The sequence below is a fragment of the Schistocerca gregaria genome, chromosome 4 (genome assembly GCF_023897955.1).
Source record: "Schistocerca gregaria isolate iqSchGreg1 chromosome 4, iqSchGreg1.2, whole genome shotgun sequence".
Taxonomy (NCBI): domain Eukaryota; kingdom Metazoa; phylum Arthropoda; class Insecta; order Orthoptera; family Acrididae; genus Schistocerca; species Schistocerca gregaria.
The window spans coordinates 121148359-121220447 of NC_064923.1; the positions used below are offsets into that span (position 1 = coordinate 121148359).

The window sequence follows — 72089 nt, forward strand, 5'->3', positions numbered from 1 at the left end:
CAGCGCCTTTAACCGCTTGGCCACACCAGCCAGCTCTTGCAAACGTCCCCATCTGTTGAATCAGGGATCGAGAGGTGGCTGCACGATCCGTTACAGCCACGCGGATACGATGCCTGTCATCTAGACTGCTAGTGAAACGAGGCCGTTGGGATCCAGCACGGCTTTCCGTATTACTCTCCTGAACCCACCGATTCCATATCCTGCTAACAGTCATTGGATCTCGAACAACGCGAGCAGCAATGTCGCGATACGATAAACCGCAATCGCGATAGGCTACAACCCCACCTTTATCAAAGTCGGAAACGTGATGGTACGCATTTCTCCTTCTTATAAGAGGCATCGCCGGGCGGGGTGGCCGTGCGGTTCAAAAAATGGTTCAAATGGCTCTGAGCACTATGGGACTCAACTGCTGTGGTCATTAGTCCCCTAGAACTTAGAACTACTTAAACCTAACTAACCTAAGGACATCACACACATCCATGCCCGAGGCAGGATTCGACCGAGCGGTTCTAGGCGCTACAGTCTGGAACCTCGCGACCTCTAAGGTCGACTGTTCGAATCCTGCCTCGGGCATGGATGTGTGTGATGTCCTTAGGTTAGTTAGGTTTAAGTAGTTCTAAGTTCTAGGGGACTGATGACCTTAGAAGTTAAGTCCCATAGTGCTCAGAGCCATTTGAACCATTTTTTATACGCTGCATCACAACAACGTTTCACCAGGCAACGACGGTCAACTGCTGTTTGTGTATGAGAAATCGGTTGGGAACTTTCCTCATGTCAGCACGTTGTAGGTGTCGCCACCGGCGCCAACCATGTGTGAATGCTTTGAAAAGCTAATCATTTGCACATTACACCATCTTCTTCCTGTCGGTTAATTTTCACGTCTGTGGCACGTCATCTTCGTGGTGCAGCAAATTTAATGGCCAGTAACGTATAATCACCACATTGAAAATAAAATTGTTCAAATGAACCATGAGTCACATAATGAGTCGATGTATTTTGCACTTAGGGAGATATTAATACAGAAGAGTGGTGCGAGTGGACGCTGTATGTGAGTTGGTTAGGGGAGCCAGGCAGTCAGTAGTTGAACCTGGCGGCCGGGTGCCCCTGCAGGCCGGTGAACACCTGCGCGACGTACTCGAGCAGGTTGGTGTAGTGGCGCAGGATGAGCCAGTCGCGCATGCGCGCCGCGGGCCCGCGCATCTGCCGGCAGCCGAAGCTCATGGCCTCCCGGCCGACGGGCCGCGGCTGCTCCAGCCGTCGGAATCGCACGCCCACGTCCAGCGCCGCCAGCACCTGTCCCAGGGTTGCAGCTCAGTGGCTGACACGTCAAGCACTTCCTTTCTGAAACTGTTCAATACTCGCAAGTGCCGTACTACACCCTTAACGTCGAGTCACACTAGTCGTCGAGAGAATGGGACGGAACGCGCCGTCACCGTCGAATACAGATGTATTCACCAGTGCTATGCTGGATCACGACTCGAACGGCTTGAGCAGTTTACATCACACCCATGGGCACCCATACTCGGAGGCAAGGATGCGGTGTCCACCCCCTACCCCTCCCTCTACCTCTTAAAGAAAAGAAAAAGTACAGTGAAGTCAGGTGGTTTTCTTTCAAGATGGTATTGCTCAGGTTTTTAAGAGGGTCGCAACTGGAACTTTTTTATGGCTACTTATGAGTCACCATTCCCCTTCCAAAATACGGAAAATGCACCATACCCGCAGGTGTTTCCCCTCCCTCTCTCACCTACAAACTATCCAATTGCCTTCTTCATCACACCTCGAGAAATCTCGTATGCTGCTCCAGTTTTCCGACTACTCGCGATCTGGCGGCTTCTGTTGGTGCTATCGCTAAGCAGGTCTTTAGGGTTATTACGTGCTATGGCTTTTAACAACAGAAATAATCGTAAAACACGGACTGCCATGTCTTCTAGGCTGCAAGTGACACGTAACAACAGTAACAAACAAAAGATTGTAAGCACGATTCAGTTCAGTTCTCGAGTTTTCGTTAGTTCTACAATCTAGTGACATGTGTTAGTACCATCTCCACGACAGGTCTTCCTACTGAAATTTAATCACGCGATAGCAGTTACAGTCAATTTAATTTGATTTATCTCGTTCATTAGGCTTTTAATTCTTCCAATCCATATATGGCATACAGCAAACCAGTGCTTAACAGTATTGGTTAAAAACTGTCTTGGTTGCAATTTTAGTTATTTATTTTTCAATGACGCGTTTCACCTTATGTAGGCATCTTCAGGCTATCTACACAGAAAACAGAGAACGAATACATCTATTTAAGAACCGCGATCGCGTTGTGCAGACTTGGATAACCTATAAGCATGTATAAACAGATCAACTACTGAAAGAGCAAATACCTTAATTTGGTATTTATTAGAATAATCCTTTAGTCAGTGTGGGGGCATCGTCGAATATATCAGGCCAACATCGCCTTCGTTAAACTCACTAAAAACAAGAAATATAAAATAGTAAAATCATTACCTTTTCTAGATGGACACGGGAGGCACCAAGATCTGCGTAACGCGTTCCCGTTCACAGGAGTGAGTAACAGAGTAAGATGGGGGCCCAGGTAGTAAGAATAATGCGCCACAGCGTCGAATGCCAGTACTGAAGCCTAATACAGAATCACCTAAATAGGTGGCGCTGCCACGCAGTAGTGATAAGAATGAGAGATCGCAAACTGGATATACACACCCACTAAAACTTTATAAATGTAATGCACATAAAACATTGATAAGATGGAATTACTAGGGGCTACACCTGTGCAATAACTTTCTGCTAAAATTTTGACGAAGTAAAATATAAATGAATGCGGTAAATTTAAAATGAGAAAACTAGGTGTATAATACTACACACAGATACAGTACATAAACAGATTTTTCGTATCATATATCACTAGAACGAGAACATTAAAAACACAGGACCGTAATTTCAGATAAAGAGGCTGCCCATATAACACTCAGTACTGCCTCATTCGGAGATAGAACTTCTAGCAAGAAAACTTTTTTTTATAAAATACAAGTAAAATTATTAGGCTTAAAAAATACACACCAACGTGGAAGACCGACGTTATGCGGGTAAACTCCGCTATGGCCCCTATGGCCGACTTGTCAAGCTCCCTTTGTTTTATATGGCGCTTGTGCTCGGTACAACGCTCCGCAACCGTGTGAATTGTTTGTCCGATATACAGGGTATTACAAAAAGGTACAGCCAAACTTTCAGGAAACATTCCTCACACACAAAGGAAGAAAATATGTTATGTGGACATGTGTCCGGAAACACTTACTTTCCATGTTAGAGCTCACTTTATTACTTCTCTTCAAATCACATTCATCATGGAATGGAAACACACAGCAAGAGAACGTACCAGCGTCACTTCAAACACTTTGTTACAGGAAATGTTCAAAATGTCCTCCGTTAGCGAGGATACATGCTTCCACCCTCCGTCGCATGGAATTCCTGATGCGCTGATGCAGCCCTGGACAATGGCGTATTGCATCACAGCCGTCCACAATACGAGCACGAAGAGTCTATACTTTTGGTACCGGGGTTCCGCAGACAAGAGCTTTCAATGCCCCATAAGTGAAAGTGAAGAGGGTTGAGGTCAGGAGAGCGTGGAGGCCATGGAATTGGTCCGCCTCTACCAATCCTTCGGTCACCGAATCTGTTGTTGAGAAGCGCACGAACACTTCGACTGAAATGTGCAGGAGCTCCATCGTGCATGAACCACATGTTGTGTCGTACTTGTAAAGGCACATGTTCCAGCAGCACAGGTAGAGTATCCCGTATGAAATCATGATAACGTGCTCCTTTGAGCGTAGGTGGACGAAACTAAGATGAGCTCTAACATGGAAATTAAGCGTTTCCGGACACATGTCCACATAACATCTTTTCTTTATGTGTGTGTAAGGAATGTTTCCTGAAAGTTAGGCCGTACCTTTTTGTAGCACCCTGTATATGCTGCCACATTCACAGGGTACACAATACACGCCGGATACTCGAAGAGCAATGTCGTCTTTAACAGAGCGCAACATATCGCGTTATCTTGGAGGCGGGCCGGAACACTGGTCTTAGCCCATGTTTCTGCAGCAGACGTCCTAACTTGCTGCTAGTTGCTACACAGTATGGCAGGAATGCAGTCCGTTTTTCCTATTCTACTGATCCACCACGTGCCTTTCATCGGCGGCCCTTGAAAGCGTTTGCAATTTCTCTTTTACTGTATCCATTTTCCCCGGAAACACGTTTTAAGTTCTGCAATTCGCACTGTAGGTGGTCGTCGTCAGAGATAATCTTGGCTCTATGAACCAACGTGTTCAACACCGCTTTCTTGAGTACAGGATGGTGGAAACTAGTGGCGTTCAAGTACCGATCAGTGTGTGTTGGTTTTCGGTACACTGAATGACCAAGCTGGCCTCCTGCCTTCCGCTCAACCAACTCAGCCAAGAATGCTAACTTACCGTGCTCCTCCATCTCGACAGTAAATTTAATGTTGGGATGGACACCATTCATGTGATCGACGAACAGCTGTAGTGTATCTTCACCATGAGACCATATCAGGAAGGTGTCATCAACGTATCGTGGAAAGTAAGACGGCCTGCTCCTCAAAGTGCTCCATGAAGAAATTTGCGACTGCTGGAGACAGTGGTGATCCCATAGCTGTGCGGTCCGTCATCTCATAATATTCATCGCAGTACAAAAAGTACGTTGTCGTTAGGACGTGACGGAACAACTTAATGATTCCATATGGAAAATGTTGGGCCAAAAGATCCAGCATATCTCGTATTGGCACTCTCGTAAAAAGTGTCTCAACGTCCAAGCTAACCATTAGATCGTTTAGGTCTATCTTCATTCTCTTGAGTGTCTCAACAAATTTCTGCGAGTTGACAACATGGTGTTCACCATGTCACACTTTTGGTGCTAATAATCCTGCCAGATGTTAGCAAGGCTGTGGGTGGGCGAACTGATTGCACTAACAATGGGTTCAAAAAATGGTTCGAATGGCTCTGAGCACTATGGGACTCAACATCTTAGGTCATAAGTCCCCTAGAACTTAGAACTACTTAAACCTAACAAACCTAAGGACATCACACACACCCATGCCCGAGGCAGGATTCGAACCTGCGACCGTAGCAGTCCCGCGGTTCCGGACTGGAGCGCCAGAACCGCACGGCCACTAACAATGGGCCTCAGAGGAACACTTTCCTTCTGTATCTTTGGCAATCCATAAAGCCTGGGAGGTCTGGCGGCACGAGGCGTTAATTTCTTCACCACTTCATCTGGTAAGCCAGAATCCTTCAATAACTTCGCTGTCTTTCTGACAATGGCCTGTGTGGGATCACGACTAAGCTTGCGGTACCCGGCGTCTTCTAATAAATGTAGCGTCTTCAGGTGGTAGTCTGCAGAGTTCAGAACCACATTTATATTATTTTTTAAATATAGGATGGTCGCTCAAATACAATCTCACTTCTACCGTTCAACTGAACAGCAGAGAGTCCTCACAGCTCAAGCAGTTTGGCACCTTTGGCACTGATATGTAAATGAAAACGACCACTCGCGACATGTGAGACTCATGGCAGGAATAAAACGCCAGGGGCGCTGCTCTAGACTCACTTGCATGAGCTGTCGATTCAGACAAGAAAGTTTCTCGTGTAACAGCGGTTCAACTTCCGGTGTTAGCAGACTATGCCACGCCCCTCAACCAAGTCAACGTCAAACTTTCTTCCCGAGAAAGTTGACGTTATCGTCCTGTTCTGTTGACAGCTTTATTATACGCAGCCATTTGAAATGCATTGTTGAATGTTTTGAAGCTACGTTCTGTCAAGTGTGACTCAACCTTTAGGGTGTCATGATCATATAATCAACATCTGGAATTTAGAACTGACAGGCCATTCACGTTATTTCAGTCGGAGCCTCCGTGTTGATCTGCTTGAAGATGGAGTGAGGGAAGTTCAAACAGCTGGTACATATAGTCCCCCATTAGCGTTGCTTCTCGAATCCCACATATAGGGTCAGACATGTAATTCAACTTAGAATTTTTGATATCCTAAAAAATTGTTAGTTTATTTTCAGTTTGACGAATAGTAACTATAACTTCACAAAATAAAGAGTAGCATTGTATCTTAATCTTACAAACCACTGAGAATGAAATTCGTTTTTTCAAATGAAACTGTGCAACATTTTGGTTCCAGGATATTATTTCTAGATGTATTCTGCAGCTATTTGTTCGGTCTCCACGAATCAGTACATTTTCAAATAATTCAACATTGTTGTTGTTGTTGCTGTCTTCAGTCTGAAGAATGGTTTGATGCATCTCTTCATGCTACTCTACGTCGTGCAAGCATCTACATCTCCGAATAACTATTGCAGCCTACATTCTCCTGAATCTGGTTACTATATTCATCTCTTGGTCTGCCTCTACGATTTTTGCTCCCACGCCCCCCCTCCCTCCCTCCAATACTAAATTGGTGATATCTCAAAATGCGTCGTATCCACCAAGCCCTTATTTTAATCAAGTTGTACCACAAATTGTTCTCCTCGGTTATATTCAGTACGTCCTCATTAGTTATGTGATCTATCCATCTAATCTTCGGCATTCTTCTGTAGCATAACATTTCAAAAGCGTCTATTCTCTTAAACTATTTATCATTCATGTTACCCTTCCACACATGACTATACTTCAGACAAATACCTTCAGAAAAGACTTCCTAACACTTAAGTCTATATTTGATGTCCACAAATTTCTCTTCTCCAGAAACGCTTCTCTTGTCATTGTCAGTCTACATTTTATACCCTTTGTCTTTCGGCCATCAATTATTTTGCAAAACTCATCTGCTACTTTAAGTGTCTCGTTTCCTAACCTGTTCCGTCAGCATCACCTGATTTACTGTGACTACATTCCATTATCGTTGTCTTAATTTTGTTGATGTTCCTCTTATACACTCCTTTCAAGACACTGTCCGTTTCGTTCAATGGCTCGTCCAAATCCTTTGCTGACTGACAGAATTACAATATCACCCGAAAACCTCAAAGTATTTATTTCTTCTCATCGGGTTTTAACTCCTACTCCAAATCTTTCTTTGGTTTCCTTTACTGCTTGCTCAATGCACAGACTGAATAACATCTGGGATAGGCAACAACTCCCGTCTCAAGCACTGCTTCTCTTTGATGCCCCTCGACTCTTATAACTGCCGTCTGGTTCCAGTACAATTTGCAAATAGCTTTTCGCTCCCTGTATTTTACCCCCGATATGTTCAGAATTTTAAAGAGATTAATCTATTCAACATTGTCGAAAGCTTTCTCTAAATCTAAAAATACCATAAACGTAGGTTTACCTTTCCTTAACCTATGCTCTAAGATAAGTCGTAGGGTCAGTAATGCCTCGTGTGTTCCTAGATTTCTCCGAAATCCAAATTGGTCTTCACCGAGGTCGGCTTCTACCAGTTTTTCCGTTCTTCTGATTTTTCTGTAAAGAATTCGCGATAGTCTTTTGGTATCATGACTTATGATACTGATAGTTCGGTAATTTTCACACCTGTTAGCAACTCCCTTCTTTGAACTGGAATTATTACATTCTTCATTACTAAAAATTATATTGGCCTCAAAACTGCTGATTTACACAGACTTCTGTTCTGGTGTACTTCATTTTCACACCTGTTAGCAACTCCCTTCTTTGAACTGGAATTATTACATTCTTCGTTACTAAAAATTATATTGGCCTCAAAACTGCTGATTTACGCTGACTTCTGTTATGGTGTACTTCATTTTAATCATCAGGAGGACAATAGATAATTAATCTGGATCTCCCATATCGGCGAAGCATTTTATTGTTGAGATAAGCACAAACTTCGGGGTGGTCTAAGGCGCTACGGTCATGGACTGTGCGGTTGATCCCGGCGGAGGTTCGAGTCCTCCCTCGGGTATGGGTGTGTGTGTTTGTCCTTAGGATAATTTAGGTTAAGTAGTGTGTAAGCTTAGGAACTGATGACCTTAGCAGTTAAGTCCCATAAGATTTCACACACGTTTTTTTAAGCTTCAGGGTGGTGTGTACTAACCTCGCCGCAAGAAAATCAGGGAAATCTAATTTTAAATACATTTTACTGGGCAATTTCTGCCTACACCTACTAAATTTTTATATCGCTCAATTACGATGTGTACACTAATTATGAAAATGCGAGATAACTGCAAAAGGTATCCCTACAAAAAGAAGATACATGTACACATCTGTAAAAGTTTCAACAGGTTTGAACAATGTAACCAAAGTTGTATGACAGGATAGGCAACCTTCAAAGAAGTCATATCACCTGGACTCAAACCAACAAGCACAGATGACACATCGTTCTTCCTTATATAGGCTTGGTGAAACAGTCCGGTTTTGGACTGGACTGCGGTATGCTTTCGATGATTCGACTGCAGGATGATGTCAAAGCGTCGATTCTCACGCATACAACGTTCCAGCTAACATAGAAGCAAAAATTATCTAGTGGCAGCATGCTACAAGTTCTTAGCCCGTCTCATGGTTGCACTTCTATATGGTATATGTACGTATTAATCTTTAACCTACGAATTCCTCAACCAACTATTCACTGGACTTCTGGCTCATTAGCTTGATAATATTTTAGGTTAATGTTATATGATATGGATACTGCGTACATATTCATGAATGTCTTTGGTCAGCACTATTACTCACCGTATGGTTCACAATCTTTAACGCTGTAGATGAAACAACCTATATCCATAGCATATACCAGAATTACTCAGCTGGATTTTTGCAAATCCACGCTGGAAGAAGTATATGTACAACATTTGAGAGGTCATATACAAACATATACAAACAATTCATGTACTCCAGTATAATCATAGCCATCTGTAAAACAGCAAATTCACAGTGAGGAATAGTATCTAATTCAGTTTTGGGATTGATATTTAAGTTTATCGCTCTATCATGATAGTTTGTAAGCCCTCGTTATATATTTTAGAATAATAATGTTCACTAGACTTTGTGAGACCCAGACAAGTGAAATGTGTTTGTTACATCAGATTGGCAGGCGGCTATAGAATTGATTTGTGTGTCTAAACCGACCTCTGCACAGCATCCTAACTTGTAGGAATTATGTTTAATGAATGTTCTGAACTGATTAAAGTTTCGTAATTCAAATACAGCTTTATTTCACATAGTTTATGGGTCCTGATCAGTCCCTCTCCGTCCAATATCACTCAGCCTGCTTAGCCACATAGTAAGTTCTTTTGATCTAGTAGGTATTTCATCTGTTTGGTTGCTCCTCCTTCCGATTTCCAGCTTTTATGTAGCGTGAGATATAGAGAAATTAGTTTGTCATATGCTACTAATGGCTGCCATACACGTATCACTTGGCAATCTTGAAATTGTTCACGGTTCTTCATAATTAGCTTAACAAATTACTACCCACGAATATTCAGTGACCGTCACGACCCAAATAATCTTCTTGTCACTTTCAAACTCTTTGTTCTTCAAAATGTACCTTTTTTCCGCGCTTTTATACCGTAGTCAGACGGCCACCGTTGGCCACTGGCCACCGACTGACCAACTTCAACACCGGGAAAGCGCTTTCAGTCTACCTAGGACTCCCCGACCGTCGATATGAAACTCTTAACTCCCAAGTCCTTCCTAGCATGACAGTATATCGCACCCACAGAAAATAAGCTGCTACACACACCAAAAAAAGTTTTGCATCGCCTCGGTTCCGAGAGTTCCGGAACCTGTCAGAAATTTGGAATAGAGATCAATATAAATATCATTTCCACCCTTTCTATTGCTCATGAAAACCGCAAATTGAGTGTTGTACCACCATACAGTGAGACTTTCAGAGGTGGTTGTCCAGATTGCTGTACACACTGGTACCGCTAATAACGAGTAGAACGTCCTCTTGCATTGATGCATGCCTGTATTAGTCGTGGCATACTATCCACAAGTTCATCAAGGCACTGTCGTCCAGGTTGTCCCACTCATCGGCGCCGATTCGACGTAGGTCCGTCAGACTGGTTGGTGGGTCACGTCGTTCATAAGCAGCCCTTTTCAATCCATCCCAAATGTTTTCGATAGCGTCTATGTCTGGAGAAGACACTGGTCATTCTAGTCGAGCGATGACGCTATCCTGAAGGAAGTCATTCACAAGATGTCCACGATCGGGGCGCGAATTGTTGATCATGATGACGAATGCCTCGCCAATATGCTACCGATATGGTTGCACTATCGGTCGGAGGATGGCATTCACGTATTGTACAGCCGTTACGGTGCCTTCCATTACTACCAGCGGCGTACCTCGGCCCCACATAATGCCACCCCAAAACAGCAGGGGACTTCCACCTTGCTGCACTCACTGGACAATGTGTCAAAGGCGTTCAGCGTGACTGGGCTGCCTCCAAACACGTCTACGACGATTGTCGGGTCGAAGGCATATGCGACACTCATCGGTGAAGAGAACGTGATGCTAATCCTGGGCGGCCCATTCGGCATGGGCCCATCTGTACCACACTGCATAGTGTCGTGGTTGCAAAGATGGACCTCGCCATGGACGTCGGGAGTGAAGTTGCACATCATGCAGCCTATTGCGCACAGTTTGAGTCGTAACACGACGTCCTGTGGCTACACGAAATGCATGTTGTTGGGCCCATCTGTACCACGCTGCATAGTGTCGTGGTTGCAAAGATGGACCTCGCCATGGACGTCGGGAGTGAAGTTGCACATCATGCAGCCTATTGCGCACAGTTTGAGTCGTAACACGACGTCCTGTGGCTACACGAAATGCATGTTGTTGGGCCCATCTGTACCACGCTGCATAGTGTCGTGGTTGCAAAGATGGACCTCGCCATGGACGTCGGGAGTGAAGTTGCACATCATGCAGCCTATTGCGCACAGTTTGAGTCGTAACACGACGTCCTGTGGCTACACGAAATGCATGTTGTTGGGCCCATCTGTACCACGCTGCATAGTGTCGTGGTTGCAAAGATGGACCTCGCCATGGACGTCGGGAGTGAAGTTGCACATCATGCAGCCTATTGCGCACAGTTTGAGTCGTAACACGACGTCCTGTGGCTACACGAAATGCATGTTGTTGGGCCCATCTGTACCACGCTGCATAGTGTCGTGGTTGCAAAGATGGACCTCGCCATGGACGTCGGGAGAGAAGTTGCACATCATGCAGCCTATTGCGCACAGTTTGAGTCGTAACACGACGTCCTGTGGCTACACGAAATGTATGTTGTTGGGCCCATCTGTACCACACTGCATAGTGTCGTGGTTGCAAAGATGGACCTCGCCATGGACGTCGGGAGTGAAGTTGCACATCATGCAGCCTATTGCGCACAGTTTGAGTCGTAACACGACGTCCTGTGGCTACACGAAATAATGTTGTTGGGCCCATCTGTACCACGCAGCATGGTGTCGTGGTTGCAAAGATGGACCTCGCCATGGACGTCGGGAGAGAAGTTGCACATCATGCAGCCTATTGCGCACAGTTTGAGTCGTAACACGACGTCCTGTGGCTACACGAAATGTATGTTGTTGGGCCCATCTGTACCACACTGCATAGTGTCGTGGTTGCAAAGATGGACCTCGCCATGGACGTCGGGAGTGAAGTTGCACATCATGCAGCCTATTGCGCACAGTTTGAGTCGTAACACGACGTCCTGTGGCTACACGAAATGCATGTTGTTGGGCCCATCTGTACCACGCTGCATAGTGTCGTGGTTGCAAAGATAGACCTCGCCATGGACGTCGGGAGTGAAGTTGCACATCATGCAGCCTATTGCGCACAGTTTGAGTCGTAACACGACGTCCTGTGGCTACACGAAATGCATGTTGTTGGGCCCATCTGTACCACGCTGCATAGTGTCGTGGTTGCAAAGATGGACCTCGCCATGGACGTCGGGAGAGAAGTTGCACATCATGCAGCCTATTGCGCACAGTTTGAGTCGTAACACGACGTCCTGTGGCTACACGAAATGTATGTTGTTGGGCCCATCTGTACCACACTGCATAGTGTCGTGGTTGCAAAGATGGACCTCGCCATGGACGTCGGGAGTGAAGTTGCACATCATGCAGCCTATTGCGCACAGTTTGAGTCGTAACACGACGTCCTGTGGCTACACGAAATAATGTTGTTGGGCCCATCTCTACCACGCAGCATGGTGTCGTGGTTGCAAAGATGGACCTCGCCATGGACGTCGGGAGAGAAGTTGCACATCATGCAGCCTATTGCGCACAGTTTGAGTCGTAACACGACGTCCTGTGGCTACACGAAATAATGTTGTTGGGCCCATCTGTACCACGCAGCATGGTGTCGTGGTTGCAAAGATGGACCTCGCCATGGACGTCGGGAGTGAAGTTGCACATCATGCAGCCTATTGCGCACAGTTTGAGTCGTAACACGACGTCCTGTGGCTACACGAAATGCATGTTGTTGGGCCCATCTGTACCACGCTGCATAGTGTCGTGGTTGCAAAGATGGACCTCGCCATGGACGTCGGGAGAGAAGTTGCACATCATGCAGCCTATTGCGCACAGTTTGAGTCGTAACACGACGTCCTGTGGCTACACGAAATGTATGTTGTTGGGCCCATCTGTACCACACTGCATAGTGTCGTGGTTGCAAAGATGGACCTCGCCATGGACGTCGGGAGTGAAGTTGCACATCATGCAGCCTATTGCGCACAGTTTGAGTCGTAACACGACGTCCTGTGGCTACACGAAATAATGTTGTTGGGCCCATCTGTACCACGCAGCATGGTGTCGTGGTTGCAAAGATGGACCTCGCCATGGACGTCGGGAGAGAAGTTGCACATCATGCAGCCTATTGCGCACAGTTTGAGTCGTAACACGACGTCCTGTGGCTACACGAAATAATGTTGTTGGGCCCATCTGTACCACGCAGCATAGTGTCGTGGTTGCAAAGATGGACCTCGCCATGGACGTCGGGAGAGAAGTTGCACATCATGCAGCCTATTGCGCACAGTTTGAGTCGTAACACGACGTCCTGTGGCTACACGAAATGTATGTTGTTGGGCCCATCTGTACCACACTGCATAGTGTCGTGGTTGCAAAGATGGACCTCGCCATGGACGTCGGGAGTGAAGTTGCACATCATGCAGCCTATTGCGCACAGTTTGAGTCGTAACACGACGTCCTGTGGCTACACGAAATGCATGTTGTTGGGCCCATCTGTACCACACTGCATAGTGTCGTGGTTGCAAAGATGGACCTCGCCATGGACGTCGGGAGTGAAGTTGCACATCATGCAGCCTATTGCGCACAGTTTGAGTCGTAACACGACGTCCTGTGGCTACACGAAATGTATGTTGTTGGGCCCATCTGTACCACACTGCATAGTGTCGTGGTTGCAAAGATGGACCTCGCCATGGACGTCGGGAGTGAAGTTGCACATCATGCAGCCTATTGCGCACAGTTTGAGTCGTAACACGACGTCCTGTGGCTACACGAAATAATGTTGTTGGGCCCATCTGTACCACGCAGCATGGTGTCGTGGTTGCAAAGATGGACCTCGCCATGGACGTCGGGAGAGAAGTTGCACATCATGCAGCCTATTGCGCACAGTTTGAGTCGTAACACGACGTCCTGTGGCTACACGAAATAATGTTGTTGGGCCCATCTGTACCACGCAGCATGGTGTCGTGGTTGCAAAGATGGACCTCGCCATGGACGTCGGGAGAGAAGTTGCACATCATGCAGCCTATTGCGCACAGTTTGAGTCGTAACACGACGTCCTGTGGCTACACGAAATAATGTTGTTGGGCCCATCTGTACCACGCAGCATAGTGTCGTGGTTGCAAAGATGGACCTCGCCATGGACGTCGGGAGAGAAGTTGCACATCATGCAGCCTATTGCGCACAGTTTGAGTCGTAACACGACGTCCTGTGGCTACACGAAATGTATGTTGTTGGGCCCATCTGTACCACACTGCATAGTGTCGTGGTTGCAAAGATGGACCTCGCCATGGACGTCGGGAGTGAAGTTGCACATCATGCAGCCTATTGCGCACAGTTTGAGTCGTAACACGACGTCCTGTGGCTACACGAAATGCATGTTGTTGGGCCCATCTGTACCACACTGCATAGTGTCGTGGTTGCAAAGATGGACCTCGCCATGGACGTCGGGAGTGAAGTTGCACATCATGCAGCCTATTGCGCACAGTTTGAGTCGTAACACGACGTCCTGTGGCTACACGAAATGTATGTTGTTGGGCCCATCTGTACCACACTGCATAGTGTCGTGGTTGCAAAGATGGACCTCGCCATGGACGTCGGGAGTGAAGTTGCACATCATGCAGCCTATTGCGCACAGTTTGAGTCGTAACACGACGTCCTGTGGCTACACGAAATAATGTTGTTGGGCCCATCTGTACCACGCAGCATGGTGTCGTGGTTGCAAAGATGGACCTCGCCATGGACGTCGGGAGAGAAGTTGCACATCATGCAGCCTATTGCGCACAGTTTGAGTCGTAACACGACGTCCTGTGGCTACACGAAATAATGTTGTTGGGCCCATCTGTACCACGCAGCATAGTGTCGTGGTTGCAAAGATGGACCTCGCCATGGACGTCGGGAGAGAAGTTGCACATCATGCAGCCTATTGCGCACAGTTTGAGTCGTAACACGACGTCCTGTGGCTACACGAAATGTATGTTGTTGGGCCCATCTGTACCACACTGCATAGTGTCGTGGTTGCAAAGATGGACCTCGCCATGGACGTCGGGAGTGAAGTTGCACATCATGCAGCCTATTGCGCACAGTTTGAGTCGTAACACGACGTCCTGTGGCTACACGAAATGCATGTTGTTGGGCCCATCTGTACCACACTGCATAGTGTCGTGGTTGCAAAGATGGACCTCGCCATGGACGTCGGGAGTGAAGTTGCACATCATGCAGCCTATTGCGCACAGTTTGAGTCGTAACACGACGTCCTGTGGCTACACGAAATGCATGTTGTTGGGCCCATCTGTACCACACTGCATAGTGTCGTGGTTGCAAAGATGGACCTCGCCATGGACGTCGGGAGTGAAGTTGCACATCATGCAGCCTATTGCGCACAGTTTGAGTCGTAACACGACGTCCTGTGGCTACACGAAATGCATGTTGTTGGGCCCATCTGTACCACGCTGCATAGTGTCGTGGTTGCAAAGATGGACCTCGCCATGGACGTCGGGAGAGAAGTTGCACATCATGCAGCCTATTGCGCACAGTTTGAGTCGTAACACGACGTCCTGTGGCTACACGAAATGTATGTTGTTGGGCCCATCTGTACCACACTGCATAGTGTCGTGGTTGCAAAGATGGACCTCGCCATGGACGTCGGGAGTGAAGTTGCACATCATGCAGCCTATTGCGCACAGTTTGAGTCGTAACACGACGTCCTGTGGCTACACGAAATAATGTTGTTGGGCCCATCTGTACCACGCAGCATGGTGTCGTGGTTGCAAAGATGGACCTCGCCATGGACGTCGGGAGTGAAGTTGCACATCATGCAGCCTATTGCGCACAGTTTGAGTCGTAACACGACGTCCTGTGGCTACACGAAATAATGTTGTTGGGCCCATCTGTACCACGCAGCATGGTGTCGTGGTTGCAAAGATGGACCTCGCCATGGACGTCGGGAGTGAAGTTGCACATCATGCAGCCTATTGCGCACAGTTTGAGTCGTAACACGACGTCCTGTGGCTACACGAAATGCATGTTGTTGGGCCCATCTGTACCACGCTGCATGGTGTCGTGGTCGCAAAGATGGACCTCGCCATGGACGTCGGGAGTGAAGTTGCGCATCATGCAGCCTATTGCGCACAGTTTGAGTCGTAACACGACGTCCTGTGGCTACACGAAATGTATGTTGTTGGGCCCATCTGTACCACACTGCATAGTGTCGTGGTTGCAAAGATGGACCTCGCCGTGGACGTCGGGAGTGAAGTTGCGCATCATGCAGCCTATTGCGCACAGTTTGAGTCGTAACACGACGTCCTGTGGCTGCACGAAAAGCGTTATTCAACATGGTGGCGTTGCTGTCAGGGTTTCTCGGAGCCATTATCCGTAGGTAGCGGTCATCCACTGCAGTAGTAGCCCTTGGGTGGCCTGAGCGATGCATATCATCGACAGTTCCTGTCTCTCTGTATCTCCTCCATATCCGAACAACATCGCTTTGGTTCACTCCTTCGTGGTGGAATGACTGGAACTGATCGGCTGTCAGACACGCTCCATCTAATAGGCGTGCTCATGCATGGTTGTTTACATCTTTGGGCGGGTTTAGTGACATTTCTGAACAGTCAAAGGGACTGTGTCTGTGATACAATATCCACAGTCAACGTCTATCTTCAGGAGTTCTGGGAACCGAGGTGATGCAAAACTTTTTTTGATGTGTCTGTTATCGATAATGATACCCCTACAATTTGCAATGGCTGACCAATGTAATACCATAGCGTATCAAAATATTATTACTGGCTTTTCAAAATTCGATTTGTTCGTTACCTTAAAAATACATTATTCAGAAGATCACTTCGCGAATTAACGTTTGGTGGTATTTAAATCAATAAAATTCCCAACCAGAAATTATGGTTGAATTTCACCACGCCGTGGATTTAAATTAGTTCCATTTAGAAAGCGAGGTACTGCTGGAAATTCTTATAACGAGGTACAAACTGTTCCCTTCAGAACTACACTCCTGGAAATGGAAAAAAGAACACATTGACACCGGTGTGTCAGACCCACCATACTTGCTCCGGACACTGCGAGAGGGCTGTACAAGCAATGATCACACGCACGGCACAGCGGACACACCAGGAACCGCGGTGCTGGCCGTCGAATGGCGTTAGCTGCGCAGCATTTGTGCACCGCCGCCGTCAGTGTCAGCCAGTTTGCCGTGGCATACGATGCTCCATCGCAGTCTTTAACACTGGTAGCATGCCGCGACAGCGTGGACGTGAACCGTATGTGCAGTTGACGGACTTTGAGCGAGGGCGTATAGTGGGCATGTGGGAGGCCGGGTGGACGTACCGCCGAATTGCTCAACACGTGGGGCGTGAGGTCTCCACAGTACATCGATGTTGTCGCCAGTGGTCGGCGGAAGGTGCACGTGCCCGTCGACCTGGGACCGGACCGCAGCGACGCACGGATGCACGCCAAGACCGTAGGATCCTACGCAGTGCCGTAGGGGACCGCACCGCCACTTCCCAGCAAATTAGGGACACTGTTGCTCCTGGGGTATCGGCGAGGACCATTCGCAACCGTCTCCATGAAGCTGGGCTACGGTCCCGCACACCGTTAGGCCGTCTTCCACTCACGCCCCAACATCGTGCAGCCCACCTCCAGTGGTGTCGCGACAGGCGTGAATGGAGGGACGAATGGAGGCGTGTCGTCTTCAGCGATGAGAGTCGCTTCTGCCTGGGTGTCAATGATGGTCGTATGCGTGTTTGGCGCCGTGCAGGTGAGCGCCACAATCAGGACTGCATACGACCGAGGCACACAGGGCCAACACCCGGCATCATGGTGTGGGGAGCGATCTCCTACACTGGCCGTACACCTCTGGTGATCGTCGAGGGGACACTGAATAGTGCACGGTACATCCAAACCGTCATCGAACCCATCGTTCTACCATTCCTAGACCGGCAAGGGAACTTGCTGTTCCAACAGGACAATGCACGTCCGCATGTATCCCGTGCCACCCAACGTGCTCTAGAAGGTGTAAGTCAACTACCCTGGCCAGCAAGATCTCCGGATCTGTCCCCCATTGAGCATGTTTGGGACTGGATGAAGCGTCGTCTCACGCGGTCTGCACGTCCAGCACGAACGCTGGTCCAACTGAGGCGCCAGGTGGAAATGGCATGGCAAGCCGTTCCACAGGACTACATCGAGCATCTCTACGATCGTCTCCATGGGAGAATAGCAGCCTTCATTGCTGCGAAAGGTGGATATACACTGTACTAGTGCCGACATTGTGCATGCTCTGTTGCCTGTGTCTATGTGCCTGTGGTTCTGTCAGTGTGATCATGTGATGTATCTGACCCCAGGTATGTGTCAATAAAGTTTCATCTTCCTGGGTCAATGAATTCACGGTGTTCTTATTTCAATTTCCAGGAGTGTAGTAGTCAACAACCTGAGAAGTTCGGCAGGCCTGCATACACTGGACATCACTGTGCTGGTCGTGCGACCCGTAAAGATATGCTGAGACCACTTCTTCCGAGTCCTGTGGCACAGTCATAAAATATATGCCACTTTTTTCTTTTCTTTTGCTACTCCCATGTGTGTGCCATTGGATCGTGGGAAGTCTGCAGTAGGTGGAAATTGTTTCAGGGCAGACATGCACAGGTTGATACCATCCAAATGCAGGATGTAACAATGATCGATGGCTGCGTCATACAGTCCCATCGTTTGTTTGTTACATTATCATCCCTCGTTCAGAGTTCCCCTGTGCAATGTTCAGCGTCAAGGATTAAAAGAGTTACAAACACGAAAATAAAATAACGTGTCATCGGGTAGGCTGATAATATTTCTCGATACTGTTCTTACTTGCTGCAGAGTGTATAGATAGGTGTTGTACTTACTTGTTGCGAGGGGCAACGCTCTTCTAACGATCGATTCCAAACATGTATCATACTCGAAGCAGCCTACCCTTGGTATGCCGAAATGTTACTGTGTAAAAAAAACCATTTCTTGAAAAACGATCATTTTGCTCCGACTAAGCAAGCCAATACTGCGCTCTTCGGCGTCGATAAGCAATACAACATTTTCTTTCATGCTTCTACATCTACATTTATACTCCGCAAGCCACCCAACGGTGTGTGGCGGAGGGCAATTTACGTGCCACTGTCATTACCTCCCTTTCCTGTTACAGTCGCGTACGGTTCGCGGGAAGAACGACTGCCGGAAAGCCTTCGTGCGCGCTCGACTCTTTAATTTTACATTCATGATCTCCTCGGGAGTAGGGGGAAGCAATATATTCGATACCTCATCCAGAAACGCACTCTCTCGAAACCTGGACAGCAAGCTACACCGCGATGCAGAGCGCCTTTCTTGCAGAGTCTGCCACTTGAGTTCGCTAAACATCTCCGTAACGCTATCACTCTTACCAAATAACCTTGTGACGAAACGCGCCGCTCTTCTTTGGATCTTCTCTATCTCCTCCGTCAAACCGACCTGGTACGGATCCCACACTGATGAGCAACACTCAAGTATAGGTCGAACGAGAGTTTTGTAAGCCACCTTCTTTGTTGATGGACTACATTTTCTAAGGACTCTTCCAATGAATCTCAGCCTGGTACCCGCCCTACCAACAATTAATTTTATATGATCATTCCACTTCAAATCGTTCCGCACGCATACTCCCAGATATTTTACAGAAGTAACTGCTACCAGTGATTGTTCCTCTATCACATAATCATACAATAAAGGATCCTTCTTTCTATGTATTAGCAATACATTACATTTGTGTATGTTAAGGGTGAGTTGCCACTCCCTGCACCAAGTGCCTATCCTTCTACTTAGTTTCGTGGCTTTTTAGAGACTTAGCGTAATACTGACATTTCGCACCACGATTATTCACTCTTCTTCAAGTCCTCCGATTTTGAATTCACTTGGATTGGCCTTTCTGGTTGTTGGAGTGCTGGAATGTTCATCAATGTAAGTGTCTTATCTCTCATTGCGTAGAATCTGGACCAAATGGCTGGTACTCACACAGAGGAGGCGGTGCTCGGTGTCCTCAAAGTCCTGAGCGAACTGCGTGTGCAGTTCCTCATGGTCCCAGGCCAGCTGTTCCAGAGCCACGGCGTGTCTCTGCATCAGGTTGTAAGTCTTCACCAGCTCCGCGTCTAGCTGCAACACACGCCAAAGCAAAGAGAGTTAGTGAACATGTGCAGGGAAATATTATCCCGAGATCTGCAGATGGACAAAGTGCGATTACATATGTAATCCACCAGCATTTTGCATGACGTTTCATATTCAGAAAATTCCTAAATCCACTGTCTGCTAAGCTATTTGCATAAATTAGCAAATGAAATCTAGAATTGAACTTTTTGCACCACAGGTCTTTGAATATTTATTATTACCGCTTTCAATATTTCTACAATGATATGACACAAAGCATATAAAATCCAGATCACAGGACGTGACTAGGTAAACGTAGAAACGAACACTTGAACCTTAAATGTAAATAAACACCATAGATAAATCATACTCTAATCACTATGTCAAATAATATCTACGGACATTACACATTATCCTCTTCACTCAGTGCTCAGTGCTTCACTTTTCATTCTTCATCAGGATCTTTTTTTTTTTCTCAGGTGTGACTACTGCCACGAAAGCAAAACTTAAAATGTCAGTACATACGTTATAATACAAAACCACGTAGAAAATGCAGAACGCTAAAATTGCTTAATGTTGCAAAACGTGTTACGTGTTTGCTGATTCGAGGCATGCTGCTTCGGGATGTTAGGTTCGCAACTGTATAATATTGAGGAAATTTGATAACTTTTTATTTTGTCCGTCTCAGCTCATGAGTGTACAATTTTTTGCTGCAGTGGCTACCGGTTTCGGGCTGACATGCCCATTCTCAAACCATGTAAAAATTTCAAAGTACATGTACATTGTACAGCAATGTTTACACACAGCATGCTTGTCCATATTTCAAGTACTTATACAGGGTGTTACAAAAAAATACGGCCAAACTTTCAGGAAACATTCCTCACACACAAATAAAGAAAAGATGTTATGTGGGCATGCGTTCGGAAACGCTTAATTTCCATGTTAGAGCACATTTTAGTTTCGTCAGTATGTACTGTACTTCCTCGATTCACCGCCAGTTGGCCCATTTGAAGGAAGGTAATGTTGACTTAGGTGCTTGTGTTGACATGCGACTCATTGCTCTACAGTACTAGCATCAAGAACATCAGTACGTAGCATCAACAGGTTAGTGTTCATCACGAACGTAGTTTTGCAGTCAGTGCAATGTTTACAAATGCGGAGTTGGTAGATGCCCATTTGATGTATGCATTACCACGGGGCAATAGCCGTGGCGCGGTACGTTTGTATCGAGACAGATTTCCGGAACGGAGGTGTCCCGACAGTAAGACGTTCGAAGCAATTCATCGGCGTCTTAGGGAGCACGGAACGTTCCAGCCTATGACTCGCGACTGGGGAAGACCTAGAACGACGAGGACACCTGCAATGGACGAGGCAATTCTTCGTGCAGTTGACGATAACCTTATTGTCAGCGTCAGAGAAGTTGCTGCAGTACAAGGTAACGTTGACCACGTCACTGTATGGAGAGTGCTACGGGAGAACCAGTTGTTTCCGTACCATAAAGCGTGTGCAGGCACTATCAGCAGCTGATTGGCCTGCACGGGTACACTTCTGCGAATGGTTCATCCAACAATGTGTCAATCCTCATTTCAGTGCAAATGTTCTCTTTACCGATGAGGCTTCATTCCAACGTGATCAAATTGTAAATTTTCACAATCAACATGTGTAAGCTGACGAGAATCCGCACGGAATTGTGCAATCTCGTAATCAACACAGATTTTCTGTGAACTTTTGGGCAGGCATTGTTGGTGATGTCTTGATTGGGCCCCATGTTCTTCCACCTACGCTCAATGGAGCACGTTATCATGGTTTCATACGGGATACTCTACCTGTGCTGCTAGAACATGTGCCTTTACAAGTACGACACAACATGTGGTTCATGCACGATGGAGCTCCTGCACATTTCAGTCGAAGTGTTCATACGCTTCTCAACATCAGATTCGGTGACCGATGGATTTTAGACCAATTCCATGGCCTCCACGCTCTCCTGACCTCAACCCTCTTGACTTTCATTTATGGGGGCATTTGAAAGCTCTTGTGTACGCAACCCCGGTACTAAATTTAGAGACTCTTCGTCCTCGTACTGTGGACGGCTGTGATACAATACGCCATTGTCCAGGGCTGCATCAGCGCATCAGGGATTCCATGCGACGGAGGGTGGATGCATGTATCCTCGTTAACGGAGGACATTTTCAACATTTCCTGTAACAATGGTTTGAAGTCACGTTGGTACGTTCTATTGCAGTGTGTTTCCATTCCACGATTAATGTGATTTGAAGAGAAGTAATAAAATGAGCTCTAGCATGGAAAGTAAGCATTTCCGGACACATGTCCACATAACATATTCTCTTTCTTTGTGTGTGACGTATGTTTCCTGAAAGTTTGGCCGTACCTTTTTGTAACACCCTGTATACATACCTCGATATTAATGGTAACTAGTCACACAACATGATGTCAAATGGCACAAATAGCATATGTACAGAAACTCAAATTGTGAGCAACAAATATTCTCACTCATAAAATAAACTATATGTCAATAGTTACACGTGTAAGACACAACCAGACTGACAAATATAACTCTTAGCAGGCAACAGGACACCTTGGTTAGCGTCACAGCCACACACATACGAGTGTGTGCATATGACTGTCTTTTAGGCTGCTATGGTGCTTCCGCACCCACTGTCATTTATTGATAACATTTTTGTAAAGTAGAAAAATACCAATTAAACAAGAAATGTTAACAATGCATTACAAAATAAAGTAACATCCAAATGAAAGATACAAAACCAGGAGGTGACGACATAGTGCTCCTCAAACTACTGGAGTATTGTCAGTTTAGTTGTGTTCAGGCGAATCAATAGACTCATTAATGAGAGAACTTGTTGCTCACAGTTAGACTTTCTGTGGTTTGAGAATGGCCGTGTCAGCCCGAAATCGGTAACCACTGCACAGAAATTGTACATTCGTGTAACTGAGACGGATAAAATTAAAAAAAAATATCAAATTACATCAGTATTACGTACTGTTTCCCATTTCTTTCTGAAATAAAATAGATTCTACACAGGATGTTCGGGGAGAAAAGGTCAATATTTTACACAGTGATAGTATAGGAAATTCTGAACAAAAAATGTTATATGAACATAGGTCCGCAAATGCTTCTTTAGGAAGGTATGGGTACTGAAAGGAGCTTTAATTCTGCAAAATTGATCTACACAAAGTGAACGTATATGCAATACATCTGGGCCGTAATGTGATTTTCTTGAAAACAATGTTACAGAGAAGTACAGTTATGTTACACAATTTTGCATAATGTTTATTTACTTTTGCATTTAGTACGTAATGCATTTCAACATGCATGTTACATGTATTAAGTTCAAAAAGACATAGCACGTCTTTTAGAATCAGCTTTAACACTGATCGTACAGATGTATTACAGTTCACAGAATAGGTTCGAATAAGCCAAATGAACGTCAATGCACTTTTGCGCTCTAGCGATAACATGTTGTGTTGCTTGTTCAATTGCCTGTGGTTGATTCCTAATCAATTCAGCAGCGTCCATGATCCGACCAAGCAGTTCATCTCGTGCATTTACCTTCACTTTGTGCACCTCTGATTTCATCCAACGCCATAGACAGAAATCTGAAGGTGTAAGGTCAGTTGATCTTGGAGGCCAGTTAATAGCACCGCCACGATCAGTCCAGCGATTAGGGTAAGTGCGATTGAGATGGTCCCTCACACGCAAGGTTACTTGCGGAGGGGTACCGTCATGTTGGAAGTACATTCCAGTTCGATGACTAAAGGAACGTCTTCCAATAGTTCCACAAATTAAATTTCCAAAAAATGCAGGCACCTCTCTCCCGTCAATCGCTGACTTATAATAAATGGACCTATCAAAAGGTTACCGATCATGCAGCACCAAACATTTATGGCAAAACGAACCTGGAAATTGCTATCCACTAAAGCGTGTGTATTTTCCCGCGTGAAAACTGGACTTCGTCAGTGAATAGTATATATGGAAGCAAATGACTATTCTCAATTACCCAGTGACCGAATTGAAGTCGTTGGGCATTGTCGCCAATGTGGAGATTGTGGACACGCTTTTTGTGAAATGGATACAGGTTTTCCGCATGTAACGTTTCCCATACACGTGTCTGTGGGACATTCATACACAGGGACATTCTTCGTATGCTCGTACTGGCATAATGTTACAGAGAAGTACAGTTATGTTACACATTTTTACATAATGTTCATTTACTTTGCATTTAGTACGTAATGCAAAAAAATGGTTCAAATGGCTCTGAGGTCATCAGTCCCCTAGAACTCAGAACTACTTAAACCTAACTAACCTAAGGACATCACACACATCCATGCCCGAGGCAGGATTCTAACCTGCGACCGTAGCGGTCGCGCGGTTCCAGACTGTAGCGCCTAGAGCCGCTCGGCCACTTCGGCCGGCGTACGTAATGCACTTCAACATGCATGTTACTTGTATTAAGTTGAAAAAGACAAACCACGTCTTTTACAAACAGCTTTAACACTTTTCGTACTTCCGATAATTTCTTCCTGTTATTGCAAAGTTTGTTGACGTGCAAGTTCGGACGAAAAATGTCTGTCCGCAGCTCGTGGTCGTGCGGTGGCGTTCTCGCTTCCCACGCCCGGGTTTCCAGGTTCGATTCCCGGCGGGTCAGGGATTTTCTCTGTCTCGAGATGACTGGGTGTTGTGTGATGTCCTTAGGTTAGTTAGGTTTAAGTAGTTCTAAGTTATGGGGGACTGATGACCATAGATGTTGCGTCCCATAGTGCTCAGAGCCATTTTTGAAAAATGTCTACGTGGAAGTGAGCCTGTTCCACGGAAAGTGATAAATACTCTGATGAACACCCTGCGATCAGGTAATCGTTGAGCGCCTGTGGTATTCTTCTCTTGCAGCGGTAGCTCTACCATCGCAGAATCCATAAACATACACCATATCTGCGTATTCCTCATTACTGTAGACGTGTGGCACTGTTAGCAGTTAACACCAGCTAACAGATCCGCCGCCGGTACACTACACAATGCGGCTTACACGGCACAACTGCCCAAACAACGGGTGATTGTACTACGTACGTCACATGACCATAATACATGGTAGGTTGCATAGCGTAAAAATGGCATGTACCCGTGCATTGTTTGCAAGAAAATCAGGTTACGGTCCAGTTTTATTGCGTATACGTTCACGTTCTGCACATCAAGTTTGCAGTATTAGAGCTCCTTTCAATACCCATACCACCCTAACGAAGCATTTGTGCACCAGTATTCATATAACACGTTTTGTTCAAAATTACTTATACTATCAGTCTCTAAAATATTAACCTTTCCTACACAAACACCCTGTATAACTTCTTTTCAGGAAGGGCACTGCAGATTATTATAGGTACACAGCAAGCGTTTTTTTCTGATATATGACCTCCCTATGCGCTTCTTACTGGGAATCTACAAACCATGTCAGGAAAATGTGAGATACGTAACAGGGCGTATATCAATTTAATCTACAGCTTCACTGCTGTCGTAACCTATAAGCAGTTTCCTTAGCAAAATGCGTATGATATATGGCCAAAATGGTGTACGTTTTCCAGTGAGATTACAACATAGAAAGTTTGAAATACTTTAATTATATCTTTAAGGATGAAACTACTTTTTCGTGTGAAAAGGAAATCAAGACTATAATTGTACATACTACCTACAATATAATCATTGGAGACAATTTACGTCCAAAACGCTCATTGTCTCGAAAATGATAGCTGCGTTAGGTACTTACGGAAATGTTATAAAAGTATTCTGAGTTCAGTGTTTCTCCAAGACTTTTTGGTACTTCTTCTGGGGTGTACAGCCACCCAACGTAAAGGGATTTCCATGGGCGATCCACTTGATCAAAATTCATTCCGTGTATCACTTTCGTCTGTAAGAAAACAGAAAAGGTAATTCAGTAAAGTTAATAATTTTCTTTTTTCTTCAAATTTCTGGACCTGACCGGCCGGTGTGGCCGAGCAGTTCTAGGCGCTTCAGTCTGGAACCGCGCTTCCGCTACGGTCGCAGGTTGGAATCCTGCCTCGGGCAGGTTAGTTAGGTTTAAGTAGTTCTAAGTTCTAGGGGACTGATGACCTCAGAAGTTAAGTCCCTTAGTGCTCAGAGCCATTTGAACCATTTTTTCTGGACCTGTAATTGGTGGCACCTGCTCTATCTGATTAAAATTATCTGGACACCTCTATGTAATGTCAAAATGACATCTGATGTCACAAGAGGTAGACGAGTCAATATAAAAGATTGAGGAGGGGGATATTTTCTTGTCAGTAGAGAAACAGTAACAGCACAATCGGTCGGTCATGAGCGTTCAGTGACTTGGATCGTGGGCTAGTCATCGGATGTTACCTGCGTAACAAATCCACGCTTCTAAAGCTGTCCAAATCTATGGCTCGTTATGTGATTTTGAAGATGAAACGTAAAGAAACAACCGTAGCTAAGCCAAGAGCAGGTAGACCACATGTCCTAACGGACAGGGACCGCCGAGAAATGCGGACGGATAAAAAATAAATAAATAAACACTTCATGAAATCAGAGGAAGAAATCACTGCCGGCCGGTGTGGACGAGCGGTTCTAGGCGCTTCGGTCTGGAACCGTGCGACCGCTACGGTCGCAGGTTCGAATCCTACCTCGGGCATGGGTGTGTGTGATGTCCTTATATTAGTTAGGTTTAAGTAGTTGTAAGTTCTAGGGGACTGATGACCTCAGATGTTAAGTCTCATAGTGCTCAGAGCCATTTGAACCATTTGAAGAAATCACTTGTGAGATCCAAAGTGCTAACAACAATCCACCTAATACAATGACTGTCAGGAGGGAGTTAAAAAGTATGGGCTACTATGGTCGAGCAGCTACTTATAAGCCACAAATTTCTGGTAGTAAAGGCAAAAGGTGCTTGAATGACGGCACTGGACAGTGGTGACTAAAAATTAGTGACTTGGAGTGCTGAATCATGCTGTACCCTGGGCCATCCGATGAGACGGTTTGGGTTTGGCGAAGGGTTGAAGAACGTTAACTGACATCATCTGTAGTGACAGCAGTGAAGCGAGAAGAGGGTGGTTTTAAGGTGTGAGGTATTTGTGGTTAGGATGTAGACCCGTTATTGTCGTTAGGAAAACGTTGCGGATGGATATGAACTCATTTTACAACATTGTGCACAACGTATGGTGGAGAAACAGTTCAGAGGCGATGACTGGTTGTATCACCACGTCAATGGACCCTGTCATAAAGCAGGACCTGTGGGGCAGTGGTGAAATGCACTGGCGTACCCATAGTTGTGGTATGAACTCAGTGGAACACATTTGGAAGGAGTTGGAACGTCGATTTCGCTCCAGAATACAGTTTCCAACATCGCTACTCTCTCTTGTTCCGGCTCTTGCGAAAGAATGGGCTCCCATTCCTCCACAGACTTTCCGAAACCTCATTGAAAGTGTCCCCAGCAGAGCCCTAAAAGTGAAAGGTGGACAAACCCATATTAATGTCCACTAATAGATATCCGGATAATTTTGATCAAATAGTATATGTTTAGATTTCATAGTGGAATTTTTTACATTTTTTGACTGAAATGTGTGATACGTTCAACAAAACTCAACGACGACTTCCAACCCGGAGGCGAACTCCAGAATCGTATAAGTTCACAACAGTACATTGCCTAACCGTTGTAACTATAAAATCACGGTCCGCAGCTCGTCGTCGTGCGGTAGCGTTCTCGCTTCCCACGCCCGGGTTCCCGGGTTCGATTCCCGGCGGGGTCAGCGATTTTCTCTGCCTCGCGATGACTAGGTGTTGTGTGATGTCCTTAGGTTAGTTAGGTTTAACTAGTTCTAAGTTCTAGGGGACTGATGACCTTAGAAGTTAAGTCCCATAGTGCTCAGAGCCATTTGAACCAATTATAAAATCACGTGAGAGCAAAGACAGCAAGTCCGTCCATACCAACAAGAAGCTGATACTGAGCGAACGTCACACACGGGAGCTCAAAACGGAAGACATACACTCGACGTTCTAAAGCGGGATCCGACTTCTTTTATACACCTGTACACCGCCGATGCTGTCCATGCCCGAGGAAGAGGAGACTCACAGTTTTCCTTGGCCCATTTGCGGCTGATGTAGGTAAACATCAGGACGCCCAGCGCTGTAGAGCACAGGGAGTCTTCTGGGGAAAAATTACATCTCATCTCACCGCAGCCTCCGCAAAGATGCCTTCGTCACTCGGCGGGGAAGATGCCAAACAGCCAATACTCGGATGGCCGGTAGATGGGTAAATGTAAGACTCCCAGTAGAGCTGTGTTTCCTGAACGCACCTGAGGCCAGGCACAAACCCTGATCTGGAACGACATGAAGATACATATCGTCTGGGAACTAATGGCTGCAGACAAGAATGATTTTTACGAGGTGTTTCCAGAAAATTATGGGAATTTTTATTTATTTAATTATTTGCTTTTTTTAAACAAATCTACTAACTCGGCTAGCCTCTTGAAAATAGTTATATTGCCATCAGATGTTGTACGCTAGTAGTAATGATATAGGTGGGTTCTGGTCAAATAGGAGGCATTGATCTCTTTTATAAATAAACCACGCGGTTGCCCTAGCCCAATTTAATAACCCTTATGTAAACAAACTGGACGCTTGTGTCCATGTTTTGTTCATGTAGGGCGTACTTAATGGGCTATAACTGACATGATAATGACGATTGATGCTCAATAATTGTCAAGTTAATTTCCATAATTTATGTGCAAGACGGCAACCGAGTACAGGACATGCGTTCTTTTTCACCCAGGTGTTGTACTGATTTTAACAAAAACTGGTAATTGTATTTAGTGATGGTAATTTATGAGCCAGAAAGTAGCATGCTTCCTTCCCCCACCACTGAACTCCCATTGGTCCTTCCCCCACCACCCTTTAGTCTCCCCAGCGTCCTGAGACAGTAATTCATTGTGTGGACCACGCTCGAGCAACAGCAGCAGCGGCAGCAGCATCATCAGAAAATACAGGTGATATAGCAAGTTTCCACGATAGTGTAGCACCCAGCGATACTGGCCTGATTTTCGCGAATTTTTGGGTGAATATCACACCCAACGCTATTTTCTGCAACATAAAATACCATTTACGGTTTTGTGGTTAATTTTATCGATTTGTTAGGAAGATACATATTTCATTGCTATGTCACCAATTTTGTCCCCATATTTCAAGAAGATACTGGTACATGGAAATAAGGGTTTCGTTGCTGGTTTCTCCCACATTATAAGAAGATGCAGCTAAGTATGGGTTTCGTGACTAAGTTTACAGACTTTTTTAAGAAGTCTCATGTGAAATATGGGTTTAGCTCCTATTTTATCCATTTTCAGGAACCTTCCATAAAATTTAAATGTTTAAACTACATCAGAACTAACCTATGACGTTATTTAATGTTTTTAGGCAATTCGTTAAAATTTTATCGATTCCACCCCCCACCCCCCTCCCCCTTCCAAGCTCTCTGCAAGTACCTACTTTTTCAGGAAGGCTCACAGAGTGTATGACAACCAACATCATTGACCATACTCTGGAAACATAAAAATACACTCCTGGAAATGGAAAAAAGAACACATTGACACCGGTGTGTCAGACCCACCATACTTGCTCCGGACACTGCGAGAGGGCTGTACAAGCAATGATCACACGCACGGCACAGCGGACACACCAGTAACCGCGGTGTTGGCCGTCGAATGGCGCTAGCTGCGCAGCATTTGTGCACCGCCGCCGTCAGTGTCAGCTAGTTTGCCGTGGCATACGGAGCTCCATCGCAGTCTTTAACACTGGTAGCATGCCGCGACAGCGTGGACGTGAACCGTATGTGCAGTTGACGGACTTTGAGCGAGGGCGTATAGTGGGCATGCGGGAGGCCGGGTGGACGTACCGCCGAATTGCTCAACACGTGGGGCGTGAGGTCTCCACAGTACATCGATGTTGTCGCCAGTGGTCGGCGGAAGGTGCACGTGCCCGTCGACCTGGGACCGGACCGCAGCGACGCACGGATGCACGCCAAGACCGTAGGATCCTACGCAGTGCCGTAGGGGACCCCACCGCCACTTCCCAGCAAATTAGGGGCACTGTTGCTCCTGGGGTATCGGCGAGGACCATTCGCAACCGTCTCCATGAAGTTGGCTACGGTCCCGCACACCGTTAGGCCGTCTTCCGCTCACGCCCCAACATCGTGCAGCCCGCCTCCAGTAGTGTCGCGACAGGCGTGAATGGAGGGACGAATGGAGACGTGTCGTCTTCAGCGATGATAGTCGCTTCTGCCTTGGTGCCAATGATGGTCGTATGCGTGTTTGGCGCCGTGCAGGTGAGCGCCACAATCAGGACTGCATACGACCGAGGCACACAGGGCCAACACCCGGCATCATGGTGTGGGGAGCGATCTCCTACACTGGCCGTACACCTCTGGTGATCGTCGAGGGGACACTGAATAGTGCACGGTACATCCAAACCGTCATCGAACCCATCGTTCTACCATTCCTAGACCGGCAAGGGAACTTGCTGTTCCAACAGGACAATGCACGTCCGCATGTATCCCGTGCCACCCAACGTGCTCTAGAAGGTGTAAGTCAACTACCCTAGCCAGCAAGATCTCCGGATCTGCCCCCATTGATCATGTTTGGGACTGGATGAAGCGTCGTCTCACGCGGTCTGCACGTCCAGCACGAACGCTGGTACAACTGAGGCGCCAGGTGGAAATGGCATGGCAAGCCGTTCCACAGGACTACATCCAGCATCTCTACGATCGTCTCCATGGGAGAATAGCAGCCTTCATTGCTGCGAAAGGTGGATATACACTGTACTAGTGCCGACATTGTGCATGCTCTGTTGCCTGTGTCTATGTGCCTGTGGTTCTGTCAGTGTGATCATGTGATGTATCTGACCCCAGGAATGTGTCAATAAAGTTTCCCCTTCCTGGGACAATGAATTCACGGTGTTCTTATTTCAATTTCCAGGAGTGTATATTACACTGATCACGGTTTTCAGCAATTCCTTAAAAGCTTTTTCTTGTTCTTCCAGTACTTGTCAAATAGCCACATTTTTCAGGAACACACGTCACAGCAAGAACTGCGCAGCACGTATACGTGCATTTTAATAAGTGGGTCGTCATCCATCTTTAATATATGAGGGCTGCTCTTTCGTGGATGTTACCGGCTATACCAACGTCCTCACCTTTAACAGTTCCTCCAACGCAGCAGTAATATCGTCTTTCTTTCCTATTCCATCCTTCACGTTTATTGAGAAGACCAAAGACAGAACTTCAGCTCTTAAATGTCTCTTGGTAAAAGCCTTCGTACTAGCCTAAATTTTCTCTGCCCAGTGGGAGGGAGTAATATGCATGTTCAAGAGTCGGTAAAGTCACCACTCAGCTCCCCTCGCTTTTGTCAGAGCATCGCTAACACTCCCTCACCCCCATATTCTCACCATTGGCAAATCTTCCAGTCTTCGACATATCGCATTTTCACTGATACATTACAGTTCAATGATCATTCCAAGAACGTTCTCTTCCCTCGTTATTTTACTATGTTGGTAACATCTGTGAAATTGCTCGGTTCTTATGGTGATGAAAAACCGTTTTTATATTACAAAAGTTCATTTACTTCCTGTTAGCTCCCAAGACTGGTGTCGTCCGATAGCGGATCTAGGGTAGGGTGGTACATATCTTCCCCCAGACGGGGAAAGTGACGGTTCTTTTAGAAACATTTCTTTCCAAAGACAGAACCGAATTGTTGTGTAGTAGCATGAGGATAGCATTTATCTGGTACACACGCACAAACACGCTCACGCACACACACACACACACACACACACACACACACACACACACACGTATGGGATTATCTGTCGGAGTCTTGCAATTTTGCGAGAAATTCAGTCTTTTTCCTTCTTTCCTGAAGCCCCAGCTGTAATGTTTCATTACTAGCGTAAGCAGGTTCGTACTTTACAAGAATATTAGCCGCAGTCCGAACAGAAGGGGAATCCCATTCTGGATTAGACGTGCTCTGAAGAATGTGTAGTAACTCGTGTCTATTGCTACCCCGTCTGCAACGTGTAAACGACGGTCTTCTGGGGGGATCGCTTGTAAACTACTATACTGGCGCCACTGTACCACTGCGTTTCTGCTACTTATTTTTCAATGCCTACTTTTCCTTCGCTTTGAGTTTATGGATGTGGCTGGATGTAACGAAGTATCTAGTTCCCATTGTGTGTTGCGGTCTTTGTGAGGATGCCCACCTATTGTCTTTGCTGAATGTTTCATTACGCTTGTATCCACATATGTTCATCGCAGTTTTATGCCACAATAGCTGCTTTATCTCTAAACTGACTGGGTTATGGGAGCTGATGGCACAAAGATTCAGAATTGGTCTAGATCTTGTCCAGTCCAAGCAGGCTGACAAATGGAGGAACTTCCACAGCGGCCACTGCTTCTGCCGTACCCTCTGACGTACTCTGGAGGTGGGTGCATAGTTGTTCTACTTGGAGATCAGAACAGACGAAAGCGCAAGCCACATATGATTGTTGTTGTTGTGATCTTCAGTCCAGAGACTGGTTTGATACAGTCCTCCATGCTACTCTATCCTGTTCAAGCTTCTTCATCTCCCAGTACCTACTGCAATCTACATCCTTCTGAATGTGCTTAGTGTATTCATCTCTTGGACTCCCTCTACGATTTTTACCCTCCATGCTGTCCTCCAGTACTAAATTGGTGATCCATTGATGCCTCAGAACATGTCCTACCAACCGATCCCTTCTTCTAGTCAAGTTGTGCCACAAACTCCTCTTTTCCCCAATCTTATTCAATACCTCTCATTAGTTATGTGATCCACCTATCTAATCTTCAGCATTCTTCTGTAGCACCACATTTCGAAAGCTTCTATTCTCTTCTTGTCTAAACTATTTATCGTCCATGCTTCACTTCCATACATGGCTACACTCCATACAAATTCTTTCAGAAACGACTTCCTGACACTTAAATCAATACTCGATGTTAACAAATTTCTCTTCAGAAACGCTTACCTTGCCACTGCCAGTCTACATTTTATATCCTCTCTACTTCGACCGTCATCAGTTATTTTGCTCCCCAAATAGCAAAACTCCTTTACTACTTTAAGTGTCTCATTTCCTAATCTAATCCCCTCAGCATAACCCGACTTAATTCGACTACATTCCATTATCCTCGTTAAACAGTTATTTTCGACCCATCAGTGAATTTTTATCCCCATCTGGCCACCTCATTTGCACGGGTATTATGAATATATCGTTAACGTCTGATCTTCTATTTTCTGCGAGCTATCGGCCATCCACAAACTCTAAAGCTACGTTACAAGGAGCACTTACAGGCTGTTTCACTAAGATATACTGACCTTCCCGCAGAGCTCCTTTTTAATCGGTGACGATGCAGTGCACAGACACGTCTGGCGAGTGTTTTATTTTCCACTGAATGCTTTAACACCTTACGCTTTACAGAATTAGCAGCTACTGTAACAAATGAAAGAAATTCATGCTAACAGATGCTACGCAAAACACCGCAAGCTTCACTGCATTACTGGACGCGATCTTGATTCTTACAAGGGGACCTCCCTACCCCCTCAGATTTAGTGGTAATATGGCCTAGTGGATAGCTCGTAAAAAATTGGACACAGATCGAGCATGAAAACAGGAAGAAGGTGTACTGAACTGTGAATAAAGAAGCAGAGTAGAAAAAGTGAGCGGTTCAAGCTCAAGATAAGCAACATCGAGCTTGTTTTGTAGCCATGGTGCTACAAAGCGGGAGACCCGTGCTCAAATCTCCCTCGCGCTCATTTTTAATCTTCATAAAATTTTGAGCTGTCAGCGCAGTCATAGACGTATCTGTTCGCTGTATTCAGACGTGTCTGTGTCGTGGTGTAACGTCCTTTTGTAACGGCGAGGTGTAAGGAAAGAACCTGTAACGAAAGTTGATTTCGCACAAGATATCACACCGCGGTTATCCCGCATCGGACCTACTGCTTACAGCGGGTTCGAATCACTAGCAGGTTTGTATCCGAGATCTTGTATGCTTTCACTGGTACTCGACAATGGGATTCCGTGATTCCAACGCAGCGAGCCTGTAGACGTACGTACCTCCTATTTGTTCTACACAAGTACCACATGTTATAACTCTTGCGTTCCGTTTTGGAAGTTCTGACTCTTGAATTTGCTTGTTGTAATACACCTGTTTACTTGTCGTTTTCATTTCTGTGAGAGTTCTATTCGGCATCTCGCCTGGTCTCACTATACATCACATTTACTTGCGACGGTAATACATTCTTACCACATAACTCACATTCTATAACCAGTGTTGAGTATGATAATTGTCAATGCTACAGAGAGAGAATAGACACGTCAATGACCGGGAGGACAGTTCATAATATTGAAGAAAAAAGAGGGGGGGGGGGCATGAGGGAGTTTGCAGTCCAACACAATGACTACACACCCACGACGTCATAGCTTTTCGAGCTAGCTCGGTCTTGCAGATCTTTAGCTTGGACCGTTCACTGTTTCTATTTTGCTTCACAGTTCAGTACACCTTCTTCCTGTTTCCATTCTTGATCTTCAATTATTAACAGTCTGTCCACTGGGCCACCTTACCACTAAATCTGAGAGGAATGTGACGGGGAGTAGATGTCCTGAACGGCAGTTGAAGCGTTCTTGCACCCATTTCTCCCACCACAGTCGCCTCTTGCTCTTCTGTTTACAGGAAATCTATAATCAATGTTAGCCTGCTCGGTTGGCCGTTCGGTCTAACGCACCGCTTTCCGGGCGGAAAGGAGCGCCTGGTGCCCGGCACGAATCCGCCCGGCGGATTTGTGTTGAGGTCCGCTGAATCGCCCAGTCTGTGCATGGTTTTTAGGGGGTTTTCCATCTGCCTCGGCGAATGCGGGCTTGTTCCCCTTATTCCGCCTCAGTTACACTATGTTGGCGATTGCTGCGCAAACAAGTTCTCCATGTACGCGTACACCACAATTACTCTACCACGCAAACATAGGGGTTACACTCGTCAGATTCTAACTCGACAATATTGTATTTTGTCGATTGTACGAAATGACACAAAAAAAACTCGAATCGTCCTCTAGTAAATGCTACACCAGCATTAGAAACAACTCAGCACTTTTTGCTGGATGTGCAATCCATCTTGTTTTAGCGTCGGTGTGCTTTCTACTTAGAGTGGATAAACGTTTCTCGCTTTCTTATAGGTTCGGCAATAGATGCCGGATATGTTGACTATCAACTCAGCCGATAGTCATACATTAGTCCCACGAATCATGTAGAGAAGTGAAACCAAGTCTGCTTTCACTACTAATTGAACCTCTAGTTTTCATTTAGGTAGAAAAAACAAACAAGTGTAATTTTAAAAACCTAACGTTGTGTTGAAAAAAAATGGTTCAAATGGCTCTGAGCACTATGGGACTTAACATCAGAGGTCATGAGTCCCCTAGAACTTAGAACTACTTAAACCTAACTAACCTAATGACATCACATACATCCATGTCCGAGGCAGGATTCGAACCTGCGACCGTAGCAGTCGCGCGGTTCCTGACTGAGCGCCTAGAACCGCTCGGTCACAAGACCAGCCAAGTTTTTGTAACAGATTTTCTAAAATAAACGGAGAGTCTCAATATGCTCTCGTGGACTTCATTATTCTTCAACCTACAGAGTGCATTTACATTAGTTGTACAAAAGTAACCTTTAAAAATGAAAACGGTAAATAACTTACAGAAATGTTTGCTACAGTACCAGCATCATTTTCTTTTATATTTATTACGGATGTACCATAACTTATAGCGAAAAACGCGTAAAAAAATTAAAAAAAGTAAAAACACTAGACTACTTGCGCACGTCACATACTACAGTTTAGTGCACATACTGCGTGTAGAGGGAATACTGCACTCTCCTCTCAAAACTCAGATATATCGTAGTTCACTCTTCAAGTTCTGCGGCTTTATCTGCGGAGTTCGTAGCTCGTGATCTAGAGGCTAGCATTGCTACCTCTGGATCACGGGGTCCCGGTTTCAATTCCCGGGCGGGTTGGGGATGTTCTCTGCCCGGGGACTGGGTGTTTGTGTGGTCCTCATCATTTCATCATCATCCTATCATCCTCATCATTCGTGACAGTGGGTACTTTGGACTCTGAACGGGCGCTGATGACCGCGCAGGGGGGCGCCCCACAAAACCAAACTTCATCCTCATCATCATCATTCATCAACGGAGTTCTCGGAGCGTATTGGATCGTTAGATGAGGTCTCACATAAGCAGTAAAATATGCCTGCGCCCCACATTCTCCAACCAGAGACCATGAGTGATATTTGAGCCGAATTAGACGGGGACTTAATCAAAAGGTTTGCATTTCATTCCAATTATATCGCAGACAGTTCGTTTGTTTCCGTTATAGTATACTTTCACTTGTATCAGGTTTCGTTATTAATTTGTAACATCCTGTTTATATCGCACAATGACCACGACACTAAAACTGTAAAAACTGAGATTCAGGCTTCTTATGCCTGAATCTCAGTTTTTACATTTCTTCCAGCATACCATTCTTTATTAAAAATATCTTTTGGAAAAGAAAATGTATAACTGGCGTTGTATGAACCTCATAATAATTTACAATAGCGCAGTTCAACCTTGGAAATGGTAGAGTAGAGTATAGTGATTACAGGGAAGAATGCCAAATAACACCATATAAAAATAGTTTAAAATTTAGAATAGAACATACGTACAAGGTTATTCTGTTTAAGCAGTCGAAGACTGACGAAATGTTGCGATGGCGCAACTCTAGTTGCCGATTGAGGGTATGCACTGGGAGACGCTTTTTACATCTTAATATCTCGATTTCTCCGAAAATTTTGAGATTATATCCCTTTCTTTCCCAATGAAGAATTTTTAAACGATCTTGAGCAAAATCCTAGGGTCGATTAAAGAAAATTGAGCAATTAAGAGATGGCACAACCTTGATCTCTACCCTCAATTTGAAAAGACACGGTATGATTTGTCGAAGAGGATTGTTTTCTACAGACACATTGCCCATGTGAGTCATAAAGATCGAGAAATCGGATCTTTCAACAGGGAAACCAAATAGACATGGTTCACCGAGGTAGAAAATGACATGCAAGAGATGGGGATAACACTAGACTATTCCAATAAACGAATTCCGCTCAAGAGTAAGATCCAAGAGCACCTTGATTTCAAGGGAAAGCCAAAACAAAAAACTGGCAAAATGTAAACGAAACGAGGCAGGAAATGAATTTGAGATTAATAGGCTAAAGTTAAAGTCCAGGCACAAAGAAAAGTAAATGTGCAGTTGAGATAGAATCGCCCGGATATGCGAAAAGAAGGAGGAGAAGAAGAATGGTAGTGGGACCCGATAGGGAACCACGTAAAACACCAAGAAAAAATGATTTCATGTCAATGCTAATGGAACTATCTAACATGCCATCGGCGTGGACGATTTTATGAAACGGTTCTCACCGGATCACTGAAGTTAAACAACCTTGGGCCCAGTTATTATTTGGATGGGTGACCGCCAGTGAACTCTAGTTCGCATTGGCTCAAGGACACCCAAGTTGCCGAAATGGCTTCCAACTAAAAGACTTGCACCAGGCCGTTGCATCGTAATGTATTTGTATTGTTATTGTTGTGTATGCAGTCATGTGGTACACAGCAAAACCAAAAAGGGTGGCACTTCGGCCGTGGCGCCACACTTAAGTTGCTGCCTAGAAGGTGCTCGTAGACTGGAACCAGTATGTGTTTCTGCCACGAAACCTTCCGCTCAGGCGACACTGATACTCGGAACTATCCTCTGTTTTCGCCCACGACGGTCACAGATACAAAATTATTCCACCGGTAGCGGATAAACGAAGACGCACCGCACAGACTTCACCAACTCGCCGAGCAACAACTTCACTCTACATTTCCAGCTGATAATTATCATCCGTTGGCGCCATTATAGCCACTATAAACGAGAGATCATCCGGCAGCTAAACGCTACGTGCCAAGTGTCAAGCGAAAGTAAGTAGTGAGATTTATACCCAAAACTGTTAAATTACAGCAGTGCTTACTGAACATCTATAGACTAGATACTTCACTTTCAATGTGCGAGGTTACCTTAGCGTTAACGTTGGGACTTAATTCCAGTGCCATGCACTTTCAATACTGAGAGCTGGGTAATCGGTACAGTTATTTTAATAAATGTTTATTACATGTCTCATATTGTGTTGCTGTGAGCGCACACAGTAAGGTGACAAAAGTCATGGGATACCTCCTGATATCGTTTCGGACCTGCTTTTGCCTGGCGTAGTGCAGCAACTGGACTCTGTAAGTCGTTGGTAGTCCCCTGTAGCAATATTGAGCCATGCTGCCTCCATAATCGCCCATAAGTGCGAACCTGTTGCCGGTGAGGATTTTGGGCACGAATTGACCTCTCGATTACGTCCCATAAATGTTTGATGGGATTCATGTTCGGCGATCTGAGCGGCCAATTCGTTCGAATTGCCCAGAAAGGTCTTCAAACCAGTCGGCACCGACTGTGGCTCGTTGACATGGCGCTTTGTCATCCATAAAAATGCCATCGTTGTTTGGGGACATGAAGTCCATGAGTGGCTGCAAATGTTCTCCAAGAGCCGAACATAAACGTTTCCAGCCGGCCAGAATGGCCGCGCAGTTAGAGGCGCCATGTTACGGACTGTGCAGACCCTCCCGCCGGTGTTTCGAGTCCTCCCTCGGGCATTAGCGTGTGTGTTGTCCTTAGCGTAAGCTAGTTTAAATAGTGTTTAAGGCGAGGGACCGATGACCTCAGCAGTTTGGTCCCTTAGGTATTCGCACACATTTGAACCATTTCCAGTCAATGATCGGTTCAGTTGAGCCTGAGGACCCTGTCCACTCATGTAAATACAGCCCATATTGCTATGGAGCTAACACCTGCTTGCACAGAGCCTTGTTGACAATTTGGATGCATGGCTTCATATGTCTGCACCTCACTCGAACGCTACCATCAACTCTTACCAAGTGAAACCAGGACTCATCTGACGAGGCCACGGTCTTCCAGTCCTCTATGTTCCAACCAATATGGCTACGAGCCCAGGAGAGGCCCTCTAGGAAGTGTGGTGGTGTTAGCAAAGGCACTGGCGTCGATCGGCTGCTGCCACAGCTTGTGTTGTGGTATAGCCCATTAAAATCAAATTTCACGCCACTGTAGTAGATGTAGTAGTAGTAGTAGTAGTAGTAGTAACTTTATTCATGCGTAGATCTCTTTTTGCAAGGGCATAGGACATGTCAAAGAATTTACAACTTTAGATCAATTTAAAATAAGTTAATTCGTATACACATATATTTACATACTTCTAGTTAGAGATAATCATTAGATTTACTCGTGATATACAATGCTTTTTTTTTTTTACAAATAACTTACTAAATAATTAAATGCCACACTGTTCGCTCATATCTCACTATCAGTCACTGCATACACTATACACACATTGTTTCATAACACTTCACCCACTTTTTACACACACACACACACACACACACACACACACACACACACACACACACACTGGTGGCCTCTGGTCCATTTTCTGCACCGCTGTCTAAAGGATACATTCGTCATAAGTCCCACATTGGTTTCCGCGGTTATTTCACGCAGTACTGCCTGTCTATTAGCACTGACGACTCGGTCGTTAAGTGAAGGCCATCGGCCGCTGTGTTTTCCATGGTGGGAGGTAGGGCCTGAAATTTGGTATTCTCGGCACGTTCTTGAGACTGTGGACCTCGGCATATTGAACTCCCTAACGATTTCCGAAACGGAATGTCTCATGCGTCTAGCTCCAGTTAACATTCAGCGTTAAAAGTCTGTTAATTTCCATCGTGCAATCATAATCACGTCGGAAACATTTTCACATGAATTACACTACTGGCTATTAAAATTACTACACCAAGAAAAAATGCGGATGATAAACGGGTATTCATCGGAAAAATATATTGTACTAGAACTGACATGTTATTACATTTTCACGCAATTTGGATGTATAGATCCTGAGAAATCAGTACCCAGAACAACCCTCTCTGGCTGTAATAACGGCCTTGATACGCCTGGGCATTGAGTCAAACAGAGCGTGGATGACGTGTACAGGTACAGCTGTCCATGCAGCTTCAACACGATATCACTCTTCATCAAGAGTAGTGACTGGCGTATTGCGACGAGCCAGTTGCTCGGCCACCATTGACCAGACGTTTTCAATTGGTGAGAGTTCTGGAGAATGTGCTGGCCAGGACAGCAGTCGAACATTTTCTGTATCCAGAAAGGCCCGTACAGGACCTGCAACATGCGGTCGTACATTATCCTGCTGAAATGTAGGGTTTCGCAGGGAACGGATGAAGGTTAGAGCCACGGGTCGTAACACATCTGAAATGTAACGTCCACTGTTCAAAGTACCTTCAATGCGAACAAGAGGTGACCGAGACGTGCACCTAATGGCACTCCATACCATCATGCCGGGTGATGCGCAAGTATGGCGATGACGAATACAAGCTTCCAACGTGCGTTCACCGCGATGTCGCCAAACACGGATGCGACCATGATGATGCTGTAAGCATAACCTGGATTCATCCGAAAAATGACGTTTTGCCAATCGTGCACACAGGTTCGTCGTCGAGTACACCATCGCAGGCGCTCCTGTCTGTGATGCGGCGTCAAGGGTAACCGCAGCCACGGTCTCCGAGCTCATAGTCCATGCTGGTGCAAACGTCGTCGAACTGTTCGTGCAGATGGTTGTTGTCTTGCAAACGTCCCCATCTGTTGACTCAGGGATCGAGACGTGGCTGCGCGATCCATTACAGCCGTGCGGATAAGATGCCTGTCATCGCGACTGCTAGTGATACGAGGCCGTTGAGATCCAGCATGGCGTTCCGTATTACCTTCCTGAACCCACCGAATCCATATTCTGCTAACAGTCATTGGATCTCGACCAAAGCGAGCAGCAATGTCGCGATACGATACACCGAAATCGCGATAAGCTACAATCCTAAAGTCGGAAACGCGATGGTACGCATTTCTCCTCCTTACACGAGGCATCACAACGTTTCACCAGGCAACGCCAGTCAACTGCTGTTTGTGTATGAGAAATCGGTTGGAAATTTTCCTCATGTCAGTAGATTGTAGGTGTCGCTCCCGGTGCCAACCTCGTGTGAATGCTCTGAAAAGCTAATAGTTTGCATATCACAGTATCTTCTTCCCGTCGTTTAAATTTCGCTTCTGTAGCACGTCATCTTCGTGGTGTAGCAATTTTAAGGGCCAGCAGTGTACCTGAGTACAAATGGCAGCACCGCCAGTGCACCGTCCTTTTACATCTTGTGTACGCGATGGTACCACCATCTGTATATCCACATATCCAATGACGTTTGTCACTTCATTGTACGTTGCGAGTGTGCAAGCAGCACCGACTCAAAGGAAGGCCTCGTCGCTTGTTGGTGACGTCACGTCAGCTAGGCACGGCGAACGCCAGGTCTGTTGCAGGCATACTCATAATGGTGGTGTCACCCTCTCTGACACAGGAAAATGTGAAACTGTTGGCGGTAGTTGACCAACACACATTGTTCTGAGAGATTTCTGCAATCAATTAATTGTGTAATTTGTTACACTTCTAAACAAATAGTGTACTCCTGAACTTAAATTTCCGCCAGTTTTAAGGATAGAAAAACAACTTCACGGCCCAGCAGCAACAGAATTCGTGCTTCTTTACCTTATTTGTAAATCTGAGGAAGTTACGTTTGTACTGGGTTGCTTTTACAAGAAACTGTGAACATATTGGTGCTCTTCTTTAGGTATCTTGGTTAACTATGGGGTGAGGAGCACTGAGTGTTAATGAAATATCTTGCGTTTGTACACGTTTGGGGATAGGGTGGGTGACAGAAGAAGAGGCAAAAGAGAGATATTATTTTATCAAATAATTTTTTTTTATCTTATGAAGTTTCTCCTTTCAGTTGCAAGAGGGGAATATATATCTTTTCTAAGGCGCATGTTTAAAAAAGTTTAAGCTCAGCAGTATTTTCGATGTTTGAAGCTATTTTGTTTCCTGTTTAAACTTCCTTTCGTTGAAAACTGCTGTAGTCTAATGACTGGCAACAGTTGGACATTTACACATGTAAATTAGTTCACATTTCCAGTGACGATGTCAAACGAAAATAAATAAATAAATAAAAGAAACGAGTTATTGTAAGGCGGTTGGTGTAAGTTTCGATAACAAAATGGATCAAGTAGATATAGTTACTTGAAAGTAAAATTTCCGAAGCTTGCAATGGGGCAAAGCATCTTCTCATGTTGATCTACGTTTGTTTCGGCAGGATTCAGTAATACAGAACTATGATCTTCATTTGTAGCTTTACGATAGTAATAAAATCTTTCATCTAAATAAAACTGCAGAATCTAAAACAATACCAAACATTTTGTCCAAAAATAAGAGATTTATAGTGATAAGCACGCCCAAGCGTTTCTGCATGCAACAGAACTGGCGTTAGCCGTGCCTAGCTGACGTGACGTCACCAACAAGCGCCGAGGCCTTCCTTTGAGTCGGTGTTGGTGCAAGCCATCTATCCTGTACAGCAATGAACAGCTGTGATAGGGGTTCACTTCCTGCTATCTTGGATGTTGGGCGATAGACTTGCTTTAGTGAATAAACGTTACAGTTATTATTATTATCTCAGCTTTCATTTAGTTGAATACGAGGCATATTACTGGTGCCAGTTAACATCGGAAATAATGTTGTTATTTGTGGTGGAACAGTACTCACGTATCTGTTGAGGAAGTCCCTCAGCTGGCCGAGGGCATCGTTGGCGGCGGCGACGACGCTCTGGCAGACGTCTGTGGCGCTCTTGAGCGGCACGTCGGTGATGGAGGTGGCGTGGGCGGAGGGGGCGGCCAAGGGCGGCCAGCGCGCTGCCTCCCACGGCTTCTCCCACTTGGCGGGCCTCGCCATGCGGACCATGACCGACGGCCGCACGCGCATCCAGTCGTCTGGCCTGGAGCAAAGCAATAGAAAACTCAGTTTGCCTCACACCCACTGAGCCGTGGCTCATTTCGATAGTGCCACTCTGGTGGTTTGTCTTTGCTGCTACGGTCAGGGCGGGAAGCGGCGCCCTCTGGGGTCTACGCGAGGAGTAACGAGGAGAGGTCCTGGGGTAGTGTGCTCTGGGACGTGGTGGAAGACGGTTGTCTGGTTGACGCAGCGAGTGGGGGGATAGGACCAATCGCATGGAGATATACAGGGTGTTACAAAAAGGTACGGCCAAACTTTCAGGAAACATTCCTTACACACAAAGAAAGAAAATATTTAATGTGGACATCTAAACATTCATGGTGGTGTCTGATTGTACTATATCGTGTCTCCCTACTACTTTCGCGCAACGACGATCAGAGCGTGTTTTTTAGGGATTTAACTAGTTTGAACCTGGGACCTGCTGCTGGTAAGGAGACGCCAGACCACACATGACATGTAGAATTCAGAAGAGTTCAGTGAGACTAACGATGATATAACCAAATACTAAACGATCTCAGCGTCAGCTCCACTCCACTCCCTGTAAAAGAATCTTAATTCTAACTAAATATAGTGGAAAGGGTTCAAGGCTTTCCTATTTTTAGTTAGCTGGTAAAATAACGTCGAAAAAGCAGTTAAGTTTACCATTGGAAATTTATTCTAATCACAAAACATCGTTTATAAATTGCACTATTGATAAAAGGAAATGTTTTAATACAGGATGGTAAAAACCAACAGCGTTCAACAAAAATGTGAACGAATATTCCCTAAATGGGTTTCCAAGTTCTACAATCGATCGAAGGATGACCTATGCCATATCACATCTATAATCTAGGTTTAATTTAAGTTTCACAAAAGAGAAAACTATCAAAATGGTCTACAGTGACCCTCAATTATCTTTAATAACTTATCTAACTTGTCGTAAATTACAGTGGCTGATGTGGCTTCTCAATAACTATATAAAAGAAAAATCATCGCGTTTCAGATCTGTTCTTCAAGTGGCAAATGTGAACACCATGAGTTTTAATTAACGATCGACACTAGTATTACGCAAAAAGGGGGTGTAACAGATGAGTCTTCTGCAGTTCTGAGTGAAGCCTTATGTGCTCAAAAATGCGGCATCGCGTGCGTTCATTACCTTGTCGGTGTTTAAGCAGCGTCAAGGCGGCAGCGGCCGGCGCAGCAGCCATCCAGCCCGCCGTCTCGGAACCAACTCTTCTAACTTCTCCTTACTACAATTTACCGAAGTTAGTTTAAAAAAGCTAGCTGGCTGTGTTTTCATCTGACCAATCAGGGTCTCAATGTTAACCTTACGCTCCGCCTACAAAAATTCAGTCTATCCAATGGGAAACGTTATACTTTTCGTGGTGGGGCAATGTTTTTAAAGTTTGCAACGTAACAGAGACGCTAAAAAGTCTCACGCTAAAACCTGCAGCTAGTGTGGTCCTTTTAGCGTTATCGTGAGATCTATACTGCTCTTCTGGAGGGCTCTATCTTTTAACATGGGCTGGGGAGTGATCCTAATGTAACAGACATGCGAAAAAGTCTCACGCTAAAACTTGCGGGTGGTAGTGGCCCTTTTTGTGTTATCGTAAGATCTATACTGCTTTTCTGGAGGGCTCTAGCTTTTAACATGGGCTGGGGGTTGTCCTTGACATACCTGAGACGCGAAAAAGCCTGACGCTAAAACGTGCGGGTTGTATAGTTGTACAGGTAGGCTCACGGCGTGGGTGCCCAGCCCCTCCCTTTCCTAGCTTAACACGGTTTTGCTCTCGGCTTCTGTCCTCGTTTCTCCCCTCGGAACTGCGTCTGCCTCACGGTGGGAAGGTACGACATGCATTTAGGCATTCTTGTGTTAGTCTGTGGTATTCCATTTGCTCACTCGTTACTCGTATTACTTTGGTTAATTTAATGTCACAATTTATTCGGAGCTATGTGACATACTACTGGATTTGCTTATCATGTCAGGGTTTTCATGTAAGGTGTTGGATTTGCCTGACACCTTACAGACATGTATCCGGAAACGTTTACTTTCCATGTCAGAGCTCATTTTATTACTTCTCTTCAAATCACATTAATCATGGAATGGAAACACACAGCAACAGAACGTACCAGCGTGACTTCAAACACTTTGTTACAGGAAATGTTCAAAATGTCCTCCAGGTAGCGAGGATACATGCATCCACCCTCTGTCGCATGGTATCCCTGATGCGCTGATGCAGCCCTGGAGAATGGCGTATTGTATCACAGCCGTCCACAATACGAGCACGAAGAGTCTCTACATTTGGTACCGGGGTTGCGTAGACAAGAACTTCCAAATGCCCCCATAAATGAAAGTCAAGAGGGTTGAGGTCAGGAGAGCGTGGAGGCCATGGAATTGGTCCGCCTCTACCAATCCATCGGTCACCGAATCTGTTGTTGAGAAACGTACGAACACTTCGACTGAAATGTGCAGGAGCTCCATCGTGCATGAACCACATGTTGTGCCGTACTTTTAAAGGCACATGTTCTAGCAGCACAGGTAGAATATCCCTATGAAATCATGGCGGTGAATCGAGGAAGTACAGTACATACTGACGAAATTAAAATGTGCTCTAACAAAAAATTTAAGCGTTTCCGGACACATGCCCACATAACATGTTTTGTTTATTTGTGTGGGAGAAATGTTTCCTGTAAGTTTGGCCGTACCTTTTCGTAACACCCTGTACAAGTTGGCTCTGAACAGAAGGCGCCGTAGCAAGCAGAGGGAAGCGGGCAACCTGTAATTTGTGTGACGGAGTAACGATTTTGCATTGGATGTCCCAGTGGTTCCCGAGAGTTGCAGCCGCTGCTTTCGGAGAAGAGAATTGGTAAGAGCTTGTGTCTACGCTCTTTTCCGTACGTTGTTGCTGCCTGCCGTTATAAACGGGTGAAAATCAGGCGCTTGTATTGACTATACGGAGACTGGTGATGTAAAATTACATTTGTGATTGAGTCTCACTTGTACTGTGACAATTTAGAGGCGGAAACTATGGTGGTTTCATTAGGTCTGGTTCTTTGCTGTGCAACTAAGCGAGTCAGTTATATGGGGTAACTGAGGGAACACCATCATGTTGGTCTAAGTGATACGTTCCCCACGTTTTGTCTATGGCTTGATAATCGAAATCGTGGGGGAGTACATGTGTGAGTAATTTGCTTTTGTATTGATGGTTATGTTGTAACGACTGTTCTCTGGTGTGTTAAATCACGTGCTGATTTGTAGCCAATCTAAGCAGAAGTTACCATTGCTACTTGTTTACGTGATACTGTCCTTATGATTGGCGTTATTTGTCTTTTGATTGTGGGTGTGCTCACGTTTAAAAAAATTACGGCTACTATCCATAGGGGTTGTCTAGTGAGGAAATTGCTTAAGCCTTTATCATATGCTGGTCTGTTTGCCCATCACATTGGCTTTCTATGCAGTAACTGAAGGAACGTGTATGGTGGTTCAAGATTGTAGGCTGACTAGTATTTGAACTGGTGTTGAGGTTAAGGGCGAGATGAGCATCCCGCAATCCCGCACGCTGGGCGTGGTTAAATGTTCCGCTATTGGGGAGCCGGCTCTCTGTTCTTGGATTGTGTAAGGATACGTGATGAGTGCGTCGCTGTAGTTTTTCGCGTGCTAAATTGCGGGGTGTCGGTGCCGATCTAGGGCTAGACTTGTGATGTATGTTATGTTGAAAGGGAATTAACTGTACCAAACTTAAGAGAGCTTTTAGTTTGTTTTAGGTCTGTACATGGAATGATGTTCATATTTTGTCGATTGCGGCAATAACTCCCTATGTGGGGAGACCCTCTGAGGGACTTGTACTGTTGCAGTACAGTCCATCTGAAATGTGCTGCTTAAAACTTGGGACTGCCGCTCTCTGATGTTATATATTATTGTTTAATCTTAAATGTCTTGGATTTAATATGGTTGTTGAGGATTACGTAATTAATTTTGATCGTTGGTTCCTTAAAGGAAGTATTTCGTTTTAAAATATGTGCTCGGTCAGAGCCTATTTAAATATGATTTTAACTTATCATTCAAAATTTCTTGTCTTGCTTTCTTCAAAGGCTTTCAGTTAAATGATTGCTATTTGCCTGTTTAAATGTTTGAGTGACTTAAAAGAATAGAATATTATTTTGTAATTTTGTACTGATTGTTCCTTTTGGGTAATACCTGACTTATGTGTTCAATAAATGAGTGTCTAGTCAATGGTGATGCACTGTTCTATTGGTAGCCTACCCCTTCCACTCCACAGCCTATTGAGCTGCTTTGTGTCGAAATTGTGTTCAGAACACCCCTCTGATCTGACACCTCACCCATTTTCATGTGTTCAATAATCTGTGTTGTTGAACTGAGCTCTAATATTGAATATACAGGGTGCATCAAAAAAAGTATACACACTTTGAACTGTCATAGACAATTTATTCTAAAAGGTTAAATATCTGTGAGAAAGTAATGTTATGTTTCTTCAACAGGTGGCAGCAGTGGCAAGGAAGTAACTGCAACATGGCGAACGTGCGTTTGAGCTTCGAAGCGCGGAAGCAGATGATTAAGGGGTACTGTAAGTTTGAGAATGTAGCTGCGGCTCGAAGCCAGTGGAGAGGTGAGTATGGTACAGAACCACCTTCAAAGTTAACAATTACACGTCTACGAGACAAATTCGAAATTCGTGGAACAGGGTGTGATGTGCATAAAGGTCGATCAGGACGACCTCGTACAGCTACAAGAGATGATTCCACACCTGTGGTCTTGGAATGTTTCAACGTTCGCCTCAAAAATCTTCGAGGCAAGCGGAACGTGACAGTAATGTAAGTGCTAGTAGTGTGCTACGCATTCTGAAGAAAGGTAAGTTTTGTGTGTACATTCCAAAGCTGGTGCAACAGCTAAGTGACGACGATCCAGATTGAAGGTTAGAATTTTATGAATAGGTTCAGGAGATGGTGAGACGTGAACCGGGATTTATGGGTAGCATAATTTGGTCATATGAGCCCAATTCAAACTCAATAGAACTGTCAATAGGCACAATTGCGTGTACTGGGCTGAAGATAATACTCACATTACAGTTGAAAAGGCTGTGAATATGCCTGGTGTAAATGTGTGGTGTGGTTTGTCTGCAAGGGGACTCATTGGGCCTTTCCGCTTTGAAGGTACTGTTACTGGAGAAACGTACCTAACAATGCTAGGTGACTCCATATTCCCTGCCATTCGTGCATTATACGGTAATGATGAGTTTTATTTCCAACAAGGTGGCGCCCCCCCCCCCCACCCCCGCACTATCATAGGGACGTACGAGCATACCTGGATCACAATGAGCCAGGCCAGTGGATAAGATGCAGGAGACCAATCGAGTTTCCTGCACGCTCTCCGGACCTCATGACGCTGGATTTCTTCCTATGGAGCACAGTAAAAGATGAGGTGTACAGATGTAAACCACGTAACCTGGACACACTTTGTAATGATATTCAGGCGGTGTGCGCAGAAATCGCATTAGACACTTTGGTACGAAGTACGGAATCAGTGGTGACTCATACTCAGAAATGTATTGATGCTTAAGGCCACCAGTTTGAACATTAATCAAATTTGCAAAGTACATTTATTTTTCTAACTGGACTTAAAGCTTTCCATTTCCAGAAATTTAACATTGTAGAATGGGAAATAAATTTTCTATGACGCTTCAAAGTGTGTATATATTTTTTTGATGGACCCTGTATACTCTCTGGATAGATCCTTTCCCTATTGTAAAAACTTCCTTATATCTCTGAAACGAAGTCCCTTACCTTGGGGAGTTTGACAATGATTTAGTGTAAGAAGTAGATTTTTTATAAGGCATCGGATGCAGTAAGAAATTAATTTTTAATGCCGTGGTGAGTAAAAGCTTTTTCTAACCTTCCACACAGAAATAAATGTGTTTTTTTGCAATCACTATCGTAAGGGATCATTATCTTTTAAGTAAAAGTAATATTACTATATCAAAATTTTTGAAAAATTGTGTACATGCTGAATTTCGCCAAAGTGAGTCGCGTTCATCTTTCATTGGTGACGAGGAGAACCAAAAATTTTTTAAAATCACTCTCGATTTGTCAATGAATTGCGAAAGGGCGCAGTAATTATTATTATTACTATCTGAGAAACCAAGTATCGATCAGATATTTATGTATAGCTGTCGTCGAAATTTCATAAGCGTGGAATTTATTTTTTTACTCATAAAACTTCTTTGTACAGCATGTTTCAAGTAGCATGATAGGGGACACAAACAAAGAGCTTGTTTGCTGGCCATGTAAAAACTAACTGACACTCAGGTGCTCGCCCCCAACATGTAGCGTCTGTCCTTGTGCTTTGTTCATGGATGTGCCATACCACGAGCTCACCAGGAATTGTACATGTTTAAAGCGAAATGTTAAATTGTCTTGAATAAATGGCTTCCATTAAAGCTCTCCACAAAGAAACTCATGCATGACATCGTGGATGAAGTCATGGCAAAGCTAAACAAGAAAAAAATATCCTGTTGGTATATTTTTTGACTTTTCCAAAGTCAATGATTATGTGGATTTCAAAAATTCCACTTGGGAAACTAAAATTTTATGACATTAATGATAATTTTTGCACATACATAGTTTCATCTTCATAACAGAAGACTGAGTGTCCTCTAACAGACTGGAATAAAACTAGGAATAAAACTAAGGTCACAACATAGCAACATTACAAGTAGCATCCCATTAGATTCGGTTCGCTCTAGCTCTTAATCTAAGTAATATTCCAGCGACTGTAAAGGAAGGTTCAGAAACGGTATTGATTGCTGGTAGTACAATAATACTAGGTTGACTATTCAGCTTCTGTACGAAATTATTATTATTATTTTGTAGTGGATGGTGGGAACGCAGCCCTCATATGATTACCAATCTATATTCATAAAAGGCAATGTCCTGATTGACTGCCTCATCATCACCCAGCCCAAACCGCTAAGAACACAAATTTGAAATTTGAAGAAATCTTATACTGCAGGTGTCGTTTAAGAAGGGTGTTAAATAGAGGATAAAATGTTTTTTTAATATGTCGTACTAAGGCAATTTTGAAGCTAGAACTAAAAAAATTGTATATGATTTCTCAGTGAGGAATAAAGAAATATGTGTTTCAGCAATTTTGGGGGTGAAATAGTGGATGAAAGTTTTTTTAATAAATTATTAAAGAATTACTGATTTTAAAGCTACATCTACGAAAACTGATATTTGATTCTTGGTTAGCTGTAAAAACTATGTGTTTCAGTGTTACTGTATATTCAATACCCAAAGAACTCAAGTAGGAGTTGAAAAATTTATGAAATTATTTCATTAAGAAAGCGTTTTCAGGGTAAATCTATGAAAATTTGTATTCGCTTTCCCTGATAGATAAAAAAATGTGTTTTTGACTGTTTTTGAAAAATCAACCCCTAAGGGGGTAAAACAGAGATTGAAAATTTTTAATAAAGTATTTCGTTATGTTAAAAATTTTTGAGGTTAAATCTATGAAAACTGGTATTTCACTTCCGGGTTAGATATAAAGAAATATGTGTTAGAGGATGAAATTTAATATGGAAATATTACCACAAGAACTCAAAAGACATAATTAACAAAAACCTTTGACTCAGCTACCATAACTGCTTTTTGTTGAGTACATTCAGAAGAGAATTTTAGTTTAGAAGGAGTTGCAATTTGTGGACAACATAAAAAATCGATTAAAGACAAACAAACAAACAAAATCTCTGCAGACCATACAGTCTACGTGAGCGAAGCAGCGGGCACTAAGCTAGTTATAAATAAAAAAGCCTAATAAAGGGACCAAACTCAATCTTATTAGGCACAGAGTAGATCATAACTGAACATCTCTACATCTGGTTCAAAGCAAACAGTTTTAAATTTACCGGTAATCCTACACAGACTCGTATTATGCAGTTCCAAACAAGTAGACATAACCTGCTAATTTCGTAACAGATTATCCTAGTGGGAGAATGTTGCAACACAGTAAGTGGCCAGAAAATACAAACCGAGGAAGTTAAATGTGAAGTCAAAAAAATCGTCAATAGCATATGACGAACGCCTAAATAGCAAATAGAGAGAATACCCCAGAAGAAGCGTGTTACAGTGGCCAAATAATAATATCAGCGACTGGAAAGTTTCAGACACATAAACACAACTAGCTGAGGAATGTGCACTCACTTTCCTCGGTACCTATAGCGCCAGATAATGGTTCAAATGGCTCTGAGCACTATGGGACTTAACGTCTGAGGTCATCAGCCCCTATAACTTAGAACTACTTAAACCTAACTAACGTAAGATCATCACACACATCCATGCCCGAGGCAGGATTCGAACCAGCGACCGTAGCGGTCGCGCGGTTCTAGACTGAAGCACCTAGAACCGCTCGACCACAGGGGCCGGCCGGTAGCCAGAGAATGTTTCCAACTCTGGTGCTGCCCACGCCACGTGTGGTGTGACCTTTAAACCGTCCATCTTTGAATAGGCAACGCTGAAGCATCCATTTCGGTATGAGTGTCCAAATCCAGCGACTATAGTAAAGCTAACATAACTAGAGGTAATTAATGGCCATCGGCTAAATGAAACGCTTTGTGTGAAATTCATTGCGGCCCACCTAGATCAACAAATAGATGGAGTCAACATATAGATGAACGAATCAAGAAGCTCAGCTCATCATAGAAACGTCGTCAAGGAACCCAAGATGCAAGCCAGCAGGCAATATACCAACAAGTGGCCGCAATAGCCTCAATAATCTTACTGTTTTCTTCAGCTGAATAAACCCTTCATTCACTTTTAGTACACAGCCCAAGGGAAATTTTCACATTACACTGGAAGAGAAAACATGCAAAATAAGTCACCACACTTGTCCTCTGCCCTCAGGTCAACTCAATGAACAAAACTTGTAAGACATGCTGAGCTGAGTTTCTGATCTACACCTTTGTTAATCGTCTTTTTACTATCTTCTCCTTCACGGACTTCCAGTAAAAGAATGTTTACGTTATTAAGATTCACTCTACCTTTGACAAAAACTAAAATCTTAAACATGTAAATTTCTGGTCCTTAAAGCAGATCTTCCTCAAAATATTGGCTTTTCTTCACTAAGCTAGTAACCTATTTAATCATAGTGAGTTGCCTAGCTTAAATGGTTATACTATAATGAGATTTATTAATTTTATGATTTCAAATTAAGCTGTTGGTGAAAGGCACATAATGTGATGTTAATAGCCTATTGCCTCTTCTACTTAACCTCTGCTACTTGTGTACTACACGCACAAAGTTGACACTCGTCGCGATGGCTGATGGGAGTCACCGTAAAGGCATTTCCCATTTACATTCGCTCCCATCAGCCATCACGCCGGGTGTCAACTTCGCTTGTGCGAACAATACTCTGCATTAAACAAAATCGGGGCTGTCAAGATGGGGACAATATTATATAACCGTGCATCGTGCTTTTCCATTGGAGGAATATTTGCCTAACTTTCAACATTACTAAGGACATTTTTTCAGTATTTAAGCAGTGGTTAGATTCGAAACTGGACCCAGGGCGTTTTTATTTCCACTTAAAGACGCTGCTCTAGACCACAGATATTAGGTGAACTGCCATATTAAGGAGTGAAGGCGGAACAGGATGATAAACATATGATAAAAAATGGGGAAATAACTTCCACGGTACTAAAGGGAGCTGCAGAGAGTACAAAATGTAGGGGAGGATGGAACAAAATCCGAAAAAAATAAACAAAGGCTACTGCAGCGCTTTTTTTGGAAATGCGTTTTATGTATCAGAAGTAAACCGAAGTCGTTTATCACAAAATTAAATGTAATTGTGTTTATAGGAAAGAAAATGATGATAGTACCGAAAAAAGCTTCGCAACCGGTGAGCAGAACATTGAATAGAGTACAAACTAAAATATTTATCACAAAACAATCGAAGCTAGTATCATGTAACAAATTTTAGCTGTCTAACTCAAGCAGTGAGTACGATAAACGAAAACGAACGTATGTATGGATAGAGAAAATGTAAATGGCTGTTAGAAAAAAAGTTCAACAATATTTATGGTAAAGGGAATGAATTATCTTAGAAATACTCTATTTCTCAAGTGGAGACCACAATCCAGAGTACGAACTAAAGAAACACGTTTGACATAAAATAATCGAAGCTAGTATAGCCATAATAACTTAAGCTCTCCAGTAGAAATGGTATCAACGATACACAGACGCAAAGACATGTATACATCAGTAGTAAATACAAACAGTACTTGCAACATGATATTAATTTTTTTTAAGAAGTTAACTGAGGTCATTGTGTTTCTGATCGAGTCACCCTGTTTCATAATAGTGGAAAGCACTTAAGAAGATTCGCGATAAACACTCCTGCCATCTTGCAAAATACGAGCAGAATCGGGCACAGTCCTCAGATCTTCAATAACCTTCATTTTTCTCAGTAAAGAAGACTGACAACTCGATGTAATCTACAAATTACTGCCTAAACACAAAATAGTGTTTTTTGGGATCCACAGCAGAGATAAATCATTATTTGTTTCGAAGTAGTGCCTAAGCGAAAATGTGAAAAACTATCGATCCAGATACGGTACAATACAATATGATCCAGAATATATTTTTCATGGTCTCCTAAATTTTAAAGAAATTCAAAATATAAATCAATAGATGACGTCACCCATTAACTTTATGTCGCTGGTCAAAGCCACTGGCATTTTTTGCAAATTCCTGTTGACTCTTACATCGTAGCTGAACATGTTCCATATCAAACAAAATTGAGTAATTAAAAACAGTTCATTACAGTTGAGCTTTTCTTATATATTGTTTATAACATAATAAGGCTAGAAATAGCTTCATGAATCTTCGATGCAATATACTCATAAGTCCACGTTAAGTCTAATGTGAAGTGTACCATACGAAAATCTATCGGCTGACTGACATTAACAGAATGTGACACAAACACGTAGAGAAAAGCATGCCGGATGCCGACTATGCATGAAACAACTGATTTCACTGCCAGACAGAAGATAGTTGAAAATTAAATCTACATAAAAGACTTACATTTTTGATCATCCAACTTGTAAATTTAGCAATACAGCAGAAACTGTGAACAGAGATGCTCTTTACTGATGTTTGAATGTTGCAGTCACATATTTCATGATCGTTGGAAGATGTCAGTACTTTGCACAGGGTTGAAACTTATATGGGAACTTCCAGTAATGCGACCTTGGTTTGTTGCCACGCCACTTGGAGCGCTACAAGTTTAACCATCCGTTTGTCGTTTTCTTATTGGTTGAGTTCTCTACATTTGTTTCAGTTGCGTTCTAAGCAGCGAGCGAAAATTATGCAGAATATGAGCAACATATTCAAACTGCAATTCAAAGACTGCAGCACAACGAGAAGGCCATAATTACGAGACGGAGTGTGATGAAACTAGCTCTTGTGTCCTGAAATGTCACATGATTTGTAGGTTTTGACAAGTGCCAAACTGCAATTATTGCTAATTGATAATGGCCACAAGTCGAAACTGCAATAATATTTGGTTTTACAAATAAATAATTGTACAGTAAAAAGTTATCACGATTTCATTTACAAAATTTTACATGTCTGTAACCCCAGTTACAAGAAGTCAATCTTAATTTTTGAGTGAATATATCAGTTTGCAAGACAACAAAAACATTTCCAAGTATACATTTTACCACCTGGCTCAGCCATAAAGATAAACGAAAAGTATTATCACCTAACACTCGCATTTCTCAAAGCAAGAATACCCATTTTCGAGCTATATTTTCCCGTAAAGTTCGCTGACAGGCCACTAGGAGCGCTACTGTTCTTTGTTTCCATATCGTAACATGGTCGTTGCACTTCTTACAATTTGGTGTTTTTTGATACTTTGTACGCCGTAGGATAGTTATCTCATTACCCTGCTGATTTAGTTATTTCGAAAAGTGAAATGAAAACTTCTCAAATGTCTTAAAATTCGACTGTTAAACAAGACAGAAGTTCTCAGCTCCCTTGTTTTTCTAGTAAAGAAAACAGAAATAAGCTTCAAATATTTAAAGAATTTTCAAAAAGACTCGAAGTATATTTGTAATTTGTTCAGCAGATCTCCAAAAAATAATAATCCACCTTGAATGGCAGAGGGATCTTTGCATCAAAGTTAACCTCCCTGTCCCACCGCCCAAGCTTTGTGCGAGGGAAAAGCGACTTGCCTCGTGTCACCTGTGCGCTACAATGTGATGTACGCGTTACGTAGACAGTACGACTGTTTCAAAGCCTACTTCGAATATAAGTTTTCTAAATTTGGGATTGGATCCCAATTACTTCCATTCAACTTCCCTTATAGTCTCTGTTATAATCTCGCATGTGCTATGCCTCTTGTCGTCCTTACAGTGTTACGTTTCAAACCCTGCTGTTAGGCCTAGGGGATAAGTTCCCCAAACAAAACACTACACTTGAACAGCTAGCGGTACGATCATTAATGGAGTTCTCTATCAGACGAGCTACACTTTCACTGAATACTCACACAAAATCTAACTCTTTCATTCGTCTTCTCTACTATTGATGAGTTCTTCTGCTAGTGATTTCACTCGTGGGAGCAGTACAGCAGTATGCAGGGTGGTCCACTGATCGTGACCGCACCAAATATTTCATGGAATAAGCGTCAAACGAAAAAAATACAAAGAACGGAACTCGTCTAGCTTGAAGGGGAAACCAGATGGCGCTATGGTTGGCCCGCTAGATGGCGCTGCCATAGGTCAACGGATATCAAGTACGCTTTTTTAAAATAGGGGCCCCATTTTTTAAAAAAATATTCGTGTAGTACGTAAAGAAATATGAATGTTATAGTTGGACCACTTTTTTCGCTTTGTGATAGATGGCGCTGTAATAGTCACAAACTTTGGCTCACAGTTTTAGACGAACAGTTGGTAACAGGTAGGTTTTTTAAATTAAAATAACAGAACGTAGGTACGTTCGAACATTTTATTTCGGTTGTTCTAATGTGATACATGTACATTTGTGAACTTATCATTTCTGAGAACACATGCTGTTACAGCGTGATTACCTGTAAATACCGCATTAGTGCAATAAATGCTCAAAATGTTGTCCGTCAACCTCAATGCATTTGGCAATACGTGTAACGACATTCCTCTCAACAGGTAGTAGTTCGCCTCCCGTAATGTTCGCACATGCATTGACAATGCGCTGACGCCTGTTATCAGGCGTTGTCGGTGGATCACGATAGCAAATATCCATCAACTTTCCCCACTGAAAGAAATCCGGGGACGTCAGATCCGGTGAACATGCGGGCCATGGTTTGGTGCTACGACGACCAATCCACCTGTCATGAAATATGCTGTTCAATACCGCTTCAACCGCACGCGAGCTATGTGCCGGACATCCATCATGTTGGAAGTACACCGCCATGCTGTCATGCAGTGAAACATATTGTAGTAACATCGGTAGAACATTACGTAGGAAATCAGCATACATTGCACCATGTAGATTGCCATCGATAAAATGGGGGCCAATTATCCTTCCTCCGTTAATGCCGCACTATACATTAACCCGCCAAGGTCGCTGATGTTCCAGTTGTCGCAGGCATCGTGGCTTTTCCGTTGCCCAATAGTGCATATTATGCCGGTTTACATTATCTCTGTTGATGAATGACGCTAAGTCGCTAAATAGAACGCGTGAAAAAATCTGTCATCGTCCAATAATTTTTCTTGCGCCCAGTGGCAAAACTGTACACGACGTTCAAAGTCGTCGCCATGCAATTCCTGGTGCATAGAAATTTGGTACGGGTGCAATAGATGTTGATGTAGCATTCTCAACACCGACGTTTTTGAGATTCCCGATTCTCGCGGAATTTGTTTGCTACTGATGTGCGGATTAGCCACGACAGCAACTAAAACACATACTTGGGCAACATCGTTTGTTGCAGGTCATGGTTGACGTTACACATGTGGCTGAACACATCCTGTTTCCTTAAATAACGTAACTATCCGGCGAACGGTCCGGACACTTGGATGATGTCGTCCAGGATACCGAGCAGTATACATAGCACACGCCCGTTGGACAGTTTGATCACAATACCCATACATCAACACGATATCGACCTTTTCCGCAATTGGTAAACGGTCCATTTTAACACGGGTAATGTATTACGAAGCGAACACCGTCCGCACTGGCGAAATGTTGCGTGATACCACGTACTATTACAGCGCCATCTATCACAAAGCGAAAAAAGTGGTCGAACTAAAACATTCGTATTTCTTTACGTACTACACGAATAAGTAATAAAAATGGGAGTTTGTATTTTAAAAAAAGAAACCACAGTTGATGTCTGTTTTACCTATGGCAGCGCCATCTAGCGGGCCAACCATGACGTCATCTGGTTTCTCCCTTCAAGCTAGACAAGTTTCGTTCTTTGTAGGTTTTTCGTTTGATGGTTAGTTCGTGAGATATTTGGCCAGGTCACTATCAATGGACCACCCTGTATATTTCTCATTGTGAACTATAATTAGAAGCTGTCATTATTAGTTCCTAAGCCATCGCTTTCGTCTCAACACCGGAGATCTGTTAACAGAAATCGGACGTTCTTTAATAGTGGTAAGTCCTTCTTCCAACACCATTAGAGCAAGGCAGTCTTCTAAAAAAAGTTACAAAAAATTTACTTCCTTCATATAATTTTATAAGGGTAGGATAAAGCAACACTTTCATTATCTCTTCTGAATACACATTTAATTTTCAGTTGCGTTTTATTGTGCATAAACACGATACTCTCACTTTATATTTTAAAATCATCCCTTATGTAAGTCCTCTGCTGGCAGAACGTTCTTTTCTGGAATTCACAGTGTAGTGTAGTGTAGTGGCAGTCTAAAGTAATAGTGTCTCCCAAGTTAGCATCTAGCTGCTGGCTCTGTGTAGTAATATAACATTGCTTTGTTCCACAATACTGGAAATTCTGCTTCCATATGGAATCTCCGGAATAGGATGAATGAACAACTACAACTTGGTTTTACATGATGCCTATATTAAATACTATAAGACAAAGTGAGGTATACTCGTGATGATCACATACGACAGACATTTGTAGGTAATTTCGTGGTATGGATAGATAATTTTGTGATAAGTGAAGGGTAACTTCATGACAGTAGAAAGATGATCAGCAAAGTACAGGCAGGCCAGTAATATCTACTAACAGTGATAGCTGTGATCGAAGTGAGTAAACAAAAAATGTTTGCGAAATTACCTGTAACACGAAAATACTTCCCTTTACTTTAAAGGCCGGCCGTTGCGGACGAGCGGTTCTAGGCGCTTCAGTCCGAAACTGCGCTGCTGCTACGGTCGCAGGTTCGAATCTTGCCTCGGGCATGGATGTGTGTGATGTCCTTAGGTTAGTTAGACTTAAGTAGTTCTAAGTCTAGAGGACTGATGACCTCAGAGCCATTTGAACCATTTTTACTTTCAAGTTGTTGTGCTAAGCTACATATTAGTTATCGGTAGCGACGTCGATACCATTTCCAGTTACACTTAACTTATTGCGTGAACTAATAAGATCAGCCGTCGCCTCAGCACATTGTCTGCCAATTTCATATTAACAGTAGCGGTAGCAGAAGCAATCGTTTCTCTAAATAGCAACCAGTACATATGTTGTTGTAGTTGTAATCTTCAGCCCGAAGATTGGCCTGATGCAACTCTCCACGAAAGTTTTCCGTACAATTCCCTTCATATTTGAAGGACTTCTGTAACCTGCACAGTGGCGGATACAGAAAAACCTCATGGAGGGGGCGCTAAAGATATCTTGAGCTACCTTTACTTTTAGCGCAATAAAAAATAATCAAGTTACATGCAAACTTTAAGAAAGTTTTATTGAAACTGATTATACACATATACCAGAAAAAAGTTACAAAAGTGGTTCTCTTCCTTAAATGATGAATTGTATGCAACTATTCTTCCTGACAAATTGGTCAATTATGTCGTCAATAAGACAATCAATGTCAGGGTGAGTGTTCAACGGAAGTAAGCCATTACCTGGCTTTCTACCACACTGGGTACTATCCGCTCTGTCGCGAATATTGATGTGAATAAACTATATCTAGTAGCGGTCAAAGACAATAACTAATATGCCACTAGTAAAGAGACGAACTCTGTCTTTTATCGCTGCCTGATTTCAATTATTTTCGATGTTCAGCTATTTTTTTCTTTTTTCTTCTCGACAGCACACAGTGTATTCATGTAATCTGTCTCTCCTGTTTTTGCAGCGATAAAGTGTAGACGTTGCTGCGTGGTAGTCCTTGGTTCTACGTGTTTAATAATCTGTTTATTATATTTCATTGTAAATTCGGGCATGGATAGCAGTTTCTATATAAAGATTGATATGTTCATTTAAACCCGAACAAGCCTCTGAAGGTCCAACGGTACCGACCGCCTTGTCATCTTCAAACGACAGGCGTCACTGGATGCGATATGGAGGGGCGTTTGATCAGCATACCGCTCTCCCAGTTGTTGTCAGTTTCTGGACCGGAGCCGCCACTTCTTAGTCAAGTAGCTTTTCAATTGACATCACCAGGGCTTAGAGCACCCCACTTGCCAACAGGGCTGAGCAGACCCAGAGGGTCGCCCATTCAAATGATAGCCAAGCCCGACAGCGCTTGGTATCGCCGTCTAACGGTAACTGGTGTTACCACTGCAGCAAGGCCGTTGGATATGTTTATTAAGAGAGAACGAAATTTTTCGTTTAAAAAGTGGAAAGGTAAAATTCAACTCCTAAACATCCTTTAGTAAATGCTTTTGTATTATTTGTTATATGTCCCCACAGTTAATAAAAAGCTACGATTCGACCCTGCATTCACGATACGAGGTCCGTGGCGATTCCGAGCACTCAGCTGGAATATTTAATTACTTAAAAGTGTCTATAAATTGTAGCAACTAATAAGTTAAGATAATAAAACTAGAGACAGAGAGAACTCGCCTAGTTTATTTCACGAATCTTAAAATGACCACCGCGATGTCTGTGGCTGTACGCTCATTTCTCTGTTATACGTGTGTTGGAGCTTAAATAGTGGCAACTATTTATTCACAACCGATCTTTGTTTTTTGTAAGTGTGCCACTAAAAAACCACTACTTATTAGTCGAAAGTTGAAACATTTCAGCAGATACATTCTCAGATTAATTTTTTGTAATTTTCAAATTCCGATTATCAGACTGCAGTGTATCCCTTTTCAAAAACGATCTTTTGTTTGTTATATCTAAGAAACATTTCAGTTTTGAATTTACATTGATTTAAATCAGCTGTTTTGATTTTGCTATAAATGTAGATAAAAAAATTTCTATGTTTTAGCAGGCAAGCTGTGACAGATGAGCTCTGCTTCCCATAACGAAGAGATCCTTAAATACTGAGGAATGAGCAAGTTAGCTGTTGATAATTTGACTCCACTGTGTCCTCACTAATTTCTTTGACTACAGGACGGCAGAGCATGTATGACTCTGTCCCATTCTTTCTGAATGTACCCACAATTCACTGATTGTCTTTGGTTTTCTACTGCCATGTTCGGTTGCATTGGTCACTTGTTGAGTTTATACAGTTGTAGATATGTACCTGCAGAACTATGCTAAGTCTCCATAGGCCTCCAGTGACTTCTTATGATTCCAGGCTATTCATACCAGTAAACATAAGTGCACCAACATCAGATTTGTATTTCTGTTAGTATGAGTTGACTGAGACAATTAAAGAAGATCAAGTAGAACTCAGTCTATGGGTAGACACATATTGTCCCTCTGCTACAGAGAATTCACGTTGGTTACATATTCACTGCAAAAATCGCATGAAAGTAGCGTCCTGTGACTGCATCATTAATGAATGGCTTTTAGAATCTATAATCCCAGGAAAATAAATGAATGCAAGTACGCCTGTAGAAATTATTCCAAGGGCGGAGGAGGGGGGGGGGTGACAAGATTCAAAACGTGCCACTTTGGAGAACTAAATTTTACAAGAAATAGGTCTACATAAAGTTTATTGTATCTCAAAAAATTGATAATTGTCTGGCTAATATTTTAAGGTAGATTAGTCTTGTACCTAAACGTAAGCATGTTTCAATAGTAAATGAAAAGTACATCTTTTTATGTTATTGACTTGAATATGGATGCCACCTTTTTCATTCAACAATCTGAAATTACATCACCATATGAATAAATCTACAGTATGCAACGAGATGCTGGATGGCAACAAAAGTGCCACAATAATACCCTTCGAAGTGAAGAAAAGTGTTATCTAATTTTGATGTCATCTATAACATTTCGTTTGCTGTTCATACTGACGGATTTACAGCATCAGTTCCATTATTCCTATTTTTAGTGCTGACTTGTATAACTGAAGTAGAACAAACGTGTTTTGAAAGCTGCAGTTATTTGGGTTGGTTAGATCACGTGCAGTCTAAGGCCACTATACGAGTAGATGAATGAGGGAAACACTCCAAAACTACCCTCAAATTGGCCAGTAGAATCGTCTTTTAGCAGCCTATAACTACACCTGGTCTCTCAAGTCTGTCACATTACTGTGCAGCATGCCGATCGCAATGCTTTTTGATTGTATTTGACACTGTTGCAACCACAGACTGTAGAAAGTTCCTAAGCCTGGAAATCAAACTTTTTCCTCCTCGAAATATCTCACTCCCCCCCCCCCCCTTTCTAGCCCAAAAAGGTAGCATTTTCTTTTTTCTACTGATGTGCTTTGGGGTCAATATGTAATCATCTACAATCAGCATGGCTTCGTTCTTGCGAGTGTTCTATAATAACTCTGTTGTGTAAAACGAAACAGAATCTCAAGCCATCCTGAGTTTTCTTTTTCCACAGACAAATGGAAAACTATTGATTTGATTCCGTTGCGCATTAATGAGGCGTCCTGATGGGAACTCAGGACTGATGACTGGTACGTATACAGCTGCTGTGTTTGTGCGTTGGGATTGGGAACGGGTGAGGGAATCCGCGGACCAGGGAAGCGACGGAGCAGATATTGAATAAAGTGAACCAAACGACTTCGAATTTTGAAGCTTAAGATTGGGAATTTGGGATTAAAATACGAAGCAATAACTTGTGGGGAAAGACCAATACTTGTCCTTCGCCTTGAGCTCTGGCTTCGGCCTCATAAGAAAAATGTATGAGTAAAACGAAGCTCTGGCCTCATTCTGGAAGCAATAGCTTCTAAAATGTGAAGGCTGGACAATAACATACCCACGTTTGCAGAGTGTAGATGCGGCTCAACTTGCAGCGTGCAAAACGCTGTGAAAAATGCTACAGACCACGTCGATGTCCACCTAGAGAGCATAATAAAGATCTATATCCTGTCAACGAGGAAGAAGTTAAAATGAGCTGCGAATCATTTCTGCCACACATAGGGACAGGACGGGGTGAAGAACTACAACATTACCATTTCAAAATGTTGTCCACATATTGGCACAAGCAGAGAGTTTATTTGAGAACAATGTCGACATCTCCTGTCAATCTGTGGTACCTCAAAACAAAACTGGATGTGCACAGCCACATGGATGCTTCCAGTAATCTTTGTACCTCCCATCAGCCGGTTAATATCTTCTGAGTTTACGTAAAAAAATTCGTCTCTCGGAACGAAAAATAATTGACATATTTATAACTCTATACATGTCTCCAAATGAGGACATTTGTGATTGAAAGGTTGCAATAGCACAGAAATTTGGGGTATTATTTCGCTGTCTTTTTAGTCATCTTAGGTGATTTCACAATGCGCCGTGTCGAAGACAGACGAAGGCAACTTACAGAAGAAGAAGTTAAAGAGTTCTTTAATTCATCTGAAATTGACGATTGCGAAAATTTTTGAACAATAGGGCAATGATGGAGGTAATGTTAGACGTTTTATATCATACACCATATTGTAAGCTGAGAAGCCTAGACGCAAAGCCCGCTAACTGCATAATAAGTGACACTGAGATAATCGGAAACATTCGTCCCATCTAAAAGACAATGCATAGGAAGCAAGAGTGTGTTGCATACAAACTTGTTACAGCTCAGCTGTTCTTGATTCGAATTATGGAAATATTTACTTCGTCTTCTTTTGTGAAGGAATTTCAGAAGGCTGTCTTTAGTTACTCTCCTCTGGCAGCAATGTCGTCTATAGCATTTCCATCGTTATCACGCAGAAAAGGCATTGTGTCTTGTCGTTAGCATACTTTTCACACGACAAATATTTCTTTGAATTTTCTGCCAGGTTTCGAAACAAAGTTTCGTTGTGGAAACTATTACAAGAATCTCGCATTGAAGTCCGCGCTAAATTTCGAGCTTGTGTAAAAGATCGTCAATTTCTGAGATATTACGAACGTTTAAATTTGGCATGTTTTTCTCGTTGTTTCTGCAACAGTGTGCTGATCCGTTTCGTGTACCAAGGAGGATCAGCTCCGTCGTAAGTTAATTTATTTGGTATAAATCTCTCAATTGTTGCCAATACTAATTCTTTGAATTCAAGCGCCAACTGATCTACACTTATCAGGAGACTGTCTCCCAAAAAGGCATCAAGTGAATTTTGATTTGCTTTTTTGAATAGGTATATTTTCCGTTTATTTTTGGAGGATTTGGGGATTACAATATTCAGTCTCGCTACGACAACCCTGTGTTCACTAATCCTTGTATCCGTTTTGATGCTTCTTATTAGCCCAGAATTACTTGTTGCTAAGAAGTCAAGAGTGTTTTAACAACCTTTTCTATTTGCGTGGGCCCATAAACTAACTGCTCGATACAATTTTCAGGAAATGTGTTTAGCACAATTTCGGATGATGTTTATGCGTACCTTCCGATTTGAACATATATTTCCGCCATCATCTCGAGGATAAATTAATGTCACACCAACTATAATTGTATGAGTCGGGTACGTATTTGAAATTAAACTCAAGTTTTCTTTGAACCTTTCAGCAATTGTATCATCTGAATTGGGACGTCGGTAAAAAGGATCCAGTTATTATTTTAGACATTAAATTAACACTCACACTCAAGAAATTAAAACTATAAAAACACACAGATGAAATTATACCATTTTCTACTGTTAAGGGACTTCTAAAAGACACAAAACTGGTTACTTCCCTTGTAACGCAGCAAGTTATTACGAGATGACATTCGTTGCAGTAAGGCACGCAGCCATCTAGTATGGTAGCTAGAGGATGGTTATGGTTATGGGTATGGCTATGGTTTTCTTTCTGCTTTGCTCACAGCACAGCTGACGCTGCCTGCCGTGAGAACTGCATAGCGTAACATTCAGTCGATACGAATATTCATACCCTCTACGAATCTAAATAATCCATATTAGTTACTATCAGATTTTGTTCAAGTTTGGTACACAACCCTTTGTTATTAATTGAATGATGCTGTCAAAATTTCAGATTTTTATTTACTATGGTTCTAGACATAAAGAGAATTACCTAAAAGTCCTAAAACCTACGTTTTCTTTTTAAAAACAACTTAGGAACAATAACAGATTGACTTTCATTATCATTTAAAGCAATTACAAAGTCATCAGTGCATAAAAAAACCAATTAATTAAAACTATCTTTCTAAAACTTCAGTCACTATGCATTAAGTAATATAAAAGTCAGACAAAATAATTATTATATTTTGCTGAGTGAGTGTGTGAGAATGATTGAGAGAGTGTATGTGGGACATACATTAAAATTTAATGTAATATGTCTGTGTGTGCTTGCTTTTGAATAAAATTTATTTATCAATTTGAAGAATATTTCGTACTTCGGTTATTTCGATTAAAAAAAAAAAAAGAAATTGAAGTTTCACTGACATTAATTGGTATCAAATAAGTGATTTGATAAGACGAGACTTGCCGCCAGAATGATCTGGAAGGACCGTTTTCATTTCCCATTTAGATCAACAGCCAATCAGAATTAAGCTGTTCCCATGCGAATAGAGGGCATATAGGAGAGTACCTCTAGAAGAGTCGCTTGCTAGATAACATGATGTCAAATCGCTCCTTAAAAATATTCTGTAAGATGAGGAAATAGTGAGCTGATTTCGGTACGAACATATCGTGACTGAAGCAACTAGAGTTAAAGTGTGGTGCATCTAAGTTAAATAGTTTGATAAATATGAGGGTGGGAACTTTCTGGTTGTTGTGGCTGAGAAAGTGCGGCGTGACCAAACGAACACCGGCCCATGAACAAACAAACGACTGGAAAGAACAGATGAAACAATGACAGGCGATCGAGCGAGATCTTACGACGACAACATGCAAGAGGCAACGGGGTAACAAAGAAAACCAAACGAATACAAGACGTACACTAGTAACAGAAACAAAGAACAGTAAACACGCTGTCTGTTGTTGAGGCGATATGTCAAGAGAGGCACTCAAAGATTAGACTGACTGCCTTGGGCTTAACTTTTTTTTTATTGTGATTTCATTCCTCTGCCCCATACGGGCAGGGGAGGGCTGTCAGTGGCACAATCCGCCGCTCTTCAGCCGAGTGACACTACAACTAAAACAAGAATAAAATGATACATACACAAGGAGATAAAGAAGGGGAACATAAAACAGAGTAAGGGGAGAAAATGAAGATAAAATATACACTGACATGGAGACGTTCATGGGGGAGAGTTAAAAAAGGTCACCAGAAAGTTTGGGCTGAACGAGAGGCAGGCGCTGAAATACATGATCGGTAGAGCCGCTAATGGCCGCTGGGACCACGTGTTCCACTGTGTCGCCCTCACATTAAACGTGGACCAAGAGGCACGCGCCGCCACGGCTTACGGCGCGATGGTGCAGAGACCTCTAGCGGTCTTCGATGTCCATTCCGTCTTGCGCCGATTCAAATTCCGCGGCGCGCGGTACCAGACTGGTCGTAGTAACAACTCTGCGTGTCGTGTTTCGTGCTTTGTAAGGAATATTTTGGCGAGCACCTCTTGCGAAGAAGACCACTGAAACGACCGATTGTTTAACTCGAGAATAGTAGTGGGTCTGTGACTGGTAGAAGGTGAAAATTAGTCGGGTCAGTCTTATTAAAATCCTGGCTGCTTTTCGAGTGAATATTTGTTATACAGACAGTGAACTTTGAATGATAACGTTTACCATATTAAATACGGACTTTCATGTGTTTCAATATGAATAAACAGCAGAGTTACTCTCATTTTAAATGCTTTTCTGCAAGTAGACAGAAGATCCCGAACGCCCGATTTTTTAATCATGAGCTTTCAGGAACAGACTTTCAACTAGAGTTACACGGCTCCTATGTGGTAGGTATTGGGTGGTGGTTTCATCAACCCTGCTTTACAGTGCCTAGCACATATCTGCTACCACAGAGTGAAGGGAGATCGGCAAGAATCCTAACGAGGTAGGTGGACTGAATGATAGCGTTAACAAGCACGCAGACGACCGACCCCGCCCCACCGCACTCTGTTGCTGCTTCTGTCTCGGCTGGCTGCTGCTGCCTGACTAATGCCGACGAGCGGTCACTAGCTTTCAAAACAAACGAACAAACGACTATCGAGTCGCACTATGGATCTCTACTGTAGACTCTGTTAAAGGCTCAATAACTATGTGTAATAGATTAGGTTAATACATGGATATCCAAGAACCGAACTACGAAAGCACTCAGGTGAGACTAACAAATTCGCTTCTAGTTTGGAACTTGTAATATGTCACAAAATAGGTTTGCTTTCCGACTCAAAATGTATCTCTTAGATGTTAAATTAACACATCAGCAGTGTTAACCCTAAGCTGTATTCGTGGGGTAATTTATTACCCCATGCATTACTCTTTTGTTTACAGTTCCGTTCCTATTGCAACATTGCCCCTATGTTTCTATGCAAGCTTAGTACTGGCTGTGCATTTACATTGTGCAGACGTCTGCTAACCAACGACCATTATTTCCGAAGATACATACCGGCTGTGGTCAAAGTCTACCCCCATGAAGTTATAAACGTTACTTTTATTATTTCTAATTACAAAATATTGTTGGTTGTTTTGGACAGAATGGAGTGACATTTGAGCAATGATCGAGTTTTGGAGTCATTGTTCGCTAGTGAAGACTCTGATTCATAGGGTCACCAGTTTCTTTTCAAGTTTCAGCTGAGTTTACTGACAAAGAAACAGAAATATCTGTTCATGAAACTGACCGTGGAATAGAAGACAGTGAAGAGGCAGAGCAAGAGAATGTTTATTAAGAAAATGAAGAAACAGTAGGAAAATCTGGCTATTTTTAGGAAAGAAACCGTTGTCAATAAAAATAGCGAGATAGTGGATCGAGATTTTTGAAAATAACTGATCAAAGCAAGTATTTAAGAGAGGAAAATGAATTCCAGATTTTTTTCTATGATTTTTCAGACTGCAATGGACGAAGTTCTTTGTAAAATTTTTGAAAATAATAGCAAGGTCGACGAATCTGCAGTGGAAGTGCTAACGGGACCGACTCAGCCAAAAAAAGTCGAAGATGTCAGGATGCCACATCTGCCCACACCTTAAAGACACGAAAACCACAAAAACATGTTATAAATGTCAAAAGTGCCTGTGCAAAATGCATTCCACAGGCAAAAAGAGAAGTACTGACTTAGATAAATGAAAATAGATGCTCAGTTAATCCATTCATGTATCTAATATTTATTTTTTCTTTATAGTCTACTTATTTGATCATTATTTGGTCTCAGAACATGTTTTTGAACTTTGTTGGATTACATTTTATTTGTTTTTTAAGGAACTTCCAAAAACTTCAGTTAAGAGGTCAGTATTAATGTAAGATCATTTATTGTTGTAAGATTTATTTTCTTTTTTGATAAGGGCTGATCTTTCAAAAATAGAAGCCGTTCTTTCATTAATTCTTTAACAAGGGTTTAGAGACACATGAAAGTAAATAGTGAGTGTAGTTAAGGGTTGAATCTGCAGTTTAGCGAGGTAGGGGAAATGAATGGTAGGAATCAGAGAGAATTCTCAAATGAATAAAAAAACTAGTGTCCAGATTCCAGGAGGGGTCAAGTGCCATCCCTTGCCCCCTTGCCCAGGCCTGAACCTAGGTGTTACAATTTGCAATGGAATGATCACGTAAGCTCAAACTTAGGTTGGGCAAGTGGCAGATTTCAGTTCATTTGTAGAATACTGTAAATATGCAGACAGTCTACAAAGAAGATCGCTTACAAATTAGATGTGTGCCCATCTTAGAACATTGTTCAAGTTTGTCGGACCCCATTAATCACACTAGTGGGAGATATTGAACTTATGCAGAAAATGGTAGCACCTGTAGACATATGCTTCTTTGACTCTCCAAAATCCTTAAAAACGTGAACTGGAAAACGCTCAAAGATGGACACCTATTATGCTGCGACAGCCTACTTAAGAAGTTGCAAGAATCAGTATTAAGTGGAAAATCGTCACCTTAGGTATCGATCCAGTAGGGATCGTGACAACTAGACCAGTTACACAGCGCAGTCGGTGTCATTTAAGCAGTCATTCCTTCTGCACTGGAGAAGTGATTATAACATGAAGAAAGCCTGAAATGTGGTAGCATGCTAAGTACCCTCTGGCATTCACTTTAAAGTAGAAAATAAGATTGTGATATTTGTGTAACAGGGAATATACTCAAGGTTCATGAGAGGAGACTGAAACAGTCTACAGACAACTCCATCCAAGCCCAATCTTCTCTATCAATTTTGAGCTATTGAAGTGGTCAGTGGGACTGAAAGGGAGTAGGTGCATGTTTTGTTTTATCTGCATCGGGCTGGGCACCATACAATGACCCACATAGTCTGGTCATTCCATCTGGGTACTGTGGTGCACGCTGCATAGCCTGGACTAAAGAGTCCGGATACTGCTCCCGGGTACTGTGTACATCATAGTATCCTGTCTGGATACTGTGCTGTGATATCCCATCTATAGATGTGGCATTCATGGGGTACAGCCTCTTCCCTCCCATGGATATTTTGTTTAATTTCCCTGTACATACCTTTCTGTTGTTCAAGCACATTTTTGCAGTGAGCATTGACATTTCTGATTGCCTATCTCAAGGGGGTGAAGAGGGACAACCAAAATTCGAAACTGATAACTGTATGCTAATCGCCTTCCTTTTAGATCCCTACTTACCTGTGGAAAGAAAATGCGCTCATATAAGTTCATACATATGCTTAGTGTTATAGATCAGCCAGTAAGGTGATAGTTTCATAAGCAAAAAGTAATCTACCTCTATTACAACTCATCAAACTGACAGTAATTTATTAAGACAGATTCAGACTATAAAAGGTCACAAATCCCCATAACAGGTTGGACTGTAATGACGACACACATTGCGTCTTTTCTAATCATGAATGGCTCTGTCTAATAAGAACTGAGAATATATGAACTGCCAAGTCTCTCTAAAATAGCAACAACAACTGAAAATTATGAACTGTGTAAGTCTTCCTGTCTCTCTCTTTCTCTAACACAGCAGTTGAACCATTAAGTTTATTCTCAATTAAAACGTGGAAAATCTCTATGACAAAGCAACAACTTGGACTGTAAAATCTCTCTAGGCATAGTGTTACACCTTTACATCTGTTGTGCAGTGGTCACTGTTTCTTTGAAGTTTCCTGACAGTGACTGAACAGCACGGCCTCTCCCATTGCTGGCTCATGTGGCCGTGCGGTTCTAGACGCTTCAGTCTGGAACCGCGTGACCGCTACAGTCGCAGGTTCGAATCCTGCCTCGGGCATGGATGTGTGTGATGTCCTTAGGTTAGTTAGATTTAAGTAGCGCTAAGTTCTAGAGGACTGATGACCATAGATGTTAAGTCCCATAGAACTCAGAGCCATTATGAGCCTCTCCCATTATGAACTGTTGTACTGTGTATTCACATATCCAGTGCATAATCAACTCTTCGTTTAAAGTTGAGGTACAATTCTTCTACATACTCCTGTCCATAGGCAAATGTTCTCAGTGCATCCTTTTGATACGATTCTTGAGTACTAAATGTGTAAATCATTCTGGTACCAGTTTGTACTTTAGTAATTGTAGATACATATGAAAGATGCATATGGTGTTGTTGGCTGGGACACCTGATTTGTGATAGTTGAACTGCCTTGTGCAAGTATTTTTGTTTGACGTCATTTAGTCCACTTCTGCGCCGAAACGATGAAACGATGAGGATAACACAACACTCGGCCCCTAAGCACATAAAATATACGAGTGAACTGAGACTCAAACCCAGTACCCTGTGATCAGGAGACAGCAATACTGACTACTAGACCACGAGCTGCAGACATAGATATGTATGTTGGAAACTGAGTGCACTGGAACACAGATTAGAGAGAGAGAGAGAGAGAGAGAGAGAGAGAGAGAGAGAGAGAGAGAGAGAGGAGCATTTATTCATTTTAATCTAATATCATACAAACTAGTTCAAGTATGCAAATAATTGTGTACTAACATGCAGCACAGATGCTAAAACATCATACTTATATCGGAAAATCACTTTGTTCGTAAATTGCTTTCATTACATGACACAGTTTCACTTGAAAATTACATGCCACGTCTTATCACCAGGACATGAGGACAAGAAAAGGTAAATAATACTAAAACTAATAAACGATAGCGTAAAACTTCTTTTGTCAGTCAGTGTTAAATACTTTTCAAGTACATCTTTGGTGTGAGAGTCGAATAATTTTCTATACATTTATCAGTAAGTAAAAATTATTAAGTTCCTTTATATAAACCAAGCCCCAGACTCATGAGAAATACTTAAAAAGTCGCTCAAATAAGTGTTTTGTAAGCCGCTTTTCCTACTATTTGTCTTGTCATTACACTCTAGATCAGTCTGGACAGTTACTTCTAGGAATTTTATTACCACCACTGATTTATCGGCAATAGTGTAACAGAACCGTAATGGGTTTCGCTGCCTATTTATGTGCAGTATTTACATTTTTGTGCATCCATGTCGTCATAGCATTCATAAATCCTATGCAGTTCGCTATCTTCTTATAGACTTCATCTATGGCCTTGCACAGCAAAGTGATACATGACGAAAACCCTATCCTACATGCAACGTTTTTGTTGACTGCGATCCCTTACAGGAATCAATGATTAACTGGCGAAGTCTTCTTCTGGATCCATTGAGAAGCATTCCCCTCTCTAATCCACACTTGCACCTCCGTATATAGCGTCATCTCCCTCCTATATCGTTTCATAATCTTATTTGACAGCGTATACTACCAAGCTTTGTTCTACACATGCACTATGTAAACTGGTAAGTAATGTAGAATGCTTCATTGTCTTCCCTTATAGTAAAGTACATATACGTGATGTTATCTACCTGTTATACATCCAGTACTTGCATTAAAGCTCGCTATCTTCCGTTATAAATTCTGATTACTTCCTGTGTGTTCTGTTTTTTTTTTTCGAAGTGTCTCCATAAATCACAGTAATTCGACACTTGTAGATATAAAATTATAATAGCTATGTTACAAGCGTTAATGGAATCGAATATTTCTCCATGCAGTACGCACTGACATAGCATCAAGTCACTACTAGCTCAGTGGAGTGTACAAGCCGCCTCTGGCATACTGTTCCCAACATCACAAAGCACACTTGTTAATAAATGATATTGAAATGTGTAGTATAGGCAATTTTTTTTGGGGGGGGGTTTAAGAAAATAGCCATCATATCAAGAGATGACCTATCTAGGTATGACTTGTCCAAATATAGACTGCTCATTTCTCACTTTAACAAAAAACAAATACAGCAGAATCTCGCTAATCCGAGTTCATGTGGTCCGACTCACCAGTTAGTCCGACCATTCGATTTCCGATGTTTGTTTGAACTTGTGAAGAAATCGTTGTCTACAGTATGCATCAGTAAGCACTTGATTGTTGATAGGTCCAATAGTTCGATCAGTTTTAGTATGAAATAATTTATTTCTAACTCGATCAATAAGTTTTATTGTGCACACACGTTTTATAAATTTGTGACATTGTTTTTCCTACACATTAAAATGTGTAAAACTGAATTATGGCATCAACTAAACGTAAACATGTGACTCTCTCATTAGCTGAGGAATTCAAAGTGTCTGTGAGGCTGGGCAAAGGCGAGTCTCTTCACAACAGTGCAAGTGAGGTAAGAATCGG

General features: G+C 43.2%; 1 protein-coding gene across 1 annotated transcript; it reads right to left on the reverse strand.

The window, feature by feature from the left end:
- Positions 1–1032: 1032 nt before the first annotated feature.
- On the reverse strand, positions 1033–42910 carry LOC126267625 (uncharacterized). The gene is made up of 4 exons (XM_049972924.1): positions 42725–42910; positions 25648–25788; positions 19727–19864; positions 1033–1293 (listed from the first exon to the last, which is right to left on the reverse strand). The coding sequence occupies exons 1-4, from the start codon at positions 42908–42910 to the stop codon at positions 1075–1077; spliced, it is 684 nt and encodes a 227-aa protein (XP_049828881.1). The 3' UTR covers positions 1033–1074.
- Positions 42911–72089: the final 29179 nt, after the last annotated feature.

Bases quoted from the DNA above. Each gene is read 5' to 3' on its own strand.
- LOC126267625 (XM_049972924.1), bottom strand. From the start codon at position 42,910: ATGGCGAGGCCCGCCAAGTGGGAGAAGCCGTGGGAGGCAGCGCGCTGG. The intron at 19,865-25,647 runs GTAAGTACCTAA...CGTGTGTTGCAG, and splicing joins AATACTTTTATAACATTTCC to CTAGACGCGGAGCTGGTGAA. The intron at 1,294-19,726 runs GTGAGTACCAGC...ACCCTGGGACAG, and splicing joins CCGAGCACCGCCTCCTCTGT to GTGCTGGCGGCGCTGGACGT.